The sequence below is a fragment of the Nicotiana tabacum genome, chromosome 1 (assembly GCF_000715075.1).
Source record: "Nicotiana tabacum cultivar K326 chromosome 1, ASM71507v2, whole genome shotgun sequence".
NCBI lineage: Eukaryota > Viridiplantae > Streptophyta > Magnoliopsida > Solanales > Solanaceae > Nicotiana > Nicotiana tabacum.
In genome coordinates this window covers 165,480,876-165,552,964 of record NC_134080.1, presented here as the reverse complement: position 1 = coordinate 165,552,964, position 72,089 = coordinate 165,480,876, and the positions used below count along the sequence as shown (strand labels likewise).

At 40.7% G+C, this 72,089-nt stretch overlaps 1 long non-coding RNA gene across 1 annotated transcript; it reads right to left on the bottom strand.

Moving 5' to 3' along the window:
• Positions 1-33,521: 33,521 nt before the first annotated feature.
• LOC107786642 (uncharacterized) lies at positions 33,522-44,655 on the bottom strand. Its single transcript, XR_001648183.2, has 4 exons — positions 44,037-44,655; positions 38,029-38,107; positions 34,713-34,782; positions 33,522-33,892 (listed from the first exon to the last, which is right to left on the bottom strand). It is a non-coding gene; the product is annotated as an uncharacterized LOC107786642 (long non-coding RNA).
• Positions 44,656-72,089: the final 27,434 nt, after the last annotated feature.

Genomic DNA, 72,089 nt, shown 5'->3' with positions numbered 1-72,089 from the left:
TTGAACCTTTAAAATTATGGAAAAAATAATAAAACACTTGGACATGCTTATATATGCTATTTTGAAGGTATTTGCATATTGAAAATATATAGGAAAAAATTGGGTATCAACATTGTGGTGGGCTATGGGGTCCCCGTACCCATCAATCTTTTTAAACTTGGGGGTCTTGAAACCGATAAGATAATGAACATGCGGGAACATACATAAATCAGTGTAGGATACGCTCTTTTGGCCACTTAACCCTTGTATATTCTTAAGGCTTTGTTCCATGCTTCTCATTTTTCGAGTGATTTCCTCTTGCCCGGGATTCTTTGTAACTTTCTCTTGCCCCGCGGTAAACTCATACTGGGGTTGTTAAGGGTAAGAATTGGTGGTGAAATGGGCAGTGTCCGGTGGAAAAAATGGTACTTGAAAAGTAAAAGCAGATGGATCAAAACATGGCCCAGGCAAGGTTGGTTGTGTCGTAGCCGAAGCTGGTGGTGCAGTGAATATGTTAGAAGCCACTCGTGAAATTGATGCCTGGGGGCGAACCTCAGAAGGTGTTCCGGCGAAGTGGGCTGACATGGTAGGGTATCCAAGTGGGGTGTTCGGGTAACTTATTGGGATGTTGGAAGTTCCACTTGCTCAGGGACGTAGCTCGGGGAAACCAGGTATGTCACTTGGCAGCTCTCTACCGTTGGACCAAGCATCCCACATTTCCAACATGCGGAGGCGCAGTTCCCTATTCTCTTCAGCAGCCGCTGACTCTAAGATTGGTATAACCGATAACTGGCTATCCTCTGGGATGGGAATTGTTGGTGGATGACCTTTTTATGACATTTCGACACTTCCCTAGGATCTTGTAAAGTAAGGGTACGAAGCCAGGTTACCACAAAACCAACCACCTTATAACATAACCTATACTCAACTGTAGACACAACAAACCGGTTAGTTTGAGGCTTCCTATAGTTGTAACTTCTTATTTTTCATTTCTTATGCAATTCTATAACATGGTCTGTAATAATTTGTACACAAGTATTGGGGTGGCTAGTGAAAAGGGTTAGGGTAAATATGCATGCCATAATTTGTTAAGGGTAAAAGACATGTTATTAGGTTTATATTCCTAATTGTGCAATAGAAACCATGCTTAGGATTCATACGATGCATTAGAAATCATGTTCTTAGGACTTATGTCTCTTGCTTCAGCACCTCACTCATTGATCCATGCTCTATGTCTATGCATTTAGAAATCCTGCTCTTAGGGAAATTCTGCAATCCTGCTATGTGCATTTAGAAATCTTGCTCTGAGGAAATTCTGCAATCCTACCTTATTCATTTAGAAATCCTGCTCTTAGGAATTCTGCGTCATAAATTTTATACATGCAACTTAGACACCATGTTCTAGGATCTTATTTGCACTTGCATTCACACTTGGTGTAAATTGTTGATTATAAAAGAGGTAAAAAAACAGCTTTACACTTGATTATCCCGTTTAAAATAACCGGTAACAATCTCTGTACTTGGTTAGAACAACATGCTCTTAGGGTAAAATAAACTCCAAAACGTCTTTTAATAATTCTGAATAACTGTTGCATCTCGCTTTGCACCTCGACAAGCCTTAGGTAATGAGGACTACGAGGTAATTGACAAACTCCGGAATTCTCCCTCTTAGGTCTCACTCTTGTCTCTACTGATAAGCTCGAATGAGCATCAGAAAGTGCTGATAAAGACCTTCACTGAAGCCTACGTTCCGATTGAAACCACTATTGAGCAGCTGGAAAGGATGATAGAAAGATTCTTCGAAGTCAACTAGATTTTATTTAGCAAGAATGACTTTCCCCCCCAAAGTTCTGCCCACAATAAAGCCCTTTATTTGATAGTTAAATGAGAGGGATGCTATGTGAAAAGAGTCATGCTGGATGGCGGATCTAGGGTTGACATTTGCCCTCTCTCAACTTTGCAAAGAATGGAAATTGGGACTGAGAGAATCAGGCCTAACAATGTTTGTATATGTGCTTTCAATGGCATCAAGAGAGACACAATAGGGAAGATTGACTTGATCTTGACTATCAGATCTGTGGATTTTGATGTGACATTCTAGGTCTTGGACATGGACACCTCCTACAAATTTCTCTTAGGAAGGCCTTGGATCCATACTGCAGGGGCTGTACCTTCTACTCTCCACCAAATGGTAAAATTTGATCACGAAGATCAGGAAATCGTGGTCCGTGGAGAGGACGAGCAATCAATTTATAGGGACCCGCCAGTCCCATGTCTCGAGGCTAGGGAAGGTAGAGAGCACATAATCTATCAAACTTTTGAGGTTGTGGTCGCAGATCAATGTGAGGAAGGGAGCCCGTGTCCTCAATCCTTTCTGTCAAATGCATCAATCATTATCTCTACTCAAATGATCAAGCACGGGTATAAGCCCGGGAAGGGGCTCGGGGTATCTTTGCAAGGTATCACAGAACCTATTACTTTAGCTACCAGCGAAAAGTTCTTCGGTGTGGGTTTTCACGCTACAAAAGCTGATGTGACATGGGAAAATGAACAAAGAAGCAATGGTTGGGTGTTGCCTCAGCCAGTCCCGTATCTCTACAAAACATTCGTCAAGCCCAGATACATGGAGGAATAATATGAGTCCTTCACAGCCAAGGAAATTGAGGACATATGTGGAGCTATGAGGTAGATGTTGTATGAGACTCACATGGTCCAGCCGAGAGAAGGCTCGAGCACTGCTGATGTGCAATATATGGTCCCCGACTCCAAGCTTCAGAATTGGAAGGCTACTCCGTTCACAGTCAGGCGGGAATCCCGGTAGTCCAGTCTTGCCACCTTTTCTGCATTCCGAGTTATTCAAGGGTGTAACTCGAATGTTTCTTTTAGTTTATTGTTTTTAAAATTTCAGTGTAAACCCTTCTATCTTCAAGTTCAATGAAATGAAATAAATATTTCATCGTCTTTGAATTTCTTTCTGTATTCTTTCTAATTTTTGTTACTTTTCTTATTTATTCCTTTCAGTTATAATAATGAGGACTTAAAAAACATGACATGCTTGTGCACTTCATGCCCAGCTCCTAATACGTTGTCTTATTGTGAAATAATGAATCAAGAACTAGAATATGATGAAGATGAGGCCTTTAGGGAAATAAATAAAGAACCGGAACAATTTGAGAATAAGCTAAGCCGAACTTAAATGAAACTGAGCCAGTCAATTTGGGTAGTTTAGAAGAAGTCCCAGAAACCATGATAAGCATTCACACAGATGAAAGAACTAGGGATGCATTGATCCAACTTTTTTTCGAATTCAAAGATGTGTTTGCATGGTCCTATGATGATATGCCAGGACTAAGTGTTGATTTAGTGGTGCACAAGTTGCCAACTTACCCCAATCATCCCCCTGTCCAGCAAAAATAGAGAAAGTTCAAAACTGATATCAGTGACAAGATCAAAGAAGAGGTCACCAAAGAGTTAAAAGCGGGTGTGATTTGAGTGCTCCGATACACCACGTAGTTGGCTAATGTGGTTCCAGTACAAAGAAAGATGGGAAAACCTGGGTGTGTGTTGACTATCGGGATCTAAACAAAGTAAGTCCCAAAGACAACTTCCCTTTTCTAAACATCCAGATCCTTGTTGACAACTGTGCCAAACATGAGATGCAATTTTTCGTGGATTGTTATGCTGGATATCATCAGGTTTTTATGGATGAAGACGACGCGGAAAACACAGCCTTCACCACACCGTGGGGCACCTATTGTTATAGGGTCATGCCTTTTGGTTTGAAGAATGCCGGGGCAACTTACATGAGAGCTATGACTACCATCTTTCATGACATGATGCACCAAGAAATCGAGGTATATGTGGACGATGTGATCATTAAATCAAGAACACAGGATGACCATGTTTGGGATCTGAGAAAGTTCTTTGATCGTCTACGTAAGTATGATTTGAAGTTAAATCCCGCTAAATGTGCATTTGGAGTTCCGTCTAGGAAACTTTTGGGTTTATAGTTAGTCGGAGAGGCATCGAGTTAGATCCAACAAAGATAAAGTCTATTCGGGATTTTCCTCTTTCGAGAACCAAGAAAGAGGTTATGAGTCTATTAGGAAGGTTGAACTACATCAGCCAGTTCATTGCTTAGTTGACTTCCACATGTGAGACCATATTTAAGCTATTGAAGAAAGATGCGGCGATTAGATGGACAGATGAATGTTAGGAAGCTTTCGACAAAATCAAAGAATATCTGTCGAATCCGCCAGACTTGGTCTCGCATGAACCTGGAAGGACTTTGTTTTTGTAACTGACAGTTTTGGAGAATTCCTTTGGATGTGTTCTCGGGCAACATGATGTGACCGGGAAGAAAGAACAGGCAATATACTATCTGAGCAAGAAGTTCACTAGTTACGAAGCCAAATACACTTTGTTGGAAAGGACTTGCTGTGCCCTAACTTGGGTCGCTCAGAAGCTTAGGCATTACCTGTTGGACTACACCACTTATCTCATCACCGGGTTGGATCCTTTGAAGTACATATTCCAAAAACCGATGCCCATAGGGAGGTTAGCAAAATGGCAAATCCTACTCACCAAGTTTTACATAGTCTATGTCACCCGCACGACAATGAAAGCTCAAGCTTTAGCAGATCACTTAGCGGAAAATTCTGTTGATGATGAATATCAGCCTTTGAGTACTTATTTTCCGTACGAGGATGTAAATGCAGCTGAGGTAATTTCATAAGACACCAATGCTTGGAAAATGTTCTTCGATGGAGCTGTGAACGCAAAAGGTGTCGGGATTGGGGCAATCTTGATCTCACCCACTGGTCAGCACTATCTGGCCACAACCCGGCTTAGGTTTTTATACACAAACAACACGGCCGAGTATGAAGCTTGCATTATGGGCATGAACATGGAAATCAACCAAGAGATGGAAGAATTGTTAATCATGGGAGATTCAAGATTTGATTATCCAACAAGCTCAGGGTGAATGGGAAACTCGGGATGTCAAGCTTATTCCATACAGGCAACATGTGGAAGATCTTAACAAGTGGTTCAAGTCAGTCGAGTTCAGGTACATTCCTCGATTTCACAATGAGTTGGCTGATGCACTCGCTACTTTGGCCTCGATGTTGCCATATCCAGGCAATGTCCACATTGACCCGTTGGAAATCCAAATCCGAGAAAGGAATGGTTATTGTAATACAGTTGAGGTGGAACCAAATGTTCAGCCACGGTATCACGATATCAAGAGATTTTTGAAAATAAATGAATATCTTGAGCAAACCAATGGAGACCAAAAGGGAACCATTAGAAGGCTTCCTAGTGGTTTCTTCTTGAGCGGAGAGGTCTTGCTCCAGCTAGGCCGATACCAAACTCTCCCTCATGATGAAGATTTGAGTCAACAAGTCATTGAACTAGGTCCAAAAGCTGCATTTCCGGAAGAAAGAGTTCGCCAGATTTGGCATCAGTGTAGGTTCTTGGAAGCACAGACTCGGGTACAGGATTTAGCCAAAGGCGAATTAGAGCCTAGTTATACAGCCTAGTATGGTAAAAGGTTTCAAGTCCATCAAGAGCCTGAACGGCCCGCCAAAAGGCCCAATGTCCAACAGTTCACAGATGGAGCCAAAGAACAATGTGATTGGTTGGAAAAAGAGACAAGCTATAGGGCCAAGATAAGCAAATAAGAGGGGCAAATCAGAGATCTAAAATTTGATAGTAGTGTACAAGTTGCTGCTGATGAAGGGGAGAAGAAAAAGTTGGCCCAAGAAAACAAAGCCCTTCGAGCCCAGATCCAAAAAATCAAGATAGCTACTGAGAATCAGGAAAGAAGCCAAATAGATGAAAGACTCATAAATGGTCTTATGAGGAAAATATCTGAGTACGAGGATGGTATCACAAAAGTAAGGAAGAAATTTCAAAAATTAGTATAGAGTTATAGGAAAATACACAAAATCAAAGGTGTAGGTATAAGGAGATCATATAGAATCACCATAAATTGTGTGAGCAATCAATAAAACAAATGGTCAGACCTATAAATAACACGGTTTCGGACAGAATCAAAGAAACCTTAAGAACAAATCAAAATGAGAAGCACAAGAGCATATAGAACACACATAAAGCCCAGAATGTTCATGATAGTCATGCAAACACACCGCAAACAAATTCAAACTTCGAATCGAACCCAAAAGTATTAGGGTTTCTTTACAAAAATGAATCGAGCCAAAAGGAAAGACTTAGATAATGTTTAAACATGCTAAAAATCACAATAATCAGAAAGAAATCATTTTTTGCAAAAGGGTTTTGAAACCCTAGTTTAAAAAATAAAGAAACTGTTTGAAATCGGAGAAACATTTGAGGAAAACAAGTGAAAACCTTGAGAAACCCATAGATCCATCACAGATCTAAAAAGATCAGAAGGTTTATAACTAGGTTTTTTTTCCAGAAAATAGCAGAGACGAAGAAAAAAGTCGGTTAAAATCCATGGATACATCTAGATCGAAGACAGATCTTAAAGAAAAGTAAAGATCTCAAGAGCTAGGGCTTTAGAGAACCCGAAGAAGGATGAGAGAACATTAGATCATAACCGGTTTTAGCCGGAAAAGCCATGGATCTGACTCGAACGACTATGGATGGCTGGAAAAAGACCATGGATACAAGTTGAGCGAGGTATGGACTAGTTCTCTTCGAGATCTTCCTATGAAATCACGAAAACAAACAACCAGGAGACATAAGAGACTGATATACGTCTCAAACAGTCATGAGAGTCCATTGATTGAGTGAGAATCGAAGGGGATTAGGGTTAGTTTAGGTGGCAGTGGCTAGGGTTAGCTTTAGGTTTCAGAGAGAATTGGAGAGGAAATGGGATTCAAGGGCGGCGGGTTGGTAGGAAATGAATTAGGTTAGGGGGTCATTTGTGTTTGAAAATGGTAAGGGGAAAGGGGACCGTTGATCTGAATGATCAACGACCAAGATCGACTAGGGTAGGTGGGGATCCTGGTTTCGATAGGATTTAAAAGCGTGTGGGTCGGGTTTAAATCAAAATTGGGCTGGGGAATTGGGGTCCAATTTGGGTTAGATTTGAAAGCCAATTTGGCTATGTTTTCAATAGCCATTTTTTCCCTTTTCAATTTAAAAAAAAATAGTAAACAGTTTTTGAAAAATAAATTGAAAGTACTAAGGTGATTTATAATACCTAATTAACAATTAGAAATATAGGATCTGATTTTATGCGTATAAAACACAATTAAACCTTAAAATAGCTAATATTGCAATTATGTGCAATTTAGATTTTAAAATACTAAATATAATTATAAAAATTAATTTAGCCATATTTTGGCATAAATATAGAAATACCATAGATGAATTATCAAAACAATGATTTTGGAAATAATTATGGAGGATTTTATGGATAGAAAGGGAGAAAATAAATCAATTTAAACCTTTAAAATTATGGAAAAAATAATAAAACACTTGGACATGCTTATATATGCTATTTTGAAGGTATTTTGCATATTGAAAATATATAGGAAAAAATTGGGTATCAACATTGAGGTGGGCTATGGGGTCCCCGTACCCATCAATATTTTTGAACTTGGGGGTCTTGAAACCGATAAGATAATGAACATGCGGGAACATACATAAATCAGTGTAGGATACGCTCTTTTGGCCACTTAACCCTTGTATATTCTTAAGGCTTTGTTCCATGCTTCTCATTTTTCGAGTGATTTCCTCTTGCCCGGGATTCTTTGTAACTTTCTCTTGCCCCGCGGTAAACTCATACTGGGGTTGTTAAGGGTAAGAATTGGTGGTGAAATGGGCAGTGTCCGGTGGAAAAAATGGTACTTGAAAAGTAAAAGCAGATGGATCAAAACATGGCCCAGGCAAGGTTGGTTGTGTCGTAGCCGAAGCTGGTTGTGCAGTGAATATGTTAGAAGCCACTCGCGAAATTGATGCCTGGGGGCGAACCTCAGAAGGTGTTCCGGCGAAGTGGGCTGACATGGTAGGGTATCCAAGTGGGGTGTTCGGGTAACTTATTGGGATGTTGGAAGTTCCACTTGCTCAGGGACGTAGCTCGGGGAAACCAGGTATGTCACTTGGCAACTATCTACCGTTGGACCAAGCATCCCACATTTCCAACATGCGGAGGCGCAGTTCCCTATTCTCTTCAGTAGCCGCTGACTCTGAGATTGGTATAACCGATAACTGGCTATCCTCTGGGATGGGAATTGTTGGTGGATGACCTTTTTATGACATTTCGACACTTCCCTAGGATCTTGTAAAAGTAAGGGTACGAAGCCAGGTTACCACAAAACCAACCACCTTATAATAGAACCTATACTCAACTGTAGACACAACAAACCGGTTAGTTTGAGGCTTCCTATAGTTGTAACTTCTTATTTTTCATTTCTTATGCAATTCTATAACATGGTCTGTAATAATTTGTACACAAGTATTGGGGTGGCTAGTGAAAAGGGTTAGGGTAAATATGCATGCCATAATTTGTTAAGGGTAAAAGACATGTTATTAGGTTTATATTCCTAATTGTGCAATAGAAACCATGCTTAGGATTCATACGATGCATTAGAAATCATGTTCTTAGGACTTATGTCTCTTGCTTCAGCACCTCACTCATTGATCCATGCTCTATGTCTATGCATTTAGAAATCCTGCTCTTAGGGAAATTCTGCAATCCTGCCATGTGCATTTAGAAATCCTGCTCTGAGGAAATTCTGCAATCCTACCTTATACATTTAGAAATCCTGCTCTTAGGAATTCTGCGTCATAAATTTTATACATGCAACTTAGACACCATGTTCTAGGATCTTATTTGCACTTGCATTCACACTTGGTGTAAATTGTTGATTATAAAAGAGGTAAAAAAACAGCTTTACACTTGATTATCCCGTTTAAAATAACCGGTAACAATCTCTGTACTTGGTTAGAACAACATGCTCTTAGGGTAAAATAAACTCCAAAACGTCTTTTAATAATTCTGAATAACTGTTGCATCTCGCTTTGCACCTCGACAAGCCTTAGGTAATGAGGACTACGAGGTAATTGACAAACTCTGGAATTCTCCCTCTTAGGTCTCACTCTTGTCTCTACTGATAAGCTCGAATGAGCATCAGAAAGTGCTGATAAAGACCTTCACTGAAGCCTACGTTCCGATTGAAACCACTATTGAGCAGCTGGAAAGGATGGTAGAAAGATTCTTCGAAGTCAACCAGATTTTATTTAGCAAGAATGACTTTCCCCCCCAAAGGTCTGCCAACAATAAAGCCCTTTATTTGATAGTTAAATGAGAGGGATACTATGTGAAAAGAGTCATACTGGATGGCGGATCTAGGGTTGACATTTGCCCTCTCTCAACTTTGCAAAGAATGGAAATTGGGACTGAGAGAATCAGGCCTAACAATGTTTGTATATGTGCTTTCAATGGCATCAAGAGAGACACAATAGGGAAGATTGACTTGATCTTGACTATCGGATCTGTGGATTTTGATGTGACATTCTAGGTCTTGGACATGGACACCTCCTACAAATTTCTCTTAAGAAGGCCTTGGATCCATACTGCAGGGGCTGTACCTTCTACTCTCCACCAAATGGTAAAATTTGATCACGAAGATCAGGAAATCGTGCTCGTGGAGAGGACGAGCAATAAATTTATACGGACCCGCCAGTCCCATGTCTTGAAGCTAGGGAAGGTAGAGAGCACATAATCTATCAAACTTTTGAGGTTGTGGTCGCAGATCAATGTGAGGAAGGGAGCCCGTGTCCTCAATCCTTTCTGTCAAATGCATCAATCATTATCTCTACTCAAATGATCAAGCACGGGTATTAGCCCGGGAAGGGGCTCGGGGTATCTTTGCAAGGTATCACAGAACCTATTACTTTAGCTACCAGCAAAAAGTTCTTCGGTGTGGGTTTTCACGCTACAAAAGCTGATGTGACATGGGAAAATGAACAAAGAAGCAATGGTTGGGTGTTTCCTCAGCCAGTCCCGTATCTCTACAAAACATTCGTCAAGCCCAGATACATGGAGGAATAATATGAGTCCTTCACAGCCGAGGAAATTGAGGACATATGTGGAGCTGTGAGGTAGATGTTGTATGAGACTCACATGGTCCAGCCGAGAGAAGGCTCGAGCACTGCTGATGTGCAATATATGGTCCCCGACTCCAAGCTTCAGAATTGGAAGGCTACTCCGTACACAGTCAGGCGGGAATCCTGGTAGTCCAGTCTTGCCACCTTTTCTGCATTCCGAGTTATTCCAGGGTGTAACTCGAATGTTTCTTTTAGTTTATTGTTTTTAAAATTTCAGTGTAAACCCTTCTATCTTCAAGTTCAATGAAATGAAATAAATATTTCATCGTCTATGAATTTCTTTCTGTATTCTTTCTGATTTTTGTTACTTTTCTTATTTATTCCTTTCAGTTATAATAATGAGGACTTAAATAACATGACATGCTTGCGCACTTCATGCCCAGCTCCTAATACGTTGTCTTATTGTGAAATAATGAATCAAGAACTAGAATATGATGAAGATGAGGCTTTTAGGGAAATAAATAAAGAACTGGAACAATTTGAGAATAAGCTAAGCCGAACTTAAATGAAACTGAGCCAGTCAATTTGGGTAGTTTAGAAGAAGTCCCAGAAACCATGATAAGCATTCACACAGATGAAAGAACTAGGGATGCATTGATCCAACTTTTTTTCGAATTCAAAGATGTGTTTGCATGGTCCTATGATGATATGCCAGGACTAAGTGTTGATTTAGTGGTGCACAAGTTGCCAACTTACCCCAATCATCCCCCTGTCCAGCAAAAATAGAGAAAGTTCAAAACTGATATCAGTGACAAGATCAAAGAAGAGGTCACCAAAAAGTTAAAAGCGGGTGTGATTTGAGTGCTCCGATACACCACGTGGTTGGCTAATGTGGTTCCAGTACCAAAGAAAGATGGGAAAACCTGGGTGTGTGTTGACTATCGGGATCTAAACAAAGTAAGTCCCAAAGACAACTTCCCTTTTATAAACATCCAGATCCTTGTTGACAACTGTGCCAAACATGAGATGCAATTTTTCGTGGATTGTTATGCTGGATATCATCAGGTTTTTATGGATGAAGACGACGCGGAAAACACAGCCTTCACCACACCGTGGGGCACCTATTGTTATAGGGTCATGCCTTTTGGTTTGAAGAATGCCGGGGCAACTTACATGAGAGCTATGACTACCATCTTTCATGACATGATGCACCAAGAAATCGAGGTATATGTGGACGATGTGATCATTAAATCAAGAACACAGGATGACCATGTTTGGGATCTGAGAAAGTTCTTTGATCGTCTACGTAAGTATGATTTGAAGTTAAATCCCGCTAAATGTGCATTTGGAGTTCCGTCTAGGAAACTTTTGGGTTTATAGTTAGTCGGAGAGGCATCGAGTTAGATCCAACAAAGATAAAGTCTATTCGGGATTTTCCTCTTTCGAGAACCAAGAAAGAGGTTATGAGTCTATTAGGAAGGTTGAACTACATCAGCCAGTTCATTGCTTAGTTGACTTCCACATGTGAGACCATATTTAAGCTATTGAAGAAAGATGCGGCGATTAGATGGACAGATGAATGTTAGGAAGCTTTCGACAAAATCAAAGAATATCTGTCGAATCCGCCAGACTTGGTCTCGCCTGAACCTGGAAGGACTTTGTTTTTGTAACTGACAGTTTTGGAGAATTCCTTTGGATGTGTTCTCGGGCAACATGATGTGACCGGGAAGAAAGAACAGGCAATATACTATCTGAGCAAGAAGTTCACTAGTTACGAAGCCAAATACACTTTGTTGGAAAGGACTTGTTGTGCCCTAACTTGGGTCGCTCAGAAGCTTAGGCATTACCTGTTGGACTACACCACTTATCTCATCACCGGGTTGGATCCTTTGAAGTACATATTCCAAAAACCGATGCCCATAGGGAGGTTAGCAAAATGGCAAATCCTGCTCACCAAGTTTGACATAGTCTATGTCACCCGCACGACAATGAAAGCTCAAGCTTTAGCAGATCACTTAGCGGAAAATTCTGTTGATGATGAATATCAGCCTTTGAGTACTTATTTTCCGGACGAGGATGTAAATGCAGCTGAGGTAATTTCATAAGACACCAATGCTTGGAAAATGTTCTTCGATGGAGCTGTGAACGCAAAAGGTGTCGGGATTGGGGCAATCTTGATCTCACCCACTGGTCAGCACTATCTGGCCACAACCCGGCTTAGGTTTTTATACACAAACAACACGGCCGAGTATGAAGCTTGCATTATGGGCATGAACATGGAAATCAACCAAGAGATGGAAGAATTGTTAATCATGGGAGATTCAGATTTGATTATCCAACAAGCTCAGGGTGAATGGGAAACTCGGGATGTCAAGCTTATTCCATACAGGCAACATGTGGAAGATCTTAACAAGTGGTTCAAGTCAGTCGAGTTCAGGTACATTCCTCGATTTCACAATGAGTTGGTTGATGCACTCGCTACTTTGGCCTCGATGTTTCCATATCCAGGCAATGTCCACATTGACCCGTTGGAAATCCAAATCCGAGAAAGGAATGGTTATTATAATACAGTTGAGGTGGAACCAAATGTTCAGCCACGGTATCACGATATCAAGAGATTTTTGAAAATAAATGAATATCCCGAGCAAGCCAATGGAGACCAAAAGGGAACCATTAGAAGGCTTCCTAGTGGTTTCTTCTTGAGCGGAGAGGTCTTGTACAAAGTGACTCCGGATCTAAACCTTATAAGGTGCGTGGATGCCAAAGAGGTCGAAAGAATCATGAATGATGTGCACACGGGAGTGTGCGGTCCCCATATGAATGGATACGTCCTTGCAAAGAAAATCCTTTGAGCAGGCTATTACTAGATGACTATGGAAAAGGATTCCTTTAGTTTTGTTCGAATATATCATCAGTGTCAGGTGCACGGTGACCTGATTCATGCACCACCTTAGGAATTGCATCCTATGTCAGCACCATGGTCGTTCGTTGCTTGGGGTATGGATGTCATTTGGCCAATAGAACCAAAAGCTTCAAATGGGCATAGATTCATATTGGTTGCCATTGACTACTTCACAAAATGGGTTGAAGCAATCACTCTCAAAGTCGTCAATAAGAAAGCATTGGTAGACTTCGTGCACTTCAACATCATCTGCCGTTTTTTGGTATTCCTAAAACTATCATTACGGACAATGCTACAAATCTGAATAGTCATTTGATGAGGGAGATATGCGAACAACTTAAGATCACGCATCAGAATTCTACCCCTTATCTGCCCAAAGCCAATGGTGTTGTTGAAGCAGCAAACAAGAACATCAAGAAGATTCTTATGAAGATGATCCAAAGTTCTAGACAATGGCATGAAAAGTTGTTGTTTGTATTATTGGGATATCGCACAACTGTGCGCACATCAGTTGGAGCAACACCCTATCTATTGGTTTATGGCACTGAAGCCGTAACACCCATAGAAGTTGAAATTACTTCTCTCCGAATCATTGTTGAAGCCGAGATTAAGGATAGTGAGTGGGTCAAGACCCATCTAGAACAGCTAACCCTGGTTGATGAAAAGCGGATGGCCTCAGTTTGCCACGGGCAGTTGTATCAACAAAGAATGGCCCGTGCCTACAACAAGAAAGTGCAGCCCAGGAATTTTGAAGTGGGGCAACTCGTTTTGAGACGTATTCTCCCACATCACAAGGAGGCAAAAAGAAAGTTCGCTCCAAACTAGAAGGGCCCATACATTATAAGAAAATTGTTGCCAAAAGGGGCATTGTGCCTGGGAGACATTGAAGGAAATGACTCTGAAACAACTGTCAATGCAGATGCGGTCAAGAGGTATTACGTTTAATCCTTCTATGATAGCAATATTGTCCGATCGGGATGACGAAGGCTTTCATTCTCACTACCCCAAATACTTTAACCTTTTGCCAACCCGTCGAGCCGATGACCTTTCTTTAATCACCCTCTTTGGAACCCGAAAAGATTTGTAAAAATAAATAAATAAATAATAAAATCATCATCAAAAACAAAGTTTCCTTGAACTACGTTCGACTTGATTCCGAAAGGATACGTAGGCAGCCTCTCTCTAGGGTTCAGTCACACCAAAATAAAAATCCAAATTCCCCCAAAAGTGAAACTTGGGCAGATGTTATAATGGTTCGGCGATGATCCCGCCTGAATTGTTCCAAAGTTGTAATTTGATCAAATTTCTTTTTTCCCCAAAACCCTGTTCAAGTCCTTTCGATCAATCGGTGAGAATGTTCAAGGATCGGAGAACGCAACTATTGGATCCGATACAATAAAAATGAGAGAAATAAAATGGGAGTCTTGTTGGTGAAAATCCACAAGGGCACCGTAAGGCGATGGTGAGCAGAGAAACTGAAAATGAGAGAGTCTTGTTAGTGAAAACTCGCAAAGAGCACTATAAGGCAATGGTAAGAAGAGAAATGAGAGAGGTCAATTGATGAAAACCCGCAAAGGGCGCCATTGATAAAAAATAAGGAATTCCCTGCAACCATCGGCACTGATAAAGTCATGGAAAGGTTTCTCGGTTTCAAGACACGAGTTATGGTGGGTTTATGAGAGATTGGATGGTCGCACAGATTGGGTATCCAGTCCAAGAAGCATGTCATGTCTATTGAAGTGTGCATGCACTCCAGATAAGTCCCTCTTTCTTCTTCCTCGAAAGGTACACTTCTTGTTAAATTCATTATCTTGTCCTTTGTTTACTTTTCTTTGAATCCCTTTCGGTTTAATCCTTCTCCGAAACTAATACAAAGAAAATATGGCAAGATTTGTTTTATAGGGTTCTGCTTAACAAAAGCTAAATTTAAGGAAAAACATCCGGCCTCAGTAGGTGCATCAAGTCGATCTCGACTAGCCATGATGGCCGATGCTATAGAGTCAAAATTATTGAAAAAGAAAGAAATCCAAAGTCAAGTGCTCACAAAGGCAAAATAAGATTAAAGGGCCAAACCCCCACACGGGTGAATCATCATGTGAAATTTTGAAAAGTCAAGATCCCTGTGTTTTAGAAAAGAGATCAATCTCAAGAAAGCCAGCAAGCAATAGATGTTTTCATCGAAAGAGTTGGGGCGAGATCAAAACAATCAAGGCCACAAAAACCAACCACCATTTCAAACTAACAATTGTTCTTTGTTTGAAAACATGAAACATGTACAATCCAAAGCAACCTTGCAAGAAGCAGGTGCAACCAAAAGAAATTGTGCAACAGCTAGAAACAATTATGCAACAATAATCAATCCAAAAGGAAGTCTCTTCCAAATTCTTTCCTGCATTCTTACTCATTTTTCATAAATAAAAAAAGAGAAGAAAATTCAAAAAATGGTAGCCTAGGGTCCCCAATCTCTAGTTACGTTTTTCCCAACATAGGGTCTCCATTCCCTAGTTAAATTTACTTTAGATATAGGTTCTCCACTCCCTAGTTAAATTTACTTTAGACATAGGGTCTCCACTCCCTAGTCTGCTTTTCCAACATAGGGTCTTCACTCCCTAGTTAAATTTACTTTAGACATAGGGTCTCCACTCCCTAGTCGCCTTTATAGCATAGGGTCTTCACTCCCTAGTTGAATTTATTTTAGACATAGGGTCTCCACTCTCTAGTCGCCTTTATAGCATAGGGTCTCCACTCCCTAGTCGTTTTTCCAACATAGGGTCTCCACTCCCTAGTTGAATGTACTTTAGACATATGGTCTCCACTCCCTAGTCGTTTTTCCAACATAAGGTCTCTAGTCCCTAGTTGAATGTACTTTAGACATAGGGTCTCCACTCCCTAGTCTGCTTTTCCAACATAGGGTCTCCACTCCATAGTTGAATTTACTTTAGACATAGCGTCTCCACTCCCTATTCACTTTTCCAACATAGGGTCTCCAATCCCTAGTTGGCTTTATTTTAGACATAGAGTCTCCACTCCCTAGTCTGCTTTTCCAACATAGGGTCTCCACTCCCTAGTTAAATTTATTTTAGACATAGAGTCTTCACTCCCTAGTCTGCTTTTCCAAAATAGGGTCTCCACTCCCTAATTGAATTTACTTTAGACATAGGGTCTCCACTCCCTAATCTTCTTTTCCGACATAGGGTCTCCACTCCCTAGTTGAATTTCTTTTATACATAGGGTCTTCACTCCGTAGTCTGTCTTTCCAACATAGAGTCTTCACTCCCTAGTTGAATTTACTTTAGACATAGGGTCTCCACTCCCAAATCACTTTTCCAACATAGGGTCTCCACTCCGTAGTTGAATTTATTTTAAACATAGGGTCTCCACTCCCTAGTCTGCTTTTCCGACATAGGGTCTCAACTCCCTAGTTGAATTTATTTTAGAGATAGGATCTTCACTCCCTAGTAGGCTTTTCCAACATAGGGTCTCCACTCCCTTGTTGAATTTACTTTAGACATAGGGTCTCCACTCCCTAGTCTGCCTTTCCAACATAGGATCTTCACTCCCTAGTTGAATTTACTTTAGACATAGGGTATCCACTCCCTAGTTTGCCTTTCCAACATAGGGTTTCCACTCCCTAGTTGATTTTATTTTAGACATGAGGTCTCCACTCCCTAGTTTGCTTTTCCAACATAGGGTTTCCACTCCCTAGTTGATTTTATTTTAGATATAGGGTCTTCACTCCCTAGTCTCTTTTCCAACATAGGGTCTCCACTCCCTGGTTGATTTCATTTTAGATATAGGGCCCCACTCCTAATCTATTTTTCCCAAGGATACACAATCTTGATTTTAACTCACGAAATTTTCCTAGTGAAAACTGGGCAAGAAAATTTCATTGTTTGTTTGCTTTGGGGCCCGAACAGGTTTTTCACTGTGAGGCACAAGGTTTGAGATGACCAAAAGAAGAAGTCTCAACCCTAATAAAAGAAAGGAAGAACAAGAAAAGAAGTTGAACTCCAAGTATAGAAGTGGAGAAAAGGTGCGGACTGCCCAAGATATGATTGAAGTCACAAGTTTTGCATGTCTCGCCTTGATCCGAGAAGCTGAAGAAGAATGATCCAATGGTTGCAACTAACAAGCATCAAGATTCAGATCAGAGCCTCCAGGAAGAACCATCCATAACTCAAGATCAAGATTTAGAAGGTTTATAGATAGGAATCTTGTAACTCGTAGTTGATAGGCTTAGCTTGTTTTAGCTTTTCATCTTTCACTTTGGTATAATAAGGAGCTCAACAAGCAGAAACAATAGCAACATCAGTGAAATCACAGTTTTCCGATAGTCCCAGCTACCAAAATATCCAGAACTACACTACCTGATTCCTTTATAGCCAAGGATTTGTAGTCAACCTCCGAAGCAAGGTTCAGTCAGAATTTTTCAAAAGATGCTTCTTATGGAGTTTCAAACGGGCAAAAATCACTCGTATTTGCTCATTTTATCTTTTTCCGAAAGCCCTTTGTGTTATTGAGCTAAGAGGGGCAGCTGTGAGCATGTGATTTTTGCCCTATATGAAATAATCCAATAAAATCCAAGAAAATAGACTTTTTCCAATTAATTGCCTCTTTATAAGAATTTTTGTAGAATTTTATTAATTGTTTGAATTTTTGTGCACGTTTAATTCTTATTAAAATCATGAAAATGCCAAAATACCATGCATTGCATTTACGTTTATTTTTACATTTTTTAGAATTAATTAGTAATTATTTGTTTTATTAAAAAATAAAAATCACAAAAAATAGCTCATTCTACACCTTTTAATTTTTGGATTATTGATTTGTCTCTTTTTATTTAGGATTAAGTGATTTTTATAATTGTTGTAATTAGGTAATTAGTTTAATTTTGCAATTAAGATTGATTTAGGATTTTAAATTAAAAAAAAGAAGAGAAAAAAGGAAAAGAAAAAAAAGATAATAAGGAGTTATTGAAAAGGGGTTTAAATTTATAATTTTGGGCTGATTTCAAGCCAAAAAACCCGTCCCAAACACCTCCCAAAACCAGGCCCAAAATTGCCTTACCCAGTCCATCCCCTTTCATAGCCAAACGACGTCGTATCTATTAACTTTGATCTCAGCCGTTGATCACATGGGATCTAACAGCTGGGAATTGGATGATCACTAACTAAATGACTGTCCGAAAATCTATCCCCCCCCCCATTCCAATCCCTCTCACTTCATCTCTAACACCCAAACCTTAAGAACCCTACCTGCCCTAATTTCCTCCGCCGTCTCCGCCATCAACCACCCGCCGGAAATCTCCTCACTGTGGTTCCGGTGCCCCAAACAGCACCAATTTAACACCCCAGAACCCCCATCATCTCCTCGTTCCAAATCTCTAACTCGTTTCTTTCAAATCATCACCAAAATTCTCGAATTTCAAATCCGAGTTTCATGCCCAAAAACCCTAACTTTTGCAAATCAACCCAAAACTACACTATGCAACCTCCTCCTCCTCCTCTTCCCAAATATCCCTTTGGTTCCCCTCGAATCACCCTTAATCTTGTCGAATATTAAATCTAAGATTCCAATAAAAACCTAGTTTTCCTTTATTCTTTTCTCGTTTAGTATTTGGAGTCTGTGAATCCAAACGTCCATTAATTGATTATTCTTGTTAAGAACCGCCAATTAATGGCTGTATAAGTTCACGAGTGTTTCATTCAGTATGGTTCATCAACGGGTCCAGTCCAAAATAGCCTTAGGCAATTCTTTTTTCGTTTTTTGTTGTTTGTTTTGTTTGTTTTCTTTCTTTCTTTTCTTCTTTCTGTACTACATTTTTTCACTTGTTTCTTCCTTTTAGCATATATGATTTAGATAGTGACAGTGTTCCCTTCAATTGGCATTGTCAACTTGTTTTTTAAAGCATGCTGAATCTTGCAATTCATCTAAAAATTAATTTTGCATAGGTTTAGACCTAATTAGGGTTTTGGTGAATTGATTATTCTATCGTTGCTTTGTTTAAATGTTCCTCTCCCATGTTCTGCAATTAGATTTCACGCATTAATTGAGTTAATTAATCTGTTTTGATTCATATTCATGATTAGTTCAACTTCTAGGATTTCTTTATGCTTTTCTGATAATTGTTAATTTGATTACTGTAATTAATTAGATAAAGCACCTTTTGTTAGTAATTAGGTTAATTTTAGTTCAATTGCATCATCTCTTATTTTTTATTTCTGTTGACATCTTTTAATTTGCATTTTTGGATTTGTTGATAGACTTTTGTTCTTGTTTGCCCTAGTCTGTAAATCATTAAGACTTATAGGTACCTAATTGAATTAAAGAAACTTAGTATAAGTTTTCAAAAAATATCTAAGGAAAAGAACTTTCTAGAAAGGGTACAACTAGTTTAATTATTATAAAAAGATGCTGAAATATAAGATAAAAAGGGACAGTTGTACGAGCGCTGTAAAAAAGGATAGTACTATATTTTGATATAGGATAAGGAATATTCCAAAAGAATATCTATCCTAGGCAGCTTATATATAGATAATATTCCTCAAAACAAGGCAGATTGGAAAAAATTCTAAGAAATACACTCTAAAAGTTCAGTTGTCTTATTTTCCTTTGATTCTTAGTAAATATTGAAGAACTTCCTTTGATGATGTCTGGTTTTCATTAATAAAAATGGTTTGAAGTTAAAAATTCTTCTTCTGGGATCTATTGGGTTGCTGTTGATTGCTGTGTTTGGTTGCTGAAGCTTCTTGGTTCTTTTCTCCTTGACCTTTATTTGTTCATTTCTCTGTTTATGTTTTCAATTTCAAGGTATGTAATAATGTCTATCCTAAATAGAATTAATTTTGAGTTTAAAATTTGTGTTTGAAACCTGTTTTTCATTTGGCTGAACTTTGCTTTTAGTTTTAGAATCCTTGACTTTGTGAATTTGAGGTTGATTAATGTCTATAAACCCTGTGTTGATATCACCTTAAATGGTTGTTGCATTTGATCATGAAATCTGAAATAATTATGCTGTATATGTCAATGTTTAATGGTTGAATCAGTATGTCTACATACTATGAAACTATGTTCAAAACTCCCCTTTTGAAAGAAGCACTAAAGGAAATGAATCTGACCCTTTAAATGGTCAGATTCACTCCTTAATAGTGCATGGATTCTTAACTTATCTAGCATACGTCTAAGTTTGTTTCCCTTCCCCCTCTTTTCTTCTTTACTAAGATGAGAACTTATAGTAGTATCATGGTTTAGGAAGTCTTTGTTCGTTTGTAAGGCTGATCTTAAAACATGGTTAGACTCTTGAACAACATTGCTCTTCCTATTACTCATTCTTGCATTAGGTTATTTAAGATTGATTTGATAATACTGTAGGTCCTTACATTTGAAGACATTTTTGTGAGTCTGACCTTTTCAAATGGTCATATCAATGAAAGTCTAGGCTGAAACAAAAGCCTAGTGAGCAGTAAGAAGCTTCAGAGTTGGAATTAAAATGCTAGCCTGCAAGAAACAACTCTATAGCTAATTTCTTGCAGGTTGAAGTTGTCTTTTTTTTGAAAGATTTTGTAATAGCCGGGAGACTCCAAATTAGAAAGGAAGTTGGTTTTTTGCCGAAACATTTTTCTAGATATATAATTGTATTTCAAAAAGTTATGTAAATTCACGGACTTTTAGCATAGGAAATAGACTGTTACAATGATTCTTAAATTCAGTTTTCGTTTAACTTATGTATAGGGTTATAGCAGTTGAACTCTTTTTTTTAATGGACATTATTATTGTGTTGTGTAATATTTTAGCATGAATTGGGCCAGACTCGCAGTGAGGTCCGACGTTGGGACTCATTTGAGCAAGTCTGGGCCCAAGCAAATGGGCCTGGGCGTTGAATCCTGTAGAGTGACTTCAAATGTAAAATTTTCCTTTTAATAATTACAATATAAAACATGTTATTATGTCCTGCTTAGTTATGTGTTTAATTGTTAACTAGTACTGTTGTTTGATCCTTACTGATTTTATTTAACAAGCAATTGGTATAATTATGTATGAATAGGCAGATTTGGTTAATTAAAAAGGTTGGATAGGCCCCGACAGAAAAACGTAGTAACTGGGCCCGCCTGATAATGGCCCAATGTGGGCAAGAACTCGATTAAAATTCCAACAAATGCAAGAGCTTTTGAGCTCCTTCTCTGCTGGGCCAAGCTTTAAGCCCAAAATGCAGCTTTGTTAGAGCTGAACTTTTTGTTTACCGTGAAAATGGTAACGACAATTAAATTTTTAAATGGGATTATAAAAATACGTGATCTATTTTTATGCTAGTTGTTATAGAAAATGGTGTTAAGGATATGAAGTTTAACGATAAAATACAAGCTAAAACGGGGCAGTAATCAAACCGAGGGGCTTGCTGCCCTGGCTTCGGACTTGTCGATGGAGGACCTCGAGGTCGATATCTTGGCTCGATCTTGAGCTATTGGGGGTAGTTGAGAGTGGTTTAATAGTTGAGATGCGATCAAGAAATGCTCATTATTGCCAATACCAAACAATAAATGAAGAACAAGTATGGAGGTAATAAAAGCTAAGAAAGACCTCGAGATAATAAGAACGAGCAAGTTAGAGAGAAAAGAGAGAGAGAGAGAGAGAGATATATTATTGATCTAGTGGAGAATAGTTAGAGCAACATAAGCCCCTTACAAAGTAGTGTGGGTTCCCTTTATATAGGAGGGGAACCCGAATATAGTACAACAAACGTCAATTATAAAATATGGAGATGGGACGGTTTAGACGTGACGCTTTGGCATAGGTCCTGGATAGGCCGGCCCTGTCAGACTTAGCCGTATGCCTTGGTAACTTCCTCTTCTGATTTAGCCCCGACCTTTGTCTTCTTTAAGTCGGGCCCGGACGAGTCCCGAGGGAAGAGACTCGATCACGACTCCACGTCCTCGGGGTCTCGAGGTATTCTTTCGAAGTGGTTTGATTGCGAGAAATTAAGTCCTCTAATTTTGCCGCATATAGATAGTCTCCACGTTTCCCAGAACGGAGCGACGAGAAATCATTTTGACACCTGACTCTATGAGCTTCTTCCGGTAACGTCATACCATTGATGCAACCCGTGGCGCGAGCTTTTGCGGCAATCGGGGTGTCCCATGGACTTGTGTATTTGACATCATTTAATGCACTATCGATTCCCGTTCCCCAAGATAAATGCTCCACCATATGTTCGGTTCTTCAAGAACGGAGTAATTGCGTTCACCAGTCAATCTCCCAAAGCCTCGATAACCATGTCGTTACCCCCTATAAATGGGGGTGCCTTGGCGTTGTTTTTTCTATCCAAGTACCTTCGTCGACTCATCTGCCCATTTCTTCTTATCATTTTCCTCTATCCTTGATCATTATGTTTGGGGCTCATGGCTTCAAGGCCGTTAAGCAGAGCTCCTGTAGGCTGTGTTGTGGCCTCTTGTCAGAACTTCTCTTTGTTGAGCATAACCATGTCGTCCTGTTGCTGCTATGGTTGCTGTTACATCTGTTGTTGCTGCCCTTGTTTCCTTGAGATGATGACATACGGGGGTCAACTTTCCTTGCTCATAAAAAGATCTTCATATTATATACCACTGCTCAAAAGGCGACTCGGATTATACACTGCTGCTCACATTCGTACTCCAGCTCGACGTGGTGCTCTGCCTTGAGCCAGTAGCTTGCACGGCTAGGTGTTCCAAGAAGTGGACTCTAAGTAGCCGTGCAAGCGGGACCGAGGCTCGCTCGGTCTACTATCTCTCCGAGGTTCTCTTTGCCAGCGAGGGTCTTCAACCTTCGGAAAGCTACGGCATTTTTTCATCCCTCCTTGCTTCTCGCCCTATCCTTTGGGGATATCAGTGTGGAAGGCCGGGATAAGGTTTCTGAGGATGCATGCCCGGAGACGCTTGTTGCATAAGGTGGAACTTCAAAGGTAGACTAGTCTCTAGGCTTTTATCTCGCGTGTGCGCCTTTTTGTTTCTTCCTTTATGCGCAAAAACCCCTTGCGGGCTTTTGTAATTGCATGTAAGGACCCCTCGAGGGCTGTTTTACATGGATATTTATGACTATAAAGATACTTCCTTAATTTCTGCTTTCGATTCTTGCCCTATTATTCTATGCTCTCGTGCCCTATGAGGCCTTTGAATGTTTTCCTTTGTTGTTGACCGCTAATATCTAACTCGGATGCGAGCATTCTTTCCGATCCTCTGCTGATTGACATGGCTCTTTTCTGAGTGCATCGTCAAACCTCAGACCAAGCATGAATTGATCTGATAGGCTTAGGCTGTCGGGCCCTCCGAGTTTCATGGAGATAGTACACTGAGTTTTGTAGCTTTCGAGAGTGGTATCTTGAGCGAAGGTCAGCTTCGGGTACCTGGGGGTCTGCTTTGAACTTGATGCAGATAGCCTTTTAAAGCGTAGTGGATAGGCTTCAGTTGAGGGGTTGCCTATGCTTAGGCGATGCCTCAAGCCCTCCCAGAGCCTTCATGATCAGAGCTCTCGCGTGATTACTCTTCGTTTTAGAAAGAAAAACCATGAGATCGGGTACCGCCTCGAGTTCTATGATGGCGTTGAAGGCTTTCCGAAGCCTGACTTCTTTTTTGGCGGAGATCCTCAAGGTCGGGCACTAACTCGAGACTAGAGACGATACAGTTGACTCCTTAAGGCCTAACTTCTTGTCGATGGAAGCCTCTGGGGTCGAGTACCACCCCGGGATTTGTACCGAGGCCGTTGGCCTCCCGGGGCTTTACTCTAGATAGGCGAATCGTTGTTGTTTCCAATATGTGTGGGTGGCTTTTGCTTCTTTCGGAGATCTCATTATTTTGGATAACTATCCCTCCTCCTTGGCATCAGGTCCTTCGTCTCTTCAGGCGTAAAAAGCATTGGCACACGTCCTTGCTTTAGTCTGTCAATTCTTCCATAGTCATGGCAGCTACTTCGGGGCCAGTCCAGCAGAGAGGGGAGAGTTCCACTCCCAGTGTTCAGGATCCGTGGAAGTTTACTCTAGAGATGGTGAGGAGATACTGTGGATGCAGCGAGTGGATAACGCCGCGGGTGTTTTCCCCGGAGGAGAGTATCACGGACTCTGCTGACGGATTCTTGAGCGTATACCTATATCCTTTCGCATTTGGCCCCCTTAATAGGGTCGTGCTTTATTTCTGCTTGAAGTATCGGGTTACTTTGGCACAGATACATCCGTTGTTTTGGCGAGTGGTGCTGATGATGAGGTTCTTTGCAGAGAAGGATGGGCTTGAATTCACGCTCAGCCACCTCGTCAGGCTATACCGACCCTTTTATTACCGAGGCCTGTTAACCTTGCGGTGTCGTTCGTCCACGCCCTTCGTTGTCGATGATGAAGAATATGGGGATCAAGTGTGGGTCAGTCGATTAGTCCGGGTCTGGATGGCTGACATTATCCCCGTGGAGCTCATGCCATTTCCTGAGGGATGGAATTATGCACATGAGTGGAGTGCCTTGTGCTTCCTTAGATTTGCCTATAGTGAAAACCAGTTGAGTAATTGTGTCCCCTTCCTTTTTGCAGCAACTTCATGGATGTCGGGTGAACTTCTTGATCTGCCCGGCTTAGTTTGGAAGTTGGCGACCCATTCGACTTGCGATGAGCGTCGGTGGCGAGCTATGTCCCGTGACAGATGGGAAGTGAAATACCAGGGTATGCACGTACGCTACTCCTGCCTTGATCTTCATATATTTGAGATGACATTTTCCTCTTTCTTTTGTATCGGCTTTGCCGTTGTAGTTATCGGGCGGTTCCTCGAGGTGAGGTTGTGCTCTTACGGAGAGGGGAAGGAATTGTTGGCCTCTGAGCTAAGGGACGATGGCGATAAACGGGATTTGCTCCAGTAGTGTGGTGGAGCTTTTAATGGGGCTCAACGGGCCCGTGTCTTTGAGGAGAGGACGTCGTCTAAGCCTGCTATTCCCAGAGTGTTCAATTCTAGAACAGTGATTCCTCTGAGTGAATATGCTTTGTCCGAGGTTGGTTCTCCCGGGGCCGAAGGGGCAGGACCAACAGGAGTGTGCTCATCCTTCGAGGAAGTCTGCCGTCTTCACTTCGTGGTGTGTTTCAGCGCAGTCCTTCTGTATTTTGCATCTTCCTTTATTTATCGAGCTTTTCTTTTGCAGACCTTTGATAGGCTTAGGTCTGAGCTGCTCCGTCATGGGGCTTGGCTTCGGAAAGCTCTGGATGAGGGTGAGTCCTTTAGGTTCCTTAGCGAGGAGAAGGAGGCTGATTTGATTTACTAGTGATATGAGGCGTATCGGAGCTTGAATTTCGAGAGCTATTTGATGGAGCAGGTAACCTTTTGTAGCATGTGTTTCGCTCTTTTTGTCCCTTAAGGTTAATCCCTTTGCCTATCTTAGCTGTAGAAAAAGACGGAGGCTTCGGAGTACCTTAAGGGAGAAGCCGACCGTGTCAGGAATGCTTGCGGTGAATTGAGGGTTCGGGTGCAGGCTCAAGCTTTAGAAGAGAAGGGCGCCTTGGCCAAGGTTCCCACCTTCGAGGCCCAACTCCGCTTGGCTTGTGACAATGCTACAGTTCAAGCGGATATGATCGTGAAGCTCGAGTCCGATCTCTCGAAGGTCAGGGCTGAGATAATCGATGCCCGGGCTGAAGTAGCATTAAGTTGAACCAAGGCTGATCAGGAGATAGCGATTAATATGAAGGATGTTATTGATGCCTAAGCCGAGTTGAAGCGGGCCCTTGATAGTGAGAAGAGGATCGAGGAATATGTTCGCTGCAGATCTCGAAGAGAGGTACTCGAAGAGATTGGTGCTAGGGGCTTCGTTCTCTCGGAGGAGTTGGCTCGAGCAAGGGCGGACGAGTGCGATGCTCGGTCACTTCTTGTTCACGTCATGGAGAGCGAATTTGGGGCTGGCAGGCTGTAGCCTTTTGGAGCAGAGCGTAGATTTTGCCGCTTTTTCGTTTTGTATTTGATATTTGCAGGACATGTTTGTAAATGGATAACACGCCTTTTGCATATGTAAATAAGAGAAAACTTGAAGCTTTATCTCTTTTGTATCTCTTTCTGCATTGCTTTCGGCCAGGCGGGCTGGTTTTGGTGTCCGACGGGAGCCCGGTGGATCTAGAGCTCACTTATATAGGCCTGGAGGCTTTTAAGTGCGATTTTTTATGCGAGTAGGCATCAGGGCGTTTGTGCTTTACCTAGCTATTTAGGCCTAGTCTCCGAGTTGGGACCTGATTCGAGCTTACCTGACCTCCAATCTCCCGCGCCTGCACAGGCGGATGATGATTGTCCTTATTCCTTGCCCTTAGACATTTGTGTTTCAACTATTTCGGGTCCAGTCTCTAAATCACGTTGCGTCTCGAGCTTTAATTGACCCTCATGTTTTTTCGTGCCTGCATGGGCGAATGACATTGGCTCTTGTGCTTCAGGTTGAAGCGACCTTCTAAGTGTGTGGCCCGGAGGCTTGTTCGGCTGGCTATAATGGCACTTACACCATGCCATTAGGCATGTGTAGTTAACTATTTTGGAGTCAATCTCCGAATATGGTTACGACTCGAGCTCATTTTAATCCTCAAATTTTCAATTTTCAAGCTGGCGACAGTGGCTCTTACGCTGCTTGGTCTTTGAGACCTTTTAGTGTGCGGCCCGGAGGCTTGTTTGGCTGGCGAAAATGACTCTTACGCTTTTGCCCGTGGGCATTTTGTAGGCTTCTTTTTCCTCTCGTTAAGGTCTTTTTAAAATAATTTTGCTTGACCCGTCATCGGTTCGGGAAGAACCTCTATTTCAAGTCGTTAGCGGCGATCTTCGAGCACTTTTGAAGGTTCTTAGCTCGTAGGCTGAGTAGCCCGAAGCCTCGTGTTTTAGAGCTGACATGGTCGAAGCTCGTTTTCCTGTTTGAGGGAAGCCTGTTTTAACCGGTTTTTTTAGAAGTATATTCAAAGCAATGGCCTGTGATTTTGTAAGTGACAGTCGGGCATCCCCGAGGTGCGTTAGTTTGGCGGGATTTCCCCTTGTCGCATATTGCTTCCTGCCTAAGGTTTTAATTCTATCCCTTATATGGAATTTCATCCTTTTGGCAAAGTGGGGGCGGCCTTGTCCTCGGGCGATACGCCTGTGGTCATCTGGGTAAGGCGTCTGTGCCTTGCGCTTCCTTTGTTGATATGGAACTCGGCGTTCCGGTCTGGGCCAGTTATGTCATACTGAGAAAATGGTCTTTCTCCTTGTCCTAGCGATAGCTGTTTGGAATCTGTCAAAGATTCGAGAGGTGGTTATGTTTTGACCCGGCGGTTCGAGCTACCCCATCATCCTTGGCCCGTTAGTGGTGATCGAGCCACCTGCACTCATGTGCACATGTTTTATTTAAAATGGATTGAGTGAGGAAGAAGGTTACCAGTGCATCAGTGTGAGGCCGAGACGAGGTCTAGGTTCCCTCTTTGCTGAATGTAATGGCGTTCTTGGGGGTATATCCCTAGATCTGCCTTTCTCCGGTAGCGAGAAATTTTGCTCTCCCTTTTACAAGGTCAAGGAAAGGGTCGTCGCTCCTCTATTATCGTGGTAATGTGCTGAGGCCCATTTACTTCGTTCCTCCCAGCCTCCTTCTACATTGGGGGCTGAACTCGAATTCGGTCGCTCGTCAGTTCTCGGCGGTGATTTTTTGTCGAGCGGCTTGGCATCTTTCCTTCGGAGCTGGTGGCTATATTCAACCTCGCGGCCACACTTGCTATGTAGTTCCCGCGTTAGGCTGTGATTCCTTTGAGAGGAATTTGGCCGAGTTGGTCCGAGCCATTTGACGTCCCTGATTTTGCATACGGCAAACACGATGTTTGGTATATCGATGTGGAAATTGTACTCTGACGGGTGAGGCGCCCTTGCCGGCCATACGTCCTCGTCGAATCTGGCTTTGTTGTCGATTCCTCAAGGATATGGTCCTCGGGCTATTCTCCGATTGTTTCAAGGTTGATTGCATCTCGGGGTGTTCCTCCTGTCTGCGGCGCACGGGCGATACCTCCCTCTGTTTGGCATTGGTTTCTTTGCTAGGAGCCTATTTGAGTAAGCTGAGCCCGAGGAGGCTCCCAGATAGTCATCCACGACCCTAATTTGCGAATGATGCCGGGTACAGGCACCTGACCAGGTCTTGGCTGGGTACCTGATCAAGTTTTCCTTGAACTGCCCTGAAATCATCGGGTTCGGTTTGTTTAGGCTTTGAGTGAAGGACTGTGTTTCCCAGTCATTCGAGACCAGGGGTAATACCGTTCGTTCCATCGAGGAATGAGGTTCGAATCCCCGTAGCATTTCATTCTCCCTTTGCTCGACCCTGGATGCGTTGGACTTTCTCGTCGTTGTTTCGAAGGCACCGACATGTGCCTTTATAGAGGAATCTGCCAGTACGGTAGGCGAGTTTATGGGTTCAGGCGCTAGGTTATGACGCCACATCATGGTTCCTTTCAAGAGTGTTTCCCCAAACCTCTTCAATAAGACGGGCTCGATCTCATCATCTTTTGGGTCGTTGCCTTTTCCCGCGCATGTATAGGCAGTGATGTGTTTGTTGGGATCTGAGGTCCCATTGTACTTAGGGAGTTCTAGCATTCTAGGCTTCTTTGAAATGGGTTTCGGGGCCGCTTCCTTGGGGAACGGACTTTGTATAAACTTCTTCGAATCCACGCCCTTGAGTATCGGGGGTGCACCCGAGATTTGGTCAACTCTGAAGTTATAGGTTTCGACCTTCTTATCGTTGGCTTCTATCATTTTCTCGCCTGACTCGATATTTTTGGTGACATCCACTAGCATTCTCATGATGGCAGGATCGGCTACCGATCCACCGTTTCTTGACCTCTTCAGTACCCGTTTTCGGCTAGGGGAGTAGTTTCCGGTGCTGCTGTACTGGGAGTCTTCGGATGGCTTTGTGACTGAGCAATAGCCAACTACTATGCCTGCAACATTTCAAAAATATCGTGAAGACTAACTTTCTGCGCTTCCTGAGCCGGGGTTTTTTCGGCTTCCAGTTGTTCACCATGTTGTATGCTACCATCGGTGTGTGAGGTTTCGTCGACTTATTGTGCTTTATGTGAATCCATGTCCGCTAGAATCGGTTCGAGCGCGTCATTGGGATTCTACGATTGCGTTCCGGCAGCCGGAACAGTCACGCCATTTTCCTCGTGGTTTTTGAGGTTGTCATTCTCGACTCTGTTTACTGAGCCAGACATTTCGACCGGAAATCAAGAGATCTTGGACAAGAAAAAGTGTGAAAGATAACTTGCGTTTTTGTAATGAAACCAGTAAGAAAATAATCACTATTATTTTTAACCCCACGGTAGGCGCCAAACTATTTACCGTGAAAATGGTAACGACAATTAAATTTGTAAATAGGATTCTAAAAATACGTGATCTATTTTTATTCTAGTTGTTAGAGCAGATGGCGTTAAGGATATAAAGTTTAACGATAAAATACAAGCTAAAACGGGGCAGTAATCAAATAGAAGGGCTTGCTGCCCTGGCTTCGGACTGGTCGATGGAGGACCTCGAGGTCGATATCTTGGCTCGATCTCGATCTACCAGGGTTAGTCGGGAGTGGTATAATAGTTGAGATGCGATCAAGCAAGGCGTTTTATGTCCAATACCAAACAATAAATGAAGAACAAGTATGGAGGCAATAAACGCTAAGAGTGGCCTCGAGCTCATAAGAACGAGCAAGTTAGAGAGAAAAGAAAGAGAGAGATATTATTGATCTAGTGGAGAATAGTTGGAGCAACATTAGTCCCTTACAAAGTAGTGTGGGTTCCCTTTATATAGGAGAGGAACCCAGATATAGTACAACATACGTCAATTATAAAATATGGAGATGAGACGTCTTAGACGTGATGCTTCGGCATAGGCCTTGGATAGGTCAGCCCTGTCAGACTTAGCCGTGTACCTTGGGAACTTCCCCTTTTGCTCTAGCCCCGACCTTCGTCTTCTTTGAGTCTGGCCCCGACGAGCTCCGAGGGAGGGGACTCGGTCGCGACTCCACGTCCTCGGGGTCTCGAGGTATTCTTCCGAAATGGTTTGATAGCGAGAAATTGAGTCCTCTGATTTTGCCGCATACACTTTTCAGATTTGATCAAGTAATAGGTGATGAACGCCCAAGCCTAAATCCCTTTTTTAAAAGAATTAATTTAAGCTTAACCCTTTCAATTAAGTGTAATTTTCCTCTAAAAAGAAAAAGAAAAAAAGCTTAGATTAAGAGCTAACACTTGTAGTTGCTATAGTTAAATACATTTCCTTTAAAAAGAAAAAAGGGTTGAGGTATGCCATATTAGATCATCCATGCCCTCACAAATATTGTAACTTAGATATTAAAAATGAATCTTCGTAGTTGGTTTAGGCGCGCTACATTAAATTATCATGGCTACAGGGTACGACTCCCGTGACGTAGTTGTGATTGCTAAAATCCGGGTGTACATTTAATGTGACCCGACTTCAATTTCCAACAGTGTTAAATAAAATGTGTCGCGAACCGTGGGTGCATTTCATATAGCGTGGTTTAAGATATGTTTTAAATAACATTGAAATATCCTAAAAATAGTAAAAGTGGTTAAAAGTCGTAAAAATGCACATAGGTTTAAAATGCGTAATTAATCAAATAATAGGCCAATATTAACAGTTTCAGCGACCGTGCTAGAACTACGGAACCCGAAAATGCCTAACACCTTCTCTCGGGTTAACAGAATTCCTTATCTAAAATTTCTGGTTCACAGACTTTAAAGAAATAAAAATTTCCTCGATTTGGGATCTTAAAATAAACCAGTGACTTGGGACACCAAATAAACTATTTCAAGTGGCGACTCTGATAAATTAATCCTATTTCAAATAATGTCACTTTAAATGAAAAAACTCCCATATACCCTCAGGGTGTAAGAAGGAGGTGTGACAATCGCTGGGTAGGGGTCTCTCTCTGCGACTCCGATTGGGCCCCATCTACTGGGGGTACCATACTAGTCCCCTCACCTATTGTTGTTTCTCTCCTCTGGCTAGCCGAGTCTTCCTAGTTACCATCATCTATGAATGCAAACGTCAACACGTAAGTTTAACTCAAATTTCCTATAACTTAGTGCTACTACAACACGATTTAGATTTGAAAGAAAGGTAACCAACTCCTAAATGCCTTGTAGTCCCCTGCTTATATAATATGGTACACCACACATTTATGAACAAGACCCTACTAGACATAGCTTGTAGACTCCCTAGGACAGAACTGCTCTGATACCACTTTTGTCACACCCCAAGCCTAGGGGCGAGACCGGCACTCAGTGCCTCACCTATCTTGTGTATCATGCGACTAAGAGTCTCTGAACATGTAATGTCATACTTTAGCAATGGGCCACATTGCAAGATAATGTGCGATGCAAAATATAAAAACTGAACAGATACGTTGACTTAATGTCAACATAAGGCTGGGCCGACAAGGCTGTCATAATTACTTCAACTAACAAGCCAACAAAATATACATACAGGTCCTACAGGCCCAACATACTGCACTAACTGACAGGATATGTCTACAAGCCTCTACTGATAGATGTACTATGATCGGAATAGGGCACCGACATACCCATATCCTATCTACATATATACACAAGATGCACACCAAAACTTCTAGACCTGGCAACTCCGAAGGATGGGTAGCTTACTGATAAAGCTAAACTTGGGCAAACACCTATTGGGGAGGTCTACCTGTCTGTCTGTCTGAACCTGCATGCATGAAATGCAGCGCCCCCAAAAAGGGACGTTAGTACGAAATAATGTATCGAGTATGTAAGGCAATATACTGAAGCTGAAACTGAACTGATAATATAATAACTGAAAGCAACTGGGGATCAAAGATAATCTAAGGATATGCTCATCAGCTGATACTGACTCAACTCTCTCAATATAGTGAGTAAAATAGCTGTCTGACCCAATAAGGCTCGGTGTGTGTGTATATATATATATATATATCTCTGCTCTGCCGTAGTAGGATCGCTCATAGGCGCTCGACCATACTAGGCTTTGTATCCCGTCCAATTAGGCTCGCTCATAGGCGCTCGACCACAGCAGGCTCGGTATATAACTTACCATCTGATCAGAGGTTGCCCAATAAGGGCCTTCCAATCGATTATAGCTCGATGGTAGTGAAAATACATTAATACTGTATATATAAATTCTCTACTCTCTTGCTTGGAATAAGGAGATACTCAATTGAATATGAAGTCCTGATGCTATAAAAATTGAATTCATTGAGGATAATAGCATTTTACTTGTATACAAAATGTAAGGATAACTGTAGAGTGCAGGTCATTTTTTTATGCTTGAATTGAGATACAGATAACTCACATGACGCATCGCCAGCACCAATATCTCCACTCTCGAAAGAGTCAAAGGGTAAGCGAACCACATCATCAGCCAAGCCTGATTAAACACAACGGAGGGCTGTACTAGAGTCCACACCTCGAAACGAAGAGAACATACCGAACCTCAGAACATCACCTATACATCCCGCGGTAAAGAAGAACTACCTCACTCCTTCGTTATTTTTTCACTGAACTGTATGCAGACAATCGGCTAGGGCATTCGGAAGTTCTAACTCTACTCGGAGACCCCAAGGCCTTAACAAAACCGTCGCGCTCTTTCCTCTCGGTCGAATTTCCGCCCTGAAGAGGGTCTCGCCAGCAAGGTTCTTAGCGGAGCAACGTACCCCCTTAGGAGGATCCGACAATACCACAGGCATTCTTTTGCAATCAAACGATGAGGGACATCCCCCCCTTTTTTTTGAAGATGCCATCTGCTCGGAAGGGTCGGGGAACAGCAGACTGAGTTTCAATAGGGAATCATGTACCAGACCAAACGGTCCGAGGAACCGCCCCCACACGGGCCGAGCTCACAACAATGAAATGATATGTATTTACGCCAAGCAATAAAAGAATATCTTTCAGTGTCTCATACTCCAAAGAAGGAAATTTCAGCATACTCTCGACAGGGATCCCTCCACCAAATGCATCCTGAAATACTCGAATACTTAGCGTCAACTATTTGGCAACCGCACGACCCCAGGGTCGGAACTCCGGGCTCATAAAGCTCCAACAAGGTAACTCCGAGCTCACAATTAACGGTCTTCGAGCCTAAGCAAACCCGATGACTTAGAGACTATCTCCAATCGCCGTACACTGGAAAACACGAGGCTATAAGACCCCGAGCGGGCAGACTCAGTATAACCAGATATATTCTACATTGCAACAAAAACTGTAAGACCTCAACAAGCATGACAAACTGTAAGACCTCAACAGGCATGATAAACTGTAAGACCTCAACTGGCATAACAAACTGTAAGACCTCAACAGGCATAAAAATTTTGTAAGACCTTACTACAGGCGTAAAACTCAATCCCGAAGTTTGGACGCCTAAACTATCACTCGGGATCAAAATTGGTTCCGGCCAAACACATATGACTACGGTCAAAATGGCTGCAAGTTAGGTATGAATTATCACCATTTGTATGATAATGTCTCGTTTTCTTGTTGCTACTTTAAGCATGTTTCGGTTCTGTCAAAAGAATGACATTTATTAATAGTATCACGACCCCGGTTCGCCCTCCGTGAACCATCATAACGGCACCTAGTGTCTACGACTAGGTAAGCCTAACAATGCGAAAAATAAACAAATTTGCGGAAGAAATAATAAAAACGAAATAGTGAAGCAAAATAGTGTTTAAAAGTGTCGCCCGACATACACAATATCAACTCTCGAAATCTGAATACATTTCCCAAAACCCAGAATCTCATGATCACAAGCCTTTGAATGTCTATAAATATCTAACTCCAAAATATCTATCCAAAGGAAAAAAGAAAATACAGAAGGGCTAATACTAAAAAGGGGAGTAGAAAGGGACTCTTCGGTCTGCAGACGCGGAAGATATACCTCGGAGTCTCTATAAGCACCTCATCTCAAGCGTGATGAGTCTGAGTGGAGGTACCTGAATCTACACATGAAAAACATGCACAGAAAGGGCGTGAGTACACCACAATGGTACTTAGTAAGTGTCAAGCCTAACCTCGGTCGGGTAGTGATGAGGAAGGTCAGGGCCCTACTGAGATTAAATAAAATATAAGGTGTGATAGTATACGATAAAGCAGTACAATTGGAAGATATTAAAAGAATCAATATAGGATAATAAGGATAACTATAACTAAAACAGAAACAGAAACAATCACCAGGAATAACACTCTTCTCAAAGATAATGACCGGGGATCTCTCAGTATTCCAAGGATCTCTTAGTACCCTCAATACATGCCAGGGATCTCTTAGTATTCCGAGGATCTCTTGGTATCCTCAACATAAGCTAGGGATCTCTTAGTATCCTGAGGATCTCTTGGTATCCTCAATATACATGCTAGGGATCTCTTGGTATCCCGCACCTCAACTCAAATCATAAATACGTGCAGGCGATCTCCCGAGATGCTATCCCGTTGTCCCAAAGTAAAACACACCACAACAACAGAAGGAATACTAAATTAAGCTGAATTTCGTACCAAGTAAAAATAGATAATTCTAACCTAACATGCTTCACATAATACAATTTCGACAGTTTAAACAATAAAGCAATTAAGTACATTAAACATGCTTTTCTAAGCTAATAGAAGATTTAAATTTCAAGTAGAGTAAGCAAGAAAGGAAAAACACAATTAAAGCTACTTAAGTGAAAACAGGATTTTCAACAATTAGCATAAGTACGCACTCGTCACCTCACGTACAAGGCATTTCAATTACCATAATACCAAATCCTAAGGTAAGCCACTTACCTCGAGCCAGCTCAAAATCAACCTGAAACCATGCTCTTGCCACGAGTAGTCAACTCCAAATGGTCCAAATCTATTCAATTCAATTGCATAATGTAAATAACACTTCAAATAACTGATTCCAGAAAGAAATTCTAAGCTAATACGCGAAATAAGGTAAAATAACCAAAATGTCCCTAAAGCCCACATCTCGGAATCGGGTGAAATTTACATTTTCAGAATTCTCATACTCCCACGAGTCTATACATAACAAGAACACTGAAATCGGGGTTCAATTGGCCTCTCAAATACCCATTTTAAGGTCTCTTAATCTCAAGCCCTAATTACCCATTTTTCCAATTTTTTCACAACTAATTAGGTCCTCAATCACATATAAACGAGTTATGAAGTCAAAATTGTAACCTCCAAGTGATTCCCCTTTGGTTTCCTCAAAAATCACCCTCAAAAGCTTCAATCCCGTTCAAAAATGGTGGAAAAATGAAGAAGGGTCGTGGATGGGCTATTTAAATACTGCCCAGATATTCCTTCTTCGCGAACGCAGAAGGCCCCTCGAGTTCGCGAAGAACAAATTAACTTGGGTCCAGATTCCTTCATCCTGAACGCGATGCCCAGGTTGCGAACGCGATGCAACACTTCCTCCTCCTACGCGAACGCGGAAACACCATCGCGAACAAGTAGACATAAAACTCCCAACTTCACGAATGCGAAGCATAAATTCCTCACCGGCCCCAGCTTCTCTTCGCGAACACGAGACCCCACTCGTGAACGCGAAGAAGGAAACAAGAACTGACTGCTGTAACATTTTTCTGCAATTTCTAAGTTCCAAAAATGACCCTTTGAGCATCCGAAACACACCCGAGGCCCCCGAGACCTCAACCAAACATGCCAACCAATCCTAAAACATCATTCAAACTTGTTCTAATTTTCGGAACGCTCAAAACAACATCAAAACACCAATTTATCATTGGATTCAAGCCTAAGAACTTCAAAAACTCTCAAAATATGCTTTCGATCAAAACGACTATCAAACCTCGTCCGAATGACCTGAAAATTTGCACACACGTCACATTCAACACTATGGAGCTAATCCAACTTCCAAAATTCCATTCCGGCCCTCGTATCAAAATCTCACTATCAAACCGAAAACTTCAAAAATTCAACTTTCGGTATTTCAAACCTAAATTAGCTACAGACCTCCAAAACACCATCCGAACACGCTCCTAAACCCGAAGTCACCCAACTGAGCTAACGGAACCATCGAAATTCCTTTCTAAGGCCATACTCACACTGTTCTGACTACGGTCAAGTTTCCAAAACTTAAGCTCTCATTTAGGGACAGTGTGTCCTAAAACTCTCCAAAACTCAAAACCGAACATCCCAGCAAATCAAAATAGCAGAAATAAACACAAGGAAAGCAGTTAATGGGGGATCGAGGCATAAATTCTTAAAACGACCAGTCGGGTCGTTACAAATAGTCCTTTCACTTGATCATACACAAAATGCCATTGAAATTTAGGAAATAATTGAATCATACATATGTTTCAAACGTGCAAAAGTTATGGACCAATTCAGATAACAAACACTTTTAACTACATTGAAAGAAATTTGCGAGACTAGAAAAATATACATAAATTTCGGGAAATGAGTTTTTCTTTATGCTTCGTTATCAACTCGTGTAGCTACGAGATCATGCCAAAATGAAAGAAGGCTTAGCCTTAACATACCTGGAGTAGGGAAAATCCTTATGATATCCTTGAAAAAGGTACACCGTACTTTGTTAGAACCGCAAAAATTGGATTAAACTTCTGTTTCTTTGAATTTCTTGAACGAAACGTCAAGCTTCATGCTTGTTGAGATACTGAGAAAATTTCTTAGATTATGTTCTTTGAAATTTTCAAATCAAGAAGAATTGCATTCTTGCTTTATTTGAATCACTATGTTACTTGTTCTCATTTCCATAAGGAATTGTAAACAAGACTTTGGATAGTCATCTATTCCTTTTTAGCCTAGGTTGCCACCTAGGCATAAGTGACTACTTAGTCACTTCTTGGTTTCTGGCTCCTTGCCATGTGTTGGGGATAATTTATACATTTTTATCCACTTATTAGTTAACTGAGTAATGTTCTGTTATTCGGTAATTAATCAATTACTCGTATAATTTAAAAATTGCCCCAAATTACTTAAAATTATATTTATTTTTAAAATAATTTATATATATTTTATACATTATACTACCGTGGTCATATGGTACCTTGCATGGTACTAGTTCATAATTATCGGGTATTATCGCTCGTCCCGTATTTTATCGCAAATTGGCCATTTTCAACGAAACTCGTTTTCTCTAATTTGTGCATCCTTTATCCTTCATAACACTTGTTTATCGCTTGTTATAAATAGCATAAATACGTTAATGTCAGGATGATATCATCCCCGACTCTACGTCAATTAACCGATGACAAAACTTTTAGCGTACGAAAACGCGAGATGTAACTTGATGAATGATGTTCAAGACAGGAGAAACTTTATGCTAAGTAGGTTCCACTCAGATGTACAAATTGAATATGATTGTTTAGAAATAAGGGGGTCTTATTAAACTTACTAACATATTAACTGAAACTCAAATGCAGCAGATATGATATTAGCCTAGTTCAAAAGAGATAACTTGATAATGACATAATACATACAAGAATAGTTATTGGGGGTTTTCATAGAGTTAACCTAATTGTTTTAATGAAACTGTTTCATATAACAAAGCTCACGAATATGATTATCATTTAATATAAACACAATACTTTCACAGTAATAACTCAGAGGTTGCTTTAGATTAACAAATGCTCGTGTGAAAAAAAAACACTTTAAACAATTAAACTTAACACACTTCAACGAAGCAAAGAAAGATTAAACATTGAACATTTCATATCCATCTTAGTTAAAATCATCAAATAACAACTTCAAGCACATAATAACAGACTGCACTGAATAGGGCTAGTGTGATAGGCATAAAGATCATAACATAACATTAGAGAAATCTGAAATCAGAGCGAGTATAAGAAGCTATAAGGACATATTAAGGAAATTAATTATAAATGTCATTTGATTTAGGGTAGTAGTAATCAAAGTCACATTATAACTCAACCAAACTGACTCGAGATTCATAAGAACAGTCAACCATAAATTAGTAACAAATTATTATAAGCTAGAACGAACAGTAATAAACTAGTGACAAACATTATAAACGAAAGCAATTAACAGAGATACAACAGTGCATCCATAACTTCAAACTAGATAATTAAAGGAGAAAGGGTAGAGGTATACTGACCTCGTTTGGTGCAGCAGACCAAACAAAGGTTCCACTCAGCCATATAAGGACCAAAGCTTCAAGCTTTGAGCAGTGAGAACTTAGAAACAAAAGAAACAGAAACTAATCAGAGACACACACACACAGAGAAAGAGAGAGAGAGACTAAGCTTTTGAAATCTAATTAGTTTTGATACTCGTATTAGGGTTTCTTAGTTCTCATTTTTTTATCTCCCCTTTAGATGAGAGCATTGGAAGGCTCTATTTATAGTGGCCATTAAAGCCGACCCGGTCATTTGTTTCATGAGTTACCACTCCGTTTCCCCCATTTCTGCTTCTTATTGTCCTGTTCAGCTGTATTATGTGATATCAGGTTGGTTGGTTCGCGTTCGGAGAGGTTTTGGAAAGGAATGAGACACTTAGTCTCTTTCGAGTAAAATTAGGTTGGAAAAGTCAACCGGATGTTCACTTATGTGAAAAAGGGCTCGGATGTGAATTCTGATAGTTCGGATAGCTTCGAAAGGTGATTTGAGCCTTAGGAGCGTGATCAGGATATGTTTTTGAGGTCCATAGTAAATTTAGGCTTAAATTGGCAAATTGTTGTGTTTTCTGGTTGATAGGTGAGATTTTGATATATGGGTCAGAATGGAATTTCGGAAGTTGGCATAGGTCCGTTGTGTCATTTGTGACATGTGTGCAAAATTTTAGGTCATTTGGATGAGGTTTGATAGAATTTTTGATCGAAAGCAGAATTTGGAAGTTTTTGGAATTCTTAGGCTTGAATCCGATATCAATTTGGTGTTTTGATGTTGTTTTGAGCGTTCCGAAGGTTGGAATATTTTGGCATGTTTGGTTGAGGTCCTGAGGGCCTCGAGTGAATTTCGAGTGGTTGAACGGATCAAATTCATGTTGGAAAAGTTGAAGAAAAATTGTTGTTGGTGTTGCAGACATTTGGCCTTCGCATTCGCGAGTAGGGTCTCACATTCGCGAAGGGTTAGAATGTGAGGCAGGAAGTTTGGCCTTCGGGTTCGCGATGTGTGTACCGTGTTCGCTAAGGATTAGGTGCAGTGTTCATTGCGAACACAATTAGTTTCCCACATTCACGTAGAGTAAATGGGAACAACTATGTCCAGGTTCATTGTGCTTCGCGTTCGTGAGCTACGGGTCGCGTTCGCGATGGGTTGACGAGATGAAGCTTCACGTTCATGTTCAGGATGTTACGTTCGCGATGGGTTGAGGAACTGAAGCTTCGTGTTCACATTCGGGATGTCGCATTTGCAAAGAAGTATTTAAGTGGTCAATGAATTTTGTGCTTCGCGAACGTGAGCCATTGACCGCGTTCGCAAAGAAGGAAAGGGTCACCTAGCCAAAATGTTTAAATAGCCATTGTCCTCTATTTTGGGTCTAAACTTCACCATTTTTGAGCAATTTTGGAGCTTTTTGCGAAGGATTGAAGAGGGAATCAAAGAGAAACACTTGGAGGTAAGATTTATGAACTTAATACTCGATCTTATTGTGATTTATACCTAATTGAACATGAAATTTATGGAATCTAAAGCCTAAAATTGGGGAGTTTGGGCTTGGAATTTTATTCTTTGATGTGAGGATTTGAGGGGTCGTTTGTGGTCGGACTTTGATGTATTTGATATGTATGAACTCGTGAGAGTGTAAGAATTCCAGTTTTGTCGTTTTTATCTGAATCTGAGACGTGGGGCCGGGGGCCGGGTTTGGCCAATTTCGGGATTTTTTGATGTAAATCGGTTATTTTTTAGTGGGCTTTGTTCACTTAGCATATTTTGATGGTATGAATCTATTTTTGGTTAGATTTAGAGCATCCGGAGGCCGAGTCAAGAGGCAAGGGCATCACAGGCTGGTGTTTGGACCGGATAGAAGTAAGTAATGATTGTAAATGCTGTCGTGAGGGTATGAAACCTCGGATTTCACATCGTTGTGCTACCTTGAGGTGACTCACATGCTAGATGATGAGCGTGGAGTCGTGCACTATTGGGGATTGTGACTTAGTCCGTCCCGTATGACTGTTAAACCGTGTATTTGATTAAAAATTATTTGATATCATTGTGTTTTGGAAAATATTATCATGTTTTTGGGCTAAATGCCATATTTGGGCCTCGTGCCAACTGTTTTGGACCCTTAGGGGATTTTACTACCATTCCTTACTGTTTTTACTTCATATTTGTACTCAGTCATATTGTATTCTACTGTTTTCATAACTCATCCATATTTACTTCATTTTGATACTTTAAATGATATTGTGGGCTGAGCATCATGTTTTACTGTTACCCAGGTGGCTTGATAGATTTCTGACTAAGTGGGGCCGAGGGCCTGCGTTGTGAGAATATTATGGGATCGGGCTGCACACCGCAGCAGTATTGTACTGATTCATGATTTTGAGGTCGAGGGCCTGATTTGTTACACATGTTCTATTCTACTCTATGTTTTGGGATTTTTAGCTTATTAATGACTTTAAATGGCTTATTATAATTGTTCGGTTGGTTTGGTGTTTGTGTCGGCTGTCCTAGTTTCACGATAGGCTCCATCACGATCGAGTCCGTTTTAGGGTCGTGACAAGGTGGTATCAGAGCCTAGGCTACATAGGTCTCACGAGTCATAAGCAGATTTAGTAGAGTCTCGCGAATCGGTACAGAGACATTTGTATTTATCCTCGGGGGGCTGTAGAACCTTTTGGAAAACTTCATATTCCTGAATTCTTGTTGTGCGAATATATTGATCCGAGTTCTATTATTCTATTCTCTCACATATGGTGAGGACACGTGCTACCGGTCAGGATGGATGACCACCAATACCACTAGCTGGAGCCACTAGAGGCCAAGGACGTGGTCGAGGCCGTGGTAGGGGCAGGGCTATAACCCGCACAGCAGATAGGGCAATACCTGCAGATCCACCAGCCGCCCCAATTTATGATCAGGTCCCAGTTATAGATACTCCAGCAGCACCAGCTCAGGCACGAAATGTGCCTATTATGATTCTAGGCCTTCAGGAGGCCTTGGCCCAGATTCTATCAGTATGCACTGGCCTAGCTTAGGCGGTCTCAGTCACTACAGCCACAGCTACTTCTCAGGCCGGGGGAGGCACTCAGACTCCCGTCGTTCGCACACCTGAGCAGGTCGTGCAGGGACATCAGACACTGGAGGCACCTCCAGCCCAGCTGATTACAGTTGTTCAGGACAATGTAGCTTCTATTATGCCAGAGGACAAGTAGTGCAGGTTGGAGAGCTTTGGTAGACTTGATCCTCCGACTTTCAGTGGTACAAAGGGCGAGGATGCCCAGGATTTCTTGGACAAGTGTTAGAGGATTCTTCATACAGTGGGTATTCTGGAGACCAGCGGTGTAGCATTTACTGCCTTTCAGTTTTCTGGAGCTACCTTCACTTGGTGGGAGATTTATGAGAGGCGTAGGCCTGTTGGTGCAGCACCCCTTACCTGACAGCAGTTCTCCGTTCTCTTTTTGGAGAAGTATGTGCCACAGTCTCGTAGAGAGGAGCTCCGTAGGCAGTTCGAGCAGTTGCATCAGGGAGATATGACTGTGACTTAGTATGAGATGAGGTTCTTAGAGTTAGCTCGTCATGTTGTTTGTTTAGTTCCTACGGATAGAGAAAGCATCAAGAGGTTCATTGATGGCCTCACATATCAGCTTCGGATTCTCATGACCAGGGAAAGGGTGTCTGGTGCTACTTTTGTGGAGGTTGTTGACATTGCTCGTGAGATTGAGTCAATTATTTGCTAGGAGCGAGATGAGAAGGAGGCCAACAGGCCTCGGGATCTGGTAGTTTTGGTGGTGCTCTTTCGAGGGGTTAGTTTTCGCACGGCAGAGGCCGTCTATTCAGACATGCTCAGTCAGCTCGGCCAGGTTATCGTGGGGGTATTATCGGGTCATGGTTCTCACAGTTCTCATCATGGCCATTCATCACTCAATGCCCTTCCAGCCCAGAGTTCGTCCCGTGCTCCATCAGTCTAGGGATCTTCTATGCCAGGTGCATCTGCTAGTCATTTCGATGCTAGGGGTTCCCTTCAGTCCCCATCTCCAGCACCAGGGAGTTGTTATGAGTGTGGAGAGTTGGTTCACATGTGGAGGCAGTGTCCTCATCGTCTTGGAGGTTCATCTCAGTAGAAGAGTCAGCCATCGGCTTTAGCGCCAGTTACTTCACCACCACCCACCCACCCAGCTAGTGGTGGAGGTCAGTCAGCTAGGGGTCGCCCCAGAGAGGGAGGTCGATCAGGTGGTGGTCAGGCCCATTTCTATGCACTCCCAGCTAGACTCGATGTTATTGCTTCAGATGCTGTGATTACAGGTATTGTCTCAGTTTGCCACAGAGATGCCTTTATGTTATTTGATCCTGGTTTCACTTTTTCATATGTGTGATCATATTTCGCTCGTTATTTGGATACGCCTCATGAGTCTTTTGTTTTATCTGTTCATGTATCTACTCCGGTGGGCGATACTATTGTTGTGGACCGTGTGTACCGGTCGTGTGTGGTGACTATTGGGGGTCTGGATACCCGAGTGGACCTGTTATTGCATTGTATGGTGGACTTTGATGTGATATTGGGCATAGATTGGCTATCTCCGTGTCATGCTATTTTGGACTATCATGCTAAGACAGTGACATTGGCTATGACGGGTGTGCCACGGATTGAGTGGCGAGGTTCGACTAATTTTGTCCCCAGTAGGGTGATTTCATTCTTGAAGGCCCAGCGGATGGTTGGAAAGGTTGACTTTCATATTTAGCCTTCGTGAGGGATGTCAGTGCAGAGACTCCTGTCACACCTCCTTTTTACCTACCCCGGAAAGGGGCATAAGAGAGTTTTTTCCAACTTAAAGTGATATTACTCGAAATGGGATTAATTATTCAATTCAAAGTCGCCACTTGGGATATTTTATTGGTGTCCCAAGTCACCGGTTTATTTTAAATCCCAAATCGAAGAAAATTCGACTTTCCTTTTGAAGTCTGTGAACCAGAAATTCTGAATAAGGAATTCTGTTAACTCGGGGGAAGGTGTTAGGCATCCCCGAATTCCGTGGTTCTAGCACGGTTGCTTAAGCTATCACAATTGGCCTATTATCTGATTTTAATACATGTTTTAGCCTATGGTTCAATTTCAACTTTACAACTGCTTTTATTTAATTATTTTTATGACAGATTCAACGTCATCTAAAACACGTCTTGAACCACGTCACATAAATGCACCCGCCGTCCACGACACATTTTATCTAATGTTGTTGAGATTTAGAAATGGGGCACATAAATGCACACCCCAGTTTAGGAAAGTAAATTAAATTACACGCCTAAAGCAACTACGCACTTCGAAACATTTTCTACACTAGTTAAAATATCGATATGAGGGCAATAGACTAGGTGATTTGATGGCAAACCTCAATTTTGTTAAAAGAAAAGCATTCAACTAAGTGAACTACAGATATTCATTTTCAAAACTAAGCATCACAACTACACCACGGGAATCGTACTCGTAATTGTGACGATTTTATTATGGGCCTAAAGAAAACTACGATGTTTGAATTATTTCCTAAAAAGCTAGTTCGATATAATAGTGAAAGGCCTGTGGTTATGAAATTTATTTGTGGAAGAAATATAGTAAATTATTTATGGAAATGTAAGCTAACCCAAGAATATTTAACGATTGGGCTAGTTAGAGCTCTTATGTATATTAAATCACTAGACTTAAATATCTTTGCCCATTTACCTTATCAGATTCAACTTAAAAGCTTTTGACAAGCATCTTTCCAAACATTCACTATACCAATTCAATAATGAAATAATACTAACTAAAAAGATACGCTCAAATAGCAATGCAGTAGATCCAAACCATAGAATATCCGGATTATAGTGATGTAAACGTGAGAAATAAGAAGATCGAATTAAAAAAAAATCATGCTTATCAGATACAAAGAAAAAGTTTATCCATGCTCAAAGATTCACAATCACAATCATCAAGGAAATGTATTAGCCAAGTATAAAATGAGAGATGGACCTTCAGGCAATAAACTTTCTTCAACGGGCCTTTATAAGAGCTTGATCCTTACTGGCCTTGAAAGTGAAACCGACAGGACCACGGCAACGGACCTCTTGACCGGAAACCTTCAACGTAGAACTCAAAACGGCGACCTCGCCCTTTAACCAGAATCGAGCGCAACTCGAACAACCTTAACTACACCTTACCGGAAGATGGCAAGTTGCTTTTAACAGCTTAAAAGACTGGGTAAATCCTTATACCTCAAAAGCAGAGTTGTCAAAATGGGTTGTCAGAATCAACGACTTGGTATAGCTCTAAGGACCCCATTTTCACGCCCGCACACACTGTTGTAGACCAACAAACAAGTGAGAAAAATACCTACGGCGAGAAACCAACGATATAACGGGAAATTCCAATATGTAAGGGGTTCGTTGATTTTCTTGGTTTGATGGCTTTTTTAGGAGTTGTCGGCCGATTTCCTTCTTTGGGAATTGGGGTTCTCTTTTTAGCTTGTCAAGAACTTACCAAATAAGGAAGGTGGACAAATTAAAAGAAAACCAGTCAGCTTGAGTTTAAGAGTGTAGATATTGTCTTGCACGACGAGCAAGATAGACGATATGAGCGTAGAAAATTTTTGTCTGCGGCCGCCGTTTTAAGCTTATTAGCTTTATTTTATAGGGTTAGGAATTAGGTTAGGGGTATGAGCCTAGGAATTATGGGCTTGAAAATTATGGGTTAGGTCCAAAATTAGGCCTAAAAGGGGTTGCTCGAGCCCAAGTTTTTATTCTTTTCACGAACGAGCCTTAAAATACGATCTCATTTATTAATTAATCCTACTTAAGTAAAGTAACCATTAAAATAAGACTGGCCGTTAAAACAAAACTATTTTTGGTATTTTTCAAGATTTAAAATGACTACAAAACATTAATGAACCTATTTTTTGTAATTCTCGTTTTATTGTAATAAAATAAGGTAAAAGAGTAAAAATGAGTTGAAATAGCTATATTAGGCCTAAAATAAATATTTACGTGCTAAAAATATAAAAATCTTGGGGAGAGTAAAAAATCACATGTCTACAGCTCCTAGTATTGATTCTATTCCTATTGTGAGGGATTTTTCCGATGTGTTTCCTGTAGACCTTTCGGGCATGCCACCGGACAGGGATATTGATTTTGGTATTGATCTGGTGTCAGGTACTCAGCCCATCTCTATTCTACCGTATCATATGTCACCAACGGAGTTGAAGGAGCAACTTCAGGAACTCCTTGATAAGGGGTTTATTCGGCCTAGTGTGTCTCCTTGGGGTGCACTTGTTCTATTTTTAAAGAAGAAGGATGGCACGATGAGGATGTGCATGGATTACAGATAGTTGAACAAAGTAACAATCAAGAACAAGTATCCTTTGCCTCGTATCGATGATTTCATTGACCAGCTTTAGGGAGCGAGAGTGTTCTCTAAGATTGATCTTCATTCAAGGTATCACTAGCTGAAGATCAGGGACTCGGATATGCTTAAGACAACTTTCAGGACCCAATATGGTCATTATGAGTTCCTTGTGATGTCTTTTAGGCTGACCAATGTCCCTGCAACGTTCATGCATTTGATGAACAACGTGTTTCAGCCTTATCTCGACTCGTTTGTGAATGTTTTCATTGATTATATTCTGGTATACTCGCGTAGTCAGGATAGCACGCGAAGCATTTGAGAGTTGTGTTGCAAAGATTGAGGGAGGAGAAGCTTTATGCAAAGTTCTCCCAGTGTGAGTTTTGGCTTAGTTTAGTGGCATTCTTGGGGTACGTGGTGTCTAGTGAGGGTATTCAGGATGATCCAAAGAAGATAGAGGCGGTTCAGAGTTGGCCTAGACCATCCTCAGCCATGGAGATTCGCAACTTTCTTGGTTTGGTGGGTTATTACCGTCGGTTTGTGCAGAGATTCTCATCTATAGCATCACTATTGACCAAGTAGACTCAAAAGGGTGCTCCATTCAGATGGTCGGATGAGTGTGAGGAGAGCTTTCAAAAGCTCAAGACAGCTTTGACCACAACTCCAGTGTTGTTCTTGCCATCAGCTTCAGTTTCATATACCGTATATTGTGATGCTTCGAGAGTTGGTATTGGGTGTGTGTTGATGCAGGAGGGTAGAGTTATTACTTATGCTTCTCGTCAGTTGAAGCCCCATGAGAAGAACTGCCCTGTTCATGATTTGGAGTTGGCTGACATTGTTCATGCGTTGAAGATTTGGAGGCATTATTTGTATGGTGTGTCTTGTGAGGTGTTTACTGATCATCGTTGCCTCTAGAACTTGTTGAAGTAGAAGGATCTCAATTTGAGGCAGTGGAGATGGTTGGAGCTGCTAAAGGACTATGATATCACTATTTTGTACCATCCGGAGAAGGACAATATGGTGGCCGATGCCTTGAGTATGGGAAGTTTGGCATATATTCTTGTTGGGGAGAGACCTCTTGTAATTGATGTTCAATCCTTGGCCAATCGGTTCGTGAGGTTAGATATTTCGGAGCCCAGTCGGGTATTGGCTTGTGTGATTTCTCGGTCTTCCTTATGTGATCGCATCAAAGAGCGCTAGTATGATGATCCTCATTTGCTTGTCCTTAAGGACAAAGTTCAGCACAACAATGCCAGAGATGTGACTATTGGTGATGATGGGGTATTGAGGATGCAGGGCCGGATATACGTGCCCAATATATATGGGTTTTGGGAGTTGATTCTAGAAGAGGCTCATAGCTCGCGGTATTCTATTCATCAGGGTGTCGTGAAGATGTACTAGGATATGAGACAACATTATTGGTGGAGGAGAATGAAGAAAGACATTGTGGGATTTGTAGCACAGTGTCTCAATTGTCAGCAGGTGAAATATGAACATCAGAGACCGGATGGCTTGCTTCAGCAGATGGATATTCCAGAGTGGAAGTGGGAGTGGATCATCATGGACTTTGTAGTTGGGCTCCCACGGACTTTGACGAAGTTCGACACTATTTGGGTGATTGTGGATCAGCTGACCAAGTCCGCGCACTTCATTCCTGTGTGTACTACCTATTTTTCAGAGCGGTCGGCAGAGATATATATCCGGGAGATTGTTCGTTTGCATGGTGTCTTAGTTTCCATCATTTCAGATAGGGGTACTTAGTTTACTTCATAGTTTTGGAGATCCGTACAGCGAAAGTTGGGTATTCAGGTTGAGTTGAGCATAACGTTTCACCCTCAGACTAACGGGTAGTCCGAGCGCACTATTTAGATATTGGAAAATATTTTGCGCGCTTGTGTCATTGATTTGGAGGGTCATGGGATCAGTTTCTACCGCTCGCAGAGTTTACTTATAACAACAGTTATCAGTCGAGTATTCAAATGGCTCCAATGAGGCTTTGTATGAGAGACAGTGTAGATCTCCGCTCGGTTGGTTTGAGTCGGGTGAGGCTAGGCTATTAAGTACAAACCTGGTGCAAGATGCTTTAGACAAGGTGAAGCTGATTCAGGAGAGGCTTCGTGCATCGCAGTCGAGACAAAAGATTTATGCTGACAGGAAGGTTCGTGATGTGTCCTACATGGTTGGTGAGAAGGTTCTATTGAAGGTTTCACCTATGAAGGGTGTTATGATATTTGGGAAGAAGGGTAAATTAAGTCCTTGGTTCTTTGGGCCTTTTGAGGTGCTTCAGAGGATTGGGGAAGTGGCTTATGAGCTTGCTTTGCCACCCAGCTTATGGAGTGTGCATCCGGTATTTAATGTTTCTATGCTCCGGAAGTATATTGGCGATCCGTCTCATGTTTTGGATTTTAGCACGGTTCAGTTAGATGATGATTTGACTTATGATGTGGTGCCAGTAGCTATTTTGGAGCGTCAGGTTCGAAAGTTGAGGTCAAAGGATATAACTTCAGTGAAAGTGCAGTGGAGGTGTCGGCTCGTGGAGGAGGCTACCTGGGAGACCAAGTAGGAGATGCAGAGCAGATATCCTCACCTATTTGAGGCTTCAGGTATGTTTCTTGACCCGTTCGAGGACGAACGTTTATTTAAAAGGGGAAGGATGTATCCTTCCCGGCCAGTCGTTTTATGAGTTACCGCTCCGTTTCCCCCATTTCTACTTCTTACTGTCTTGTTCAGCTATATTATGTGATATCGGGTTGGATGGTTCGGGTTTGGAGAGGTTTTGGAAAGGAATGAGATACTTAGTCTATTTTGAGTAAGCTTAGATTGGAAAAGTCAATCGGATGTTGACTTATGTAAAAAATGGTTCGGATGTGAATTCCGATAGTTCGGATCGCTACGGAAGGTGATTTGGTACTTAGGAGCGTGATCGGAATGGGTTTTGGAGGTCCGGAGTAGATTTAGGCTTGAATTGGCGAAATTGGAATTTTGGCGTTTTCCGGTTGATAGTTGAGATTTTTATATAGGGTTCAGAATGGAATTCCGGAAGTTGGAGTAGGTTCATTGTGTCATTTGTGACGGGTGTGCGAAATTTCAGGTCATTCAGATGATGTTTGATAGACGTTTTCATAGAAAGCGGAATTTTGAAGTTTTTGGAATTCTTAGGCTTGAATCCGATGTCAATTTGGTGTTTTGATGTTGTTTTGAGCATTCCGAAGGTTGGAACAAGTTTGAATGAGATTATAGGATATGTTGACATGTTTGGTTGAGGTCCCGAGGGCCTCGGGTGAGTTTCGGGTGGTTGAACGGATCAAATTCATGTTGGAAAAGTTGTAGAAAATCTGTTGTTGGTGTTGTCGACATTTGGCCTTCGCGTTCGCGAGTGGGCTCTCGCTTTCGCGAAGGGTTAGGGTGTGAGGTAGAAAGTATGGCCTTCACGTTCGCAATGTGTGTCCCACGTTCGCGAAGGGTTAGGTGCAGTGTTCATCGCGAACGCATTGAGTTTCCCGCGTTCGCAGAGTAAATGGGAGCAGCTGGGTCCACGTTCATTGTGCTTCGCGTTCGCGAGCTATGGGTCGCGTTCGCGATGGGTTGAGGAGCTGAAGGTTCGTATTCGCATTCAGGATGTTGCATTCGTAAAGAAGGATTTAAGTGGTCAATGGATTTTGTGCTTTGCGAACGTGAGGCGTTGACCGCGTTCGCGAAGAAGGAAAGGGTCACCTCGGCAGAATGTTTAAATAGCCATTGTCCGTGATTTTGGGTCTAAACTTCACCATTTTTGAGCGATTTTTGAGCTTTTTTAGAAGGATTGAAGAGAGAATCAAAGGGAAACACTTGGAGTTAAGATTTATGGACTTAATACTCAATCATATTGTTATTTATACCTAATTAAACAGGAAATTTATGGAATGTAAAGCGTAAAATTGGGGAGTTAGGGCTTGGAATTTAAGACTTTGATTTGAGGATTTGAGAGGTTGTTTGTGGTCGGATTTTGATGTATTTGATATGTATGAACTTGTGAGACTGTAAGGATTCAAGTATTGGGATTTTTATTGGAATCTGAGACGTGAGCCCAGGGTCGGGTTTGGCCAATTTCAGGATTTTTTGATGTAAATTGGTTATTTTCGAGTGGGCTTTGTTTCCTTAGCATATTTTGATGGTATGAATCTGTTTTCGGTTAGTTTTGGAGCATCCGAAGGCTGAGTCGAGAGGCAAGGGCATCGCGGGCTAGAGTATGGACCGGATAGATATAAGTAATGATCGTAAATACTGTATTGAGGGTATAAAACCCTAGATTTCACATCGTTGTGCTACTTTGAGGTGATGCACATGCTAGATGACGAGCATAGAGTCGTGCACCATTGGGATTGTGATTTAGTTGGTCTCGTATGACTGTTAAACTGCGTATATGATTGAAAACTGTTTGTTATCGTTGTGTTTTGGAAACTATTATCATGTTTTTGGGCTATATGCCATATTTAGGCCTCGTGCCAACTATTTTGGACCCTTAGGGTATTTTACTACCATTACTCACTGTTTTGACATTATATTTGTAATCAGTCATGTTGTATTCTACTGTTGTCATAACTCAGCCATATTTACTCCATTTTGATACATTAAATGATATTTTAGGCTGATCATCATGTTTTACTGTTTCCCGAGTGCTTGAGAGAATTCTGACTGAGTGGTTATGCCACGAGGTGGCTTGTTAAGAGGCCGAGGGCCAGTTGATTATGCCACGAGATGGCTTGATATAGTGCTTGGGCTGTAGGAGCCCCTCCGGAGTCTACACACCCATAATGAGCGCGGGTACCCAGTGTGAGATATATCATTGCCCGAGGGGCTGTTGTTGTTTCATATTATTGCCGAGAAGCTGATACGAGTGATTGTGAGGTAGCCCGAGGGGCTGGTTCTGTTAGTATTTTTCCCGAGGGGCTGATTTATGTTTCTATCCTTTTTCTATATTTTTATCACTCGTTTGAACTACTGAAAGATGTTTTAAAGATGTTTTTTACTGAACTGAGGTGTTTTTACGAGTTTTACTGTACTACTGCATTGTTCTGGATTTATACTGTTTTGTTGTAGCATTATGTTGTGTTTTACATGTTTTCTTACTGTTTAGTTGCCTTTACTTTTATTACTTACTGGGTTGGCATACTCACATTACTCCCTGCGCCCTGTTTGCAGATCCAGGAGTCTCGGGTCACGCTAGCGAGTGCTGATTATCTTCCAGCATGCTTTTGGAGTTGACTAGGTAGTTGCTTGGCGTCCGCAGCTCAGTGTTTATCCTTCCTATCTTTATTTTGCTTTGTACTAGCTTTGTATTAGACTATGTTGTCTTTTCATATTCCTAGACCAGTCGTAGATACTTATGACTGGTGATACACCGATGTCGAGCTGTGTTTGTTTCCGCACTATTCTATTCTACTCTATGTTTTGGAACTTTTAGCTTATTAATGACTTTAAATGGCTTATTATAATTTTTAGGTTGGTTTGGGGTTTATATCGGCTGGCCTAGTTTCACGAGAGGCGCCATCACGACCAGGTCCATTTTAGGGTTCGTGACACTTAGGGTTTCACAGATTCAAACTCAGTAGGGGAGAGTGACAATTATCAAGTGATGCAAGTATGATCCAGTAAAAAAATATGAGACAGAGGGAAAGCAAGAAGGATTTTTATCTAAGAGAAGAGTAGTTGATGGTTGAAGGCAAGTACCATCGGGTAAGAGCCTTAATGTCCATAGGCCGCTTCGCTTAACCTCTGGACCAAGAATAACCGTGATAGCACTGAGACACATTCATGAATGCCATAGATTTAACAAAACATAGAAGGATTTCGAAGATTTGACATTGCATTATTTGGTCTAGGGTTTAGGATTTGGTGGATTTTGAATCTCTAAGATAAAACTAGCAAAGATTCAGCGAGAATCGTGGATATGAGAGACAAAGGAGATGATTTGAAATTAAATCTCATGATCTTGCACTAATTTGTGCAAGGTTCGTTGAGTGATAGAGCGGGGGTAGACGAGAGAACATAGATGGAAAGGGAAATTAGGGCGGCCGGTCAAAGAGGGAATGAGTAGGATTTTGGGGTTGTCTCTGAGTTAAAAACATGAGACTGAATCTAGACCGTTGGATCATTTGATCAATCACCCTAATATTTAGGAAGATAAAGATTTTAAAAATGTTTAAATCTCTAAAAAGAGGGATCGTTGGATCTTTCTGATCGGACTGTCGAAATTAAACCTTAAAAAGACTAAAGAATAGTAGGAAAAGGGAGATTAAACACAAACTGTTGATGAAATTGATCAACGGTCCAAATTTGTTATGTTTCCTTTGCGAGTGAGGGAGACAAGTGATGTGGCATGATTTCATTGGTTCGACGAGGCAGTCATAGATTGCCAAGTTGGAAAGAATGGTGTGTTTGGACTAAGTCAATTTCGGATTGGGCTTGGTATTGGGCTAGAATTAATTTAAAAGGTAGCCAATTTGTGTTAATTAAAGAATTGCAATTGTAGCCTTTTAGCCTGTTAATCCCGTTTGAAATTAAATTAAATAAACTTAATTATTTCTAATAATATGTATTAAAATTATAAATATCAAATATACCTATGGTTATTATATTTAATTATTTATAAAATACGTTTTTTCTAAATTATAACACTCATTTGAATTATTAACATAGTAACCTAATTAATTAGGAATTAAGGAGTAGTGCATTGAATTCGTTATAAAACCTATGTGTTGTACTATTAAAAGTTACTTAATAATATTAAAATAGTAAGTATATTTGTAATAATGTTAATGCTAGGTTATTAATTTCAAAATTAATACTTAGTTAAATTTCTAAAATAGGTATTTATTGATAGAAAAATACTTTCAACGCATTTATTGTAAATTATTAAGTACAAATAAATTTATTTTAAAAGGGAGCGTTGAAATTGGCCGTCAACAGTTGCCCCTCTTCGACCGAAGATAATAAAAGAGTTTTCGAGCAAAGAAATAGAACCAAAGCCAATTTTATCCCGACATTAGGCATACATTGCATGAGTGGCACGAGGATTATGAGCTGCAAGAATGAGAGAATTCCTAAGAGGAAATTTCAAGAATCGAGTCGAATTCTGGCTTTCAATTGCTTACATACCTCGGGCTTAACGAGGATCAAGTCTCATGTAGTTCTAGAGTTAGGACTTTGAGGAAGTGATGCTTATAGGACTTTGTGGCTTGACTCCAAAGATTTGAAAAATTAGAGTTCAATTCATCATTTTGAACTTCAACCCAGATCCTTGGCCCACTAATGAGTTTGTTGTCCCTCATAGCGTTGTAGTTTGGGCTGCTACTTAGAAGGAGTTCCACTTTGAGATATTTGGTTTTGCAAAAATAAAATATACACATATCCATATATTGCAACGCAGAATATATTAAGATATGATGTAAATGAAGCAGGAATGATAATGCCTGGTTGTCGGAGAGTCGTTATTTGGGATAGGGATGATGGGATACTTGAACTTGACTCGATTGGTTAGACGGGTTGTGTACCATTCCGCAGCTATCGGAGCATTGAAAAGTGTCTCCTCTTGTTGGACGAGCTTGACTTGTAGAGTGCATCTTTGTTTGTTGGGAGAACTTTGCACTGAGAAAATATCTCCAATTGTTGGGAGAGCTTGTTTTGTAGAGTGCGTTCCTGCTTATTGGGAGAGCTTTGCTCTAAAATGTAAAATAATATCTGCCTGGGAGTGGTTGACTTGAATTGTAATAATGTATGAAGCTGCATGAGACAAACGTCAAAACATTCAGGGTAATAGTAAAGGAAAGAAAAGCATGCCCAAGGGATACTCTAGATTGCGAAGCTAAGTTGCGCCCATCGATTAGTAGAAACATCAGTCACGAGGTTTGTGACTGTCTATTCTGGCCTCCGTTGAGATGGAGAGGTAGTACAGATTGCTCCGTTGGTAGAATGAACAGTTTGCTATATACAAGGCTTCGATTGGAGAAGCCGACATTTGGTTTTTATAGGGCGCTCCAGTCGGTTGAGTTGACGATTTGCTATGGATAGGACTTCAATTGGTGAAGCCGACGACTCATTTTGTACAAGGTGCTCCGCTATATATAGCAAATGGTTTGCTAATAGGATTTCAATTGGTTAAGCCAACGACTTGTTTTGTACAAGGTTCTTCGATTGTTTGAGTTGATGATTTGCTATGGATAGGAATTCAATTGGTGAAGTGGGCAACTCGTTTTGTACAAGGTGCTCCGATTGATTGAGCAAACGGTTTGCTATATAAAGCGTGCCTTTTCTACACCAGCGATCTGATTCCAAGGTACCTATAAAGGATTCAAGGATTAGCTTTTGTTGTACTAGAAAAATTCAAGTAATGGAGAAAAAGGTGATAATCCTGGGATAGTGGCAAATCCGTCATTTTCCCAGTGTGGTCCCAACGTATCCTTACTTCCCGTTGACCCTGCATTCAAAGAAAAATTCTTAGTGGGAGGGGAGTTGGTTTGTGTCGACCACAGTATTGATTCGCCCCGGCCTTTGATATGGCTATGCCGCGAAGTTTGGTAGGTGGAAAAAATTACTGTATTTTGTTTTTTAGAAAAGAAATTTTGAAAATCTTTGTTCTAAGACAATTGCCATCGTTCCGAATTATGAAATGCCACAAAAGTTCTCCACACGCGAGTGTCTCTTCTTGAAAACTCTGTCCCGTCGATGTCGATCCTTCGTGATGCTCTGACAACGCGGCTTCTTACTGTTGCGACTGTGCCCTAATTTAAACTAATGCATTATAAAGGTCTTTCCTAAGGTTATGATCGAACCCTTTCAGGTTTGCCTATGTATCCAAAACAGAATCAGGTCTGAACGTAGTTCATAGATGATGATAAATATATGATGAGGATGATCGTGTCTGACTCAGGCGGCCTACGTATCCAAATGGAATTAGGTCAAGACATAGTTCAATTACAATAGATGCAAAATAATGGGATTAAGAATTAAATGTTCGAGTCTGACTCGGACTGCCTATGTATCAAAATGGAATCAGGCTAGAACGTAGTTCAATCACAAATAACGACTAAATCTGATGAGGATTGCCTATGTATTCTTTATAAGGAAATCAAGTCAGCGTAGTTTCATAGCTACATACAAAAATAATGTTTGGATTTTATATTACAAGATAAAGGAGGGAGAGAAATTGAACCGTACGAGGGTTGCCTACGTATCTCTCCGTGGGAAGATAGGTTGAACGTATTTCTGTTACAGCAAAACCTAACTCTATTTGTCTTCAAACATAGTATCTCTTGATTGTGTCTGAGTTGGTGGGCTTTGTTTTGATTCTTCCATCCATTTCTCCCATTATTAGCGCTCCACCCGACAACACTCAGTGAACCACGTAAGGACCTTTCCAGTTTGGTGCAAACTTCCCTTTGGATTCTTCTTGATGGGGAAAGATTTTCTTCAAAACCAACTGTCCCGGTGTGAATTGGCGAGGTTTCACCCTTTTGTTAAATGCACTGGCCATCCTATTCTGATATAGTTGACCATGGTATACTGCATCCATTCTCTTCTCGTCGATGAGCATGAGTTGTTATTTCTTAAACCGTATCCATTCTGCATCGTCCAACTTAGCCTCTTGAATGACCCTTAAAGATGGTATCTCAACCTCTGTGGCGATCACAGCTTCAGTTCCATATACTAACATGTACGACATTGCCTAGTGGATGTTCTCATGGTGGTCCGATAACCCAGTAAGGAGAAGGATAATTTTTTGTGCCATTGCCTTTGTTGTCCATTATCTTTCACAAAATCCTCTTGATATTTTTGTTGGCTGCCTCAACTGCCCCATTCATTTGTGGTCTGTAGGTTGTGGAGTTGCAGTGGATGATTTTTAACTTCTCGCAGATCTCTCTCATGAGGTTGCTATTGAGATTGGCAGCATTGTTAGTAATGATCGACTTAGGTATCCCAAATCTATAGACGATGTTGTTTCGGATGAGAAATATACCACTACCATTTTTGCGACGACCTTGTAGATAGATGATTCGACCCATTTAGTAAAGTAGTCGAGGGCTACCAAGATGAAGCGGTGCCAATTTGATGCAGCGGGTTCTATAGGTCAAATCACGTCCATACCCCAAACGGCGAGTGGCCATGGTGAACCCATCACATTCAACTCATTCGGTGGAACCCGTATGAAATCCTTGTGAATCTGGCACTAGTGACACTTCTGTATGTAGCGGATATTGTCATATTCCATAGTCATCCAAAAGTAACCAACTCTCAAGTTCTTTTTGGCTAGTGTGAACCCGTTCATATGGGTTCCCGCATGTTCCTGCACGTATTTCTTCCAGTAACTTGTTCGCCTCAACTGCATCTACACATCTCAACAAACCCAAGTCTGGGGTCCTCCTGCACAGGACTTCCCTTTTAAGGAAAAAGTGATTCCCCAACCTTCTAAGGGCTCGCTTCAGACTACTATTAGCATTCTCCTGGTACTTGATCTTGCCCAAATCACACCTAAAATTGGGGTTGTGAAGTGGTCGATTTCAATAATAATTACCCAACTAGGAGTCGAGATCGAATCCACAGGGAGCATAGATGGGATTAGTGGTATATAATTGAACTAAGCGCGTAAATTGTCTAAGTTGCACTTCCGTATATTTTGTTTTGATTCTACTTCTAAATTATGCTACGGTTTGCAAATATAAAATATGACACTAGAGAATATTGTTTTTGTGGTTGTTTTTCAAATATGTAAAAGGTCTAGGGCTATGCCTTCCACCTAGGTATTTACCCAACGGGTTGTAGGCTTTAGAGTGAGTTTCGTTGTTGGAGTGTATTATATCAATCAACACATAATTATCCACTCAACACCTCTCGGTAAGGGAGTGGTTTTGCCCAATTTGGCTTTCTCAAGTCCAAATGGGTATTGCATGAAATAGTTGATAAATGATCAAGTCGGGTTTTACTGTCTCTAGGTTCAACCCTTTAATTGGGACTATCAATCTCTTGAGTTCATCCCAATTTCTTGTTAGCCAAGCTTTCCTCGACTAAGTCCCTCTTTCTGAAGTAGAGACTAAGTCAAATAGGCTTGAATCAATGTTTGCAACCATCAATTCTACAATTATTGCAAGAAGTAGGCTAAATATTACATATCCAATCATAAACAAGCCCTAAATCAAACACCAAATAGGTATCCTAGGGTTGGGTCACAACCCTAGCTAAAAATTTAGATACTCATAGTGGGTAATGAAAAAAATAGAGAGGGAATGATAATAAAACTCATATAGAAAGATTAAAAGACAAAAATCTAATATTTAATCACTATAGTAAGCTAAAGTTACTAAAACCAGTAAAGAAAAACTGCTACAGATGTTTAGATATTCAAAACTTGACCTAATTTCGTGAAAGAAGTCTATTTATACATAGCTGAAAATTTCGAACAAAATTACCCTTTCAAAGGTTCTACGGCTGCACAATTCCATGTGTGGTCCGCACTTCTTCTTCAGTCTTCGCAGGAGCTTGGTATGCGGCCGCATAATTCTGGATTTTGGCTGCATGTTTCTTGTTTTTCGGTTCGTACAATAGTGAGTGCGACCGCACATACCTTTTCTGTAACCACACACATCTGTGTGCAGCCACATGGCAAGATTATGCAACCGCACAATAATTGTGCGGTCCGCATATCCTTGAAGCTCGAACTGGGACTTTTCTAAACTTGAACTCTTTGGTGGCTTCTGCGGCGGCACAATAATTCTAACGACTCGACCGGTCGTTTTGAGATCTAGCACATAGTTCAACGGTTTAAGGCCCTGAGTAGCTTCACTTCAAGTATTATGACTTGTATGCATGGTCGGAACTGAATTTCGGGAAGTTCGAAGTTGATTTGGAAAGAAAATTCTCATTTTGGAAGCTTTTAGTTGGAAGAATTGACTAAAGTGTGAATTTTGAGTACATGACCTCGGAATCGAGATTTGAACGTTCCAACAAGTTTGTATGATGATTTTGCACTTAAGGTATATGTCCAGATCGGGTTTTGGATGACCCGGGATTTCGGCGCCTATGGTGGAAGTTGGAATTTTGGAAGAATTTCACAAATTTGGGTTGAGGTTTATTTCAATTTTATCGATGTCCGTTTCGGATTCTTAGTCTAGGAATAGCTTTGTATGGTGGTTCTAGCATTGGGAGTGTATCCGGAAGTAGATTTGGAGGTTCGTAGGTCATTTCAGGGTCATTTGGTGAAAGTCAGAAATTTGAAGGTTTTTGAGAAGTTTGACCGGGAGTGGTCGTTTTGATATCGGGATCTGATTCTGATTCTAGAAGTTGAAGTATGTCCGTAATGTTGAATGTGACTTTTGTACAAAATTTCAGATCAATCGGACGTGATTGATGGGTTTCGGCATCGAATGTGGAAGTTTGAAGTTCTAAAGTTCATTAAGCTTGAATTGGGGTGTGATTAATGATATTGTTGTTTTTTGATGTGATTTGAGGCCTCGGGCAAGTCAGTGTTGTGTTATGGGACTGGTTTGTGTGATTGGATGGGGTCTCGAGGGGCCTCGGGTGTGTTTCGGAGCTTTTTGGGTTGTTACGCACTATATTGAGAAGACGCCTTTGATTTATGATTTGATTGAACCATTAGATTCTTATTGTAATTACGGAGCCATAGCAATAAGAATCGTCGAATTTTGATGTCGTATGAGAGGGTTATGCCCATTTCCGTGTCGGACAAAATTGCTGGTTTCTGGTGCGATGATTTGTTCTTTGCAAATGCGAGAGAGGTTCCACGAACGCGAAGAAGGATTTCTGGGTTGACGGTCAACACGAAAAATTGCTCTTCGTGAATGCGAAGGTCTCCCACGAAGACGATGAATAAAAATTCCCTGGGCGGTGTTTTCAACCGAGAATTTTAGTACTTTGGGCATATCTTGAGTTCTAGAGCTCCGTTTATGTTGATTTTCACGGTGTTGTTCTCGTCTCAACAAGGGGGTAAATATATGACCTTTATTTTTATGTTTCTCCATGACTATTTCTGTTGGTTTCTATTTTTATCCGTGTTTGGATTGTAGAAATTGGGATTTTGAGTCCCAATGTTAACAATGGTAAATCCTTGATTTGAGGGTCGATTCATGGACGAAATTGGATGAATTTTTGCATATAGATCATATGAGTTACGGGTAATATTTATTTTCAATAATTTTGAAATATGGTCACGTGATCCCGAGGGTTGACTTTATTGACTTTTCGAGCAAAGTTGGGAGTTGTTATATATTGATTTATTATGAGTATTAGAGTATATTTTTATTGTTTGCACATTTATTGACTAGTTTTGGAGTGACATACACCGATTTGAGGTGTTAGAGAGATGTTGGAGCCGGTTATGGAATTTCGGAGTGAGGTAAGTCTACTATCTACCCAGTGAGGGGGAAATTACCCCTAGGTGTTGTATATTGATGTGTGCTACTTGTTGTAAGGGCTACATACACGCAAGGTGATGAGAGCCCGTCGTGGCTACATTCATTTTATTGTCCAGGCATGCTTAGGTTCACATCATGCTATTGATGTACTATTTGAGCAGTCTCTCACCTATTAAATTCCTATGTTTTACATTTCTACTTGAGACTAGGCTTGCTATTATAGAGACTTCACGAGTTCATGATTAGTCACCAAATAATTTTACTCCTCTTACGGCATGTTTTCGTGGTATATATGTTTCATTGAAAGGTTTCTGTTAAAAAAATTACAACTCACATGTTTATTTGTGAGGGGGGGTCAAGGACCCGTCAAAGCTTCTTATTATGGGATCCGGTTGTTCGCCTCGGCAGGATTATGTATTTCACATCTTATGGGATCGGGCCATTCGCCTCGGTAGGATTTATGTACCACACTCTCATGGGAGCGAGTCGTTCGCCTCGGTAGGTTAATAGATGCATCTATGGTTCGTTCCATTCGACATTCGGCAGTGGATAATTTACATATTTATGTTGGATCGGGCCGTATGCCTCGACATTTCCTATATCATAACCTCATGGAATCGTGCGTAATATTTGACTAGAAGCCAGTGTATCTGTGAGTTTTTCCTGATTTGAATTATGACAATCTATTTGGTGAGATCCACTACACCTATATGTGTGCTCCGGTTAAGGGGGGAATTTCTAATGGGAAGCTTGAGTCCATTGTAAAGAGGGGAATTTATATCACGTATTTTATGCTTGTTTATTTAATTTATTTACTCTGCCTCATGTTTATTTACCCGTTTACTGTACCTGATATTATTGGATCACTAGTGAGTGTCGATGTCGACCCTTCGTCACTACTCCTCCGGAGTTAGGCTAGATACTTACTGGGTACACATGGATTTATGTACTCATACTACACTTGCTGCACATTTTTGTTCATGTACATATATGTTTAGTGGCCTTGTGCGAGAAGAGGTGTGTAGACATGCAGGTACTTAGGTGAGGTGTATTCCTTATTATGACCGGCAACCAGCAGAGTCTCTTTCAGAGTATTTATATTTCGCCTATCTAATTTGTATTTCGGACAGATGTTGTATTTTATTTTATATTCCTAGATGATGCTCATGCACTTGTGACACCAGGTTTTGGGGTGATTATGGGTTGTCCTATACTAAAACTGTTAAAAATATTATTATTTATTCTGTAAATCCCATCTTTTACTATTTAATTAAAGGAAAATATGATTTATAAAATATTGAAATGAGAACCAAATTAAGTATTTATTGTTGGCTTGCCTGGCAGTGGTGTCCGGCGCCATCACGATCTTTAATGGATTTTGGGTCGTGACAATATGGTATTAGAGCACTAGGTTCACTTAGCTATCACAAGTCATGAGCGAGTCTAGTAGACTCTTGCAGATCGGTACGGAGACGTATGTACTTATCTTTAAGAGGCTACAAGGCTATTAGGAGCACTTCCCTTCTTGATTCCTCATCGTGCGATTGATCCTTTTAAGGCTTGTAGATTTATTTCTTTCTTATTTTATCTTATGTGACGTGAAGCGCTTGTTATGGATTAGGAATCGAGGAATTGTCATGGTACTACAGATACGGTGCAGGATGTTTCTACCTGCGTATTTGATTGGGCTATTACCATCGTCTTTCAGAAGGTGGTCCTGTTTTTTTTAGCTCAGTATCATTATTACCTAAGGTTTTGAGATTTGACATTGATTGTTATGATGATTCATGCGTTGCTACCGCATAGTGTTTTGTAATGGTAGGATTCTTGTCTAGGTGTCGACGCAGTGAATGACCTGAAAGGAGGTTTTACACAGTGCATGATTCAGAGATTCAGTATTCTATTTCCGATGGAGGAAAGGCAATCGGACTAGGAATGTTAAGATTTGGGTTGATAAAGTAACGAGGCTTGATATTTTCAAGCGTTGTAGAGTTCTCAATTGTTATGTGGTGTCATCATCCTTGTTGAATGCGTTAAGGTTCACCGATGTTATGTCCTTCTTCAATTTGCCTTCGGGGCAGGGTATTGTGGAATGGTGCCTGAGATGCGGTTGTCAGAGATAACAACGTGTAGCGATTTCGGAATCGAATTGGTACTTCTAGTATTGATGCCTCGAGAAAGATGATCTTCTAAGAGGTTTAGAGTTGGTAACGACAACAATTGGGCAACGAAGGATAAGGAAAGACATGTGGTAGGTGTTTTACGGTTGTTGAATTGCTATAAGGTCAAGTGTGAAAAGTGAAAGTTGAGGAGTTGATTAAAGGAGAGGTTGAACCAAAGTGGGAGAGTGGCGGAGCAACATATGAGTTCTGTGGTAGGATGGTCACACGCCTTGAGAAAAATCTGGAGCTATTTGGGAAATTCATGGTAGATAGCGACTAGGTCCACGGATTTGTATTTGGGTGCAACATGACGTCGAGTTTGGAATGGATTATTGAAATTTTAGCTAATGCCAATGGGGAAGAAAGAACCTCGGTGGGTCTCAGGGTTATGTAATTGTAGCTTCAAGCTAAGTGGAGAGCCCCACCATCTATGATTGAACTACTTGTTTATCTACTTGTGCGGTTTCTGGTTATTGATGTATTGGTGGGTTATTACGACTAAGGGAAAAAAACACCAGTGGTAATTTGAGCAAAGGATTTGAGGAACATGTGCTAGCTTTGGCCTTATCGGTTCATGTTCAGGTTTTGGGAAGACTCAGAGTCTATGCTTTGTGTGGATGTGATGCACAAGGAAAGGAATTCAGCCGGTTGCTTCTTGGAGAGGGTTTTCATGTGCTACCAGGCCTTGGAGTGTGACTATATTCTGAAACAAGTCAAAGTGGGTGACTCCCAACAATGGCCATAGTAGATTCCAAATTAATGTGTAGTTCCTAGGTATTTCGAGTCCGTTGTATGGTTAAGTTTTGAACTTTGGAATGAATTATGTAAGGGGCTTGGAGTGTTCTATGTTATAATCGGTTTGTGGTGTAGTATTGGAGTAATGGGAGAAAATAACTTTGGGTTCATAGAGGAATTTCCAGGACGAGTGTACTAGTTGAAGATGTGAATATACGCACAATGAGGACATGAGATAGTTCGTGGGTTGTAGAGATAGAGTGGTCTCGTGAAATAAGGTCACTCAGGATGAGTACGAATTTGTGTTCGCTAGGTTTTAAATGGAGCTATTATAATTCCTAAGGCAAGTCTGGAGTAAATTAGAGGAGGTTAGATAGGTTAGCAATGGTTGGATTGGCATGATGGTGCCAATGATCATTTCCTTCAGCATGTTAAGTTATACATGTGATTTGTGGTTGTACGTGCGAGGCTTGAAGGTTGTCGTAATTTATTTTATATGCGGGCATTCGTGTATTATGGCCTGTTAGGTGTAGATGGATCCCGGAAGAATTATGGTGGTTTAGACCACTACTCGAGGTTTGTATTTTCTGCGATTATGGGATTTCAATCGCGTGTTGCAATAGTTCTCCTGAAATGAGTCAAGTAAAAGGTTTCTATATGATGGAGTGTTTATTCGATTAGTGATTCGGGAGTTATAATGGAATTCTTGTACTCTCGCGTATTGGCGTGTTAGGTGCAGTGAGCGGCATAGGAATTGGAAGTTGAGGATCAAGGTTGCGGTTTGGTGTAGACAAGGAAGTCACAAGGTTGGCTGAGCAGGAAATAATTAAGATGTTTAGAGTAAGCTGGTATTGTCTTTAGCGTCACCTAAGATTGGTGTCATGTGTAAGAGGCTTTGTGTACTGATCTACAGATTCTTGATTCGCTGTGCAGTATTGTATGCCAGTAGTATGGATGTGCAGACTTTTTTACCTGGTGCGGAAGGTTGTTGGAGCGTATTCCAAGGGAAGATTGTATAAATGTGACATGTATTCACTTGATTGATTGAAGATTGAAACCAAGTATAGAGATTATGGTACTATTGCAATTTGAGAGTTTAGGCTTGGAAGGCGCTCTATTCATTTGGTTGTGAACTGTGGAAGTTTGTTTCGGATTGGGCGGCTATTCTTGTGTGTCATTGGAAAAAGAGGTAGTTTGGATCCTTGAAATGTTATTATCCCAGTACGGTACAGTCAGAATCATCTTGAGGTTCGTGGGTGGATCTAAATATGAATGTGGGCCCTATATCGGGCCGTATGGGCTCATTTCAGCTTAGTGTTTTTCACGGAGGAATCTTCGGGCCCTGGATGTTATTTATGTTGTCAGCTATTCCATGTAATCTATATTATGCCAGGTGGGTTGGGAGGTAGTTCGATTATTAGAACTCGTATTGAGATCCCATGTAATTATTGGTATTGTGAGAGCAAGATGGCTCTTAAGATACCGATCATTTATCACACCTTAGTTGTGTTTGAATTTCATAGCGTATGTCGCTATCCGTCTCCCCAGGATTTGTATTATGCACTTCTCGTGTTTGTAATTGATGTTCGGGTATTTCGCAGGTATGAGCATTTTAGCTCGATATGTATTTCCTTATAGATTATTATGTGTGGATAGGGTGGCACACCACCACGGGTATGTGGTTTAGATCGGGTGGCACCCCGCCACGGGTATCATGGTTGGATCGGGTTGCACTCCACAACGGTATCATGTGTTGATTGGGTTGCACGCCGTAACAGCATGATGTTGAGTGCAGTTTCCCTTATCTTTTATTATGTGTTTTGTTTCTCATTTTCTTGGGAAGGTTCATAACGTCTTTTTGGTTGTTTAAATTAGTTATGTCGGTTGAGTAGTTCTTTCCAGAGTTCATGCTTCCTTATGTGTCATATTCAAGTTGTGTGCATGGTGTGATTTGAGCAAAGGATTATGGTCACGTTGGGTTCATTGTTTGGTGATTAATACGGTATTCGTGTGTTAGAATCTGGTATCGTGGAGAAACTCTGGATGTTGGAATTTGGTTCTAAAGCTTGCTAGCTAAGGTAGCAGGAAGGATCTTTAGTTTTTCTCGAGCTAATGTAGAAAACTGGGTTATGGTGGTACGGGCAGTTGTGCGAGGTGTTAAACAGTGATTTTGGACAACTTCGGAGCAGTTCTTGGCACGTTCGAGGATGAACGTATGTTTAAATGGGAGAGAATCTAACAATTCGACCAGTCGTTTTGAGCTCTACGTGTCGTTCAGTGTTTTAAGGCCCTGAGTAGCTTCAGTTCAGGTATTATGACTTGCATGCGTGGTCAGAACTGAATTTTGGGAAGTTCGGAGTTGATTTGGAAAGAAAATTCTTATTTCAGAAGCTTTAAGTTAGAAGAATTGACTAAAGTGTAAATCTTTAGTAAAGGACCTAGGAATTGGGATTTGAAGGTTCCAACAGGTTCGTATGATGATTTTGGACTTAAGGCATATGTCCGGATCGGGTTTTGGATGACCCGAGAGTGTTTCGGCGCCTATTACGGAAGTTGGCATTTGGGAAGAATTTCATAAATTTTGGTTAAGGTGTATTCCAATGTTATCGATGTACGTTTGGGTTTCTGAGTCTGGGAATAGCTCCGAATGGCAATTCTGGTATTGGGAGCGCATCCGGAAGTTGATTTAGAGGTCCATAGGTCATTTCGGGGTCATTTCGCGACAGTCAGAAATTTGATGATTTTTGAGAAGTTTAACCGGGATTGGACTTTTTGATATCGGGGTTGGTTTCCGATTCTGGAAGTTGGAGTAGGTCTGTAATGTCAAATTTGACTTGTGTGCAAAATTTGAGATCAATCAGACGCGATTTGATGGGTTTCGGCATTGAATGTAGAAGTTTGAAGTTCTAAAGTTCATTAAGCATGAATTTAGGTGCGATACATAATTTTGATGTTGTTTGATGTGATTTGAGGCCTCGAACAGGTCCGTGTTATGTTATGGGACTGGTTTGTGTGATTGGACAGGGTCCTGGGGCCTCGGGTGTGTTTCGAAGGTGTTTGGGTTGTGTCTCGCTCTTATTTGATGTTTCAGCATCGTTTCTTGGGCACTATATTGAGCAAACGACCTTTGATTTGTGGTCGTATTGAACTATTAGATTCTTATTGTAATTACAGAGCCATAGAAACAAGAATCGTTGAATTTCGATGTCGTATGAGAGAGTTATGCCCATTTCTGTGTAGGACAAAATTGCTGATTTCTGGTGCGAAGATTTGTTCTTCGCAAACGTGAGAGAGGTTCTGCGAACACGAAGAAGGATTTCTAGGTTGACGGTCAACGTGAAAAAAAGCTCTTCGTGAAAGCGAAGGTCTCCCCAGAGGGGATGAAGAAAAATTCCCCGAACAGTGTTTTAAACCGATAATTTTAGTATTTTGGGCGTATCTTGAGTTCTACAGTTCCGTTTGAGTTGATTTTGCGGTTTGGTTCTCGTCTCAACAAGGGGGTAAATATCTGACCTTTATTTTGATGTTTCTCCATGACTATTGCTGTTGGTTTCTATTTTTATCCGTGTTTGGATTGTAGAAATTGGGATTTTGAGCCCCAACGTTAAAAAATGGTAAATCCTTTATTTGAGGGCCAATTCATGGATGAAATTGGATGAATTTCTGGATATAGACCATATGAGTTATGGGTAATATTTATTTTCAATAATTTTTGAAATACGGGCACGTGAGCCCGAGGGTTGACTTTATTTACTTTTCGAGCGAAGTTGGCAGTTGTTTTAAATTGATTTATTATGAGTATTAGAGTATATTTTTATTGTTTGCACATTGCTTGACTAGTTTTGGAGTGACAGACACCGGTTTGAAGTGTTAGAGCGATGTTGGAGCCGGTTATGGAACTTCGGAGCGACGTAAGTCTCCTGTCTAACCCAGTGAGAGAGAAATTATCCCTAGGTGTTGTATATTGATGTGTGCTACTTGTTGTTGGGGCTATGTACGCGCGAGGTGATGCGAGCCTGTCGTGGCTACATTCATGTTATTGTCCGGGCAGCCTTAGGTTCACATCATGTTATGGATGTACTATTTGAGCAGTCTCTTGCCTATTAAATTCCTCTGTTTTACATTTCTACTTTAGACTGGGCTTGCTATTGTAGAGACTTCACGAGTTCATGATTAGTCACCTAATAATTTTACTCCTCTTACGTCATGTTTCCGTGATATATATGTTTCATTGAAAGGTTTTTGTTAAAGAAATTACAACTCACACGTTTATTCGTGAGTGGGGTCAAGGACCCATCGAGGCTTCTTATTGTAATTGGATCGGGCTGTTCGCCTCGGCCGGATTGTGTATTTCACATCTTGTGGGATCGGGCCATTTGCCTCGACAGGATTTATGTACCATACTTTCATGGGAGCGGGCCGTTCGCTTCGGTAGACTAATAGATGCATCTATAATTTATGTCGTTCGACCCTCGGCAGTGCACAATTTAAACATTTATGTTGGATATCGTATGCCTCGGCATTTCCTACATCATATCCTCATGGTATCGTACGTAATATTTGACAAGAAGCCAATGTATCTGTGAGTTTTTCCTGATTTGAATGGATTTTCCTGACAGTGATGTCTGGCGCCATCATGATCTTTAATGGATTTTGGGTCATGAAAATAATTGTGTGGTCCGCACTTTACATTAGATCTCTGTTGGAGTTCCTTTGTATTTTGTGGCCGCAAAAGGAATTTTGTGGTCCGCACATTTAGCCTTTTTCCTCCTTTTTGTCCTTGAGTTCATTTTGCTCCTTTTTAGTTGGATTTCATCTTTTTGGCTCATTTCCCAATACTCCTGCAATTAAGCATATTATATCGGTTATCGGGAATACAATTAAGCACTAATATAAGTTCACTCGACTTGAAATCACGTAGGGCTTTTTGGAAGGTAATGAAGTCTTTTGGACAAAGATAGGGAATGTTGGAATTGAAACGCGTTCATCTTTCCTTAAGCACTCCATTTTTCTCTTTTTGGATCATGTTTTGCCGACTCTTTGAGTCATTTTCTTTTTTCTTAGGGGAACTAGAAAGACTTAACATCACTCTTTCTCGTTCTTGATGTTAATTTCTCCTTCTTTGTTTCGCAATGCTTTGCATCACTGCTTTTCTTTGAATACCTTCAACTCTTCACTTTATTCACTTTCTTGTTGCATTTTTCTTGTCTTCTTTCTTTCTTTTTCTTTGACTTTCCTTTTCTTCATTTGTTCTTTTTATGACTTAATACCACTTTCAAATTCCTTGTCTCTCCCCCAAAATTATGTTTTAGCCAATTGCTTCTCAAGAGTGTTAAGGAAAGCAAAGGGTGCCAAGAAAGGGTCACTACAAAATGGGTAACGGATTGTAACGTGGTTATCGAATGAGAAAGGTCTTAGGCTCAAATGGGTTTACTTGGGATAGCAACATTGGTGGGACATAGAAAATTTCAAGCGGGTCAAGGAGAGCCTACAATCACTTTTCAAGCCAAGCAGAACTTAGAATTTCGGCTAGAATCACATTCGGGGCAAGTTCTAGGCCATTCGCATGGGTACTTGGACTTGCAACAAAAATCTCACTTCTCACACAATTGAATTGTTAAAGAGGATAGAGTCGAGGACCCACAACAACCATATTTAAGATTGAAAATCACTAATGGTTCAACTAAACCACTCGATGATTGCTCAAGTCAACACAAGAGTCAAAAGGTCACTAACTAGAGCTATTTATTTCAAAGAACTTGTTTTTAATCATAAGCCCATAGTTAAGTCTGTTGGGACCACATGAACCATGCTCGGCTCTTCTAGATCAACTCAATTAGGTCCTTTTATTCATTATTACTACTATTTTAACTAAAACATCAAAAACAGACTCAATCCCTTAAAAAGGTTGTCACGTCATCCATCGTTGGGAAGAGTCACCCGATTCACACAAAAACTACCTTTGGAAAGAACCGTGACATTAAGAAAACCAAAGGCTTATTGATCACTTAAACATGAAGAGAAACTACTAAATTAAAAATAAGCTATCAAAGTAAATAAGAAGCTATTAGATTAAACCTCAACTACTAAGAAAGCAAGATAAAGAAACTATAGAATAAACTACTGAAAGCATAAATGAAATAAATATATAAGATAAGATAAGAGAGAGAATATACACATCAATGGTGAGAAAGAAGAATATGTACATAAATAAAAAGAAGAAAATAGAATGTTATCAAGTTATTACAGGCCAACTGTCATCAAATTAAAATAAACTCCACCCCCCGCCCAAATAAGAATAAACATTGTCCCCAATGCTTAGCAAAATAAAACAGGGAAGGGAAAGAGTAGAGAGGACTCTCTATATGGTCTTGTTGTCCATAGCAGTATCACCACCCTCAGTTTTCTCCAACTGTATTTCATCGTCCTCAGCACAGGGAGTAGTAGGGTTGGTGAACATTTGTAACACTACCTCAGTAGTATAGACAACTGTGATTACGTGATTTATTCCCTATATGAATTATTCCCATAGATTCAAGAAAAATAAAATTTTCCATTATTTGCAATTTCGTAGATTTTCGTAGCATTTTTTTGTTATTGTTTGCATTTGGCTGTGTATGTTTATTTAATTTAATTCATGAAAATACAAAAATACGCTACATTTGCATTTAGGATCTAATTTTGCATTCTTGAATTAATTAGTAATTTAGTGTTTTATAAAAATGGAAAAATCACAAAAAATAACTTATTTTTGCATTTTAAATTTTTAGTTTCGAATTTTGGTAGTTTTTCTTTAATTTAGTATTTAATTAGTTGTGGTAATTATTATTTCGAGTTGGTTAATTTAATTTGATAGGATAATTTGATTCGAAATTAATTTAGGTTTTATTTTAATTTTAATTTAGAAGAAATTAGAAAAATTGAAAAATTGAAAAATTGAAATAAAGGAAGAGGAGGGCCAAAATTTTGGGCTGAATCCCATCAAGACCCCAGGACCAATCTTTCATTTCCCTATACCCACCTGTCCCAGCCCAATACCCGTCCCCTGACACGGTCCGTTCCCCTAACTAAATTCAAACGACCCCATTTTCCCTTGCTCAATCCTGGCCATCGATGTTTCATGATCTAACGACCAGAAACTTGGGATCCCTTCGTATAAAAATGTCTGAAGACCCCTTACCCACCCTCATCGTCTCTTTCGGAAACTCTGACCACTGAAAACCCTAGAAGCCACCGGTGGATTCCAACCGCCATTGGTGGCGGCGCCACCTCAAATCCACACTAGATTCACACCATAACACCCTCTTCCTCCCCTCATGTCGAATCCGTCGTTGGTTTTCCTCGAATTATCGTGGAACTCATCGAATCTTCAATCGAAAGTTAGACTAAAAACCTAACTTCTACCAAATCACCCCAAAATAACACCCCAGAAACCTTATACCCTCCTCTCCCCTAATCTCCAATCCTTTTCCCACGAATCCCCTTGGAGCCTCTTGAATGTTAAATCAAAGATTCGAGCCTTAGAAGCCAAAACCTATTTCATTCATGCAAGATCATCTCTCCGGTGTTTATGAGCGTTCAAGGACGATTTTATCGCAAAACAATGTTATTCTCCTGTTCTTGACAAAGAACAAGTGATTAATATTATTTTGCAGTTTAAATCGGAAGTCAGTCGCTAGTTCGAGTGTTGGGTGAGTTCTATTTCTTTGTTTGTCCATTTTCGTTCATTTTTCCTCTTCCTCCTCTTCTTTTTCTATGATTGTTCAAATGGCATGTTCTTGGTCTGAATTTGTTGAAGAATTTTGAACCCGGCTGTCCCCTTTAGATTAATTTAAGGTACATTTCGTCAGTCTTTCAATTTTTCTTTTTCAAGCTTCTACTTGCTGTTCTTCGTCATCTTAATTTTATGTTAAGTTATGGCGTTTTCTGTTAATTAGCTTGAATTGGGTTTTATTAATTTGATTAATTTAGATTAATTCTGGTCAGGGGTTTAACTTAACAGAAATCAATGGTTAGCTCATATTTTGGGTTTTTATGGTTGCTTCTCACTCGGATTAGTCAGTTGGAGTTATGATCTTTTGGTTTGGGCCTTGGGTTCAATTCCGACCCATTCATTTGGGTATGAACCAGTAATTCAAAATTGACCCAGAGATTGGTTTTAAGATGAAGGAGTAAATAACTGGGGTTGTAAGGGTAATTTGGGAATTCTAGGTGAAGGGAATCTCTAGTAACTGAATAGGAAGCTTCTTGGAAGTTAGGGTGGGGACTTAGCTAAAAATCTGAATTTTAAATTGAGGATATGGGAGAAAAACAAAAATGAAAAAAGGTTTCAATTGCAAAATTGAATTCTTTTGGGCAGCCCTAATGCCTTGCCTATAAAGACACCTTTGCTTGACATTCAAGGGGGATTTTTTAGGTATTAAGAAATAAAATTCTGAAAAAGAAACAAAACGGCTGAAAACTCTAAAGCTGCACTGATTTCCAGCATTTTCCTTGATGAAAAACTGATCAAAATTCTGTTTCAGCTTGGATTTTTTAGTTCTTCCCATTAGTTAGAATCCTTGAAAAACTTCACATCTTGTATCTGGTTTGGAGATGGCTTGATTTTGGGGTTTCAAAAGTTGGTTTTGAGCTGTGGTGGGGCTTATTGTTTCATTGATATTGCTGGGTCTCTGGTTCTACTGCTGCCTCCTGCTTCCTCATTTCTTTTTCCCTTTCAATTTCTAGGTACATGTTCTTGAGACTCATACAATGTGATACTCAAATTGAAGATCGAAATGGAAATGGAATGTTGAAGTTTAAACTTTAAGTTACTAGTTCATAGCTTAGCTTTATTTCATTTGTATATGAATCTCCTCTATTTCATGCTCCTCCTAGCTAAGTTTTCTCACGTGTAGTCAATCATACCATTAAATGTTACATGTTTACTTTAGGATTTAAATATGGTTCTGTTTGAGTGTATTTGATTCAGAACATTTTGGACCGTATGTAGTGTGTGCTAAATGTGTCAATAGTTGGATCCTACATTCCATTATGTAATTTAAGTAAAAGGACTGTAGTAGAGCTATCTTCCTGTTGTATGATTCATTTAAGATGTCATGGCATATGTGTCATGTTTAAACAACATTCAGATTCACGAAATAGCTAATTGAATGGGGTTCTAGGTTGTGGTCAGTTTTCTCTTACTTTACAGGTTACTTCTGGACATGTGCTGTTAGTAATATTCAATGTTTCTGGGTATATTAGTTATTGGGTAGTGGTGAGACTTATCAATTCGTGTTTTACTTGTAATTGTGGTTGTTTTGCATTAGCATGGACTCGATATTGAGTCTAGGATCTTCATCCTTGTTCTTTAAAGGTTTTGAGCTCATTGACCTTTGGATTCTGAGGTCCTTTGCAAAGAAAATGGCCTGTTGCCGCTACTTGGGATTGTTTCTTGAGCCCAATAGCTCGTTCGTTGGTTCACTGGATGTTCCCTTTTATAAGCAGATTTGATTAACACAAGCAAAAATGGAAATAGAAATTTAGTTAGTCAATTTGTGTTAATTAGTTAAGGTTAAGAAATAATTGTTAATCCAATCTCGCTCTGCTTATAATTTTGATTGATTTGTAGCTAGCCGATTTGGGCTTAAATGTTGATTCTGAGATTTGGGGCCTGATACTAGCCCAGCTGACGAAAGTCAAGGCCAGGTGAGTATGCCTGGGGTATGTCCTTGGATAGTCATCTTACTCTAAGAAATTGGGCTCACGTTTGGGCCCAAATCTGAAGGCATCTGTGAGTAGGATTCGGACCCACTCCACCCGTGTTGAACCTTGCTTGCCGCCGATTGTTTGTGCTGACCAAAACTCCCTTTGTTAAATAATTAATCTTTCTCTATGCAAGTTTTTTTAGTTAGTTTGAGTTAAAACTCTCAAGTTCATTTATCGCTTAATTGATTAGTATTTAATTTTTGAGGTGAGCCATATTATATAACAGAAATGGCTATGGACCTCGAAACTAAATTTAAAAGTCTTTAAAATAGAGTAAGCAGGGTGAGTTGTGCCAAATAAAATCTCAAATGTATGTCCCTCATTAAATTCTTTTTTTTAATCCTTAGAAATCGAGGCATGCCATTTAGTCGAATTTTCATGGCCCTCGCATACTTCAAAAGGTGTAGTTGCTTTGGGCGCGTAATTTAAATTACTTTCCTAAACTCGGGTGTGCATTTCATGTGACCCAAATCCAAATCTTAGCAACGTTAAACAAAATGTGTCTCGGGCTGCGGGTGCATTTCATGTGGCGTGGTCCAAAGACGTGTTTTAGATGACGTTGAAATCTTCCTTAAAATAATTAAAAACGGTTTAAAGCTGAAATGCACATAGGTCTTAAAGTGTTTTTTTAAAATCAA